The 72,089-nt window shown below is 38.3% G+C and overlaps 4 protein-coding genes and 1 long non-coding RNA gene across 6 annotated transcripts in view; 2 read left to right on the top strand and 3 right to left on the bottom strand.

Annotated features, from left to right (window-relative positions):
* Positions 1 to 9,975: 9,975 nt before the first annotated feature.
* Positions 9,976 to 25,584, bottom strand: LOC108183688 (uncharacterized). The gene is made up of 3 exons (XM_087249653.2): positions 25,539 to 25,584; positions 24,680 to 24,831; positions 9,976 to 11,743 (listed from the first exon to the last, which is right to left on the bottom strand). Exons 2-3 carry the CDS (start codon positions 24,762 to 24,764, stop codon positions 10,947 to 10,949), a joined length of 882 nt encoding a protein of 293 aa, XP_087105779.2. The 5' UTR covers positions 24,765 to 24,831; positions 25,539 to 25,584; the 3' UTR covers positions 9,976 to 10,946.
* A 7,920-nt stretch (positions 25,585 to 33,504) lies between these two features.
* LOC137487279 (uncharacterized) lies at positions 33,505 to 42,581 on the bottom strand. The gene is made up of 3 exons (XM_087248929.1): positions 42,521 to 42,581; positions 41,442 to 41,591; positions 33,505 to 35,430 (listed from the first exon to the last, which is right to left on the bottom strand). The coding sequence occupies exons 2-3, from the start codon at positions 41,524 to 41,526 to the stop codon at positions 34,268 to 34,270; spliced, it is 1,248 nt and encodes a 415-aa protein (XP_087105055.1). The 5' UTR covers positions 41,527 to 41,591; positions 42,521 to 42,581; the 3' UTR covers positions 33,505 to 34,267.
* Positions 42,582 to 43,096: 515 nt separating this feature from the next.
* On the top strand, positions 43,097 to 54,459 carry LOC147844897 (uncharacterized). Of its 2 annotated transcripts, none has more exons than XM_088650238.1 (3): positions 43,097 to 43,137; positions 43,565 to 43,714; positions 47,433 to 54,459. In XM_088650238.1, the coding sequence occupies exon 3, from the start codon at positions 51,886 to 51,888 to the stop codon at positions 54,226 to 54,228; it is 2,343 nt and encodes a 780-aa protein (XP_088506364.1). In that variant the 5' UTR covers positions 43,097 to 43,137; positions 43,565 to 43,714; positions 47,433 to 51,885; the 3' UTR covers positions 54,229 to 54,459. Both variants share the same exon structure in this region, with proteins under 2 accessions (XP_088506364.1, XP_088506365.1).
* Positions 54,460 to 65,552: 11,093 nt separating this feature from the next.
* Positions 65,553 to 70,683, top strand: LOC101884789 (uncharacterized). The gene is made up of 3 exons (XM_087248616.2): positions 65,553 to 66,242; positions 66,612 to 66,687; positions 67,850 to 70,683. Exons 2-3 carry the CDS (start codon positions 66,613 to 66,615, stop codon positions 69,737 to 69,739), a joined length of 1,965 nt encoding a protein of 654 aa, XP_087104742.1. The 5' UTR covers positions 65,553 to 66,242; position 66,612; the 3' UTR covers positions 69,740 to 70,683.
* The window catches only part of LOC101884753 (uncharacterized), a 4,344-nt gene continuing 2,195 nt past the window's right edge, over positions 69,941 to 72,089 (bottom strand). Inside the window, exons 4-5 of the long non-coding RNA XR_015483741.2 lie at positions 70,472 to 71,604; positions 69,941 to 70,380 (exon numbers count right to left, since the gene is read on the bottom strand). This is a non-coding gene — a long non-coding RNA (uncharacterized LOC101884753). The remainder of the gene's footprint in view (positions 70,381 to 70,471; positions 71,605 to 72,089) is intronic.

Here is a 72,089-nt window from a genome sequence, read left to right as displayed (position 1 = left end):
TCACCGCATATACGATGATTTGCTCACACTGTTAATGTGGCTGCGCAGAGAGGGATGGGCGTTCACCAAATGTCAGGTAACAGTGCAAACTTTTCTGTATCCGTGCTGTGCGATTTCTGTTTGAACCTTTGAGAGCGCTGACTGACAGGTGCGCGATGTGTGAGGTCAGAAAACACGACGAAGCTTTCAGTTAAGATGAACACAATTTCTATAGTTATACTTTATTTAGAGATAAAGGTATATGGCTCTGCATATAATCACTCTATCTTGCTGGAGTTTATAGCCGTTTCGATTTACTTCAGGACGCATTAACGCCGCTCTGAAGGTCTAATCGCTGTTTTAGGTTATCCAGAGCTGTATGAATGTACAAATCTTGAATATCACAATAGTATTAAATATTACTATTGTAACAACACAGACAGAAACACTTTTGCACAATCGATACCCAGCTGATTCAGTCGTTTCATAAGAGGACCGCGCCTCTTCTTTTTTCCTTGTCAACATAAAGGCAGTGAGGTGCGCCTTGTTTTCGCCCCTTGTTTAACTGCAAGGCATACTTAATTTGCGGGACCATAACGTGTAACCCGTGCCTACTGACACATTTGCCAAAGAAGCAAAATGGAAGAAGAATATTGCTGTTTGATACAGACCTGTTGATGCTTAACCAGCGCTTATGTTGACCTGGATCTGCGTAATAAACGCAACAAATAGGCTTTACTTTTTATTTTACAGCTTATAAAGCATGTACGCAGATTAATGCAATATCATATTTAAACAACAAAACTGTTTACAAAAAGTCTACATATGAGCGCATTGTTGCTGTCTTTTCATCACGCAGCGCGCGCACTTGAACCGCGAGGGAGAGAGAGGAAAGCATAGACTATATCAGGACATAATCTTTAAAATAATAATTTCTATTAAAATGTAAAAGGTTTTGTGATTATAATAATAACAGCAGAGCTTTAAATAAATGCATATTTTCCGTAAAGCGGGCAATTTGAGGAAGTCTGCGATTTTTATTTGACGGAAGAAAAAAACATATGATTGGAAAAAAAAGCCTATGCCGGTTATTAAAAAGAATCAGTCAGTATTGTCGTTTTGTAATATAAATTAATTATTTAAGTGAAAATAATTTAGGGCAGTCCTATTTATTTTATTTAGATTATTCTGCTCTTCTGTGCTAAACACTGCAGGTGCGTGGAAATGCTCTGTTGTTCTGTTCCGCTATTAATATTCTAACATATAAAAATAAATCAGTATTTTAAAATGCAATATTTAATGTGTCAGACAAAAAATAGACACGTCAATTTGTTTAATATAAAATTAACAGTAATCTGACCAGTTAACTGGTAATAACCGATTAATGTTGTCGGTTAGCAAAATTAACAAAATGAGCATCCCTAGTAGCTATTTAATTTACTTTTTCTATGTAAGAGAACTTGATTGAAAAAGAATTTTCAACATGCTTGAACCATCTACACAATGGAGTTTAGTTCTGTTTGGTTTTTTAACAGTATTTTGTTACAAAGAAAACAGAAGTGATATAGCTTTGGCTATTTATTTATTTTATATATGGCTATTTATATTGTTAATAATTTGCATAGTTAATATTATTCTTTGATGTTTAGTTTATAAAGATTTTTCAAATGTTATTTAATAAAAAATAGTTTTAAAAATCTTTTTTTTGCCCACCCCACACAAAAAAAAAAAAAAAAAAATCGTGATACGAACCGAATCGTGGGTCAAAAATCGTGATACGAACCGAATCGTGGGTTTGGTGTATCGTTACAGCCCTAGTCCAGAGAGGTCATGTTTTGATCTTCGATAGGTCTCACACAGTCAAGTTATGCAATTTTGCAGGTCAGAATTCACCAAGCTTGAACTCTGCAAGGCAATGAACTGCGAAACTTGAGGCACGAACTTGCATTTCCGGTCTGACGCATTCACGTGCGTCTGAATGGAAGTCTATGGCGAGAAAAGTCCAGTGTGACCACAGGATCCTCATGTGTCGACTAAGGGAGAATGAGCAGTAAAAACGCTTCCTACACTGAGTGCATTTGAATGGTTTTTCTTCATGTGTTGATTAAGGTGTGATGAGCGGGTAAAACTCTTCCCACACCGAGTGCATGTGAATGGTCTATCATCAGTGTGGATCCTCATGTGGTAATTAAGGGATGATGATAGGCTGAAACTCTTCCCACACTGAGTGCATGCGAATGGTTTCTCTCCAGTGTGGATCCTCATGTGTTGATTAAGGTGTGATGATTGGATGAAACTTCTGCCACACTGACTGCATGTGAATGGTTTCTCTCCAGTGTGTATCCTCATGTGTAGATTAAGGTATGATGACCGGATAAAACTCTTCCCACACTGAGTGCATGTGAATGGTCTCTCTTCAGTGTGGATCCTCATGTGGTAATTAAGGGATGTTGATAGGCTGAAACTCTTCCCACACTGAGTGCATGCGAATGGTTTCTCTCCAGTGTGGATCCTCACGTGTTGATTAAGAGATGATGATTGGCTGAAACTCTTCCCACACTGAGTGCAAGTAAATGGTTTCTCTCCAGTGTGGATCATCATGTGTTGATTAAGGTGTGATGAGCAGGTAAAACTCTTCCTACACTGAGTGCATGCAAATGGTTTCTCTCCAGTGTGGATCCTCATGTGTCGATTAAGGGAGAATGAGCAGTAAAAACTCTTCCTACACTGAGTGCATGTGAATGGTTTCTCTCCAGTGTGGATCATCATGTGTTGATTAAGGTGTGATGAGCAGTTAAAACTCTTCCCACACTGAGTGCATGTGAATGGTTTCTCTCCAGTGTGGATCATCATGTGAATCTTAAGTTTGCTTTTGTTTGCCAAACTCTTTCCACACTGAGTACAGGTGAAACGATTCTTGTTTCTCCTTTTCAAAAAAATATTTTTTTCCTCAGTTTTGACATGATGTTTCTCCTCTTTACTCCCCTCATTCTCTTCAATGCGGTCTGAAAGAAATAAATAAAACATTAGTTTTTTATTAAGTCTTAAAAACTCTCATCAAAAGCTGAAAAGTGAAAAGACATCACACACCTTTTCACGTACGTTTTTACAGATGTCCACATTGCAGGACAGAAAGCAATTAGATGTATTCTTTGGCAAGTTTTGTAAATACCCAAGTGTCCACTTTATGGATGTGCGTGGTAGTGTTGGAGGAGATTTGGGATAAGGGTGGCATGTATATATATATATATATATATATATATATATATATATATATATATATATATATATTCTGTAGTGTTTGAGTTTATCTTTCAACAGTAAACAATGATATAACTTGTCATAAAATACCTCAAATTGCTCATGCATAGTAGAATCTTTATCTGCTAGGTTCTGCAATATCTTGATTATATCTGGTTCTTTGTGTTGCTCTTCCCAGATTTCTGCAATGGAGATGAGAAATACTAGTTCTTTTATAGCTGAATACACAACAACCAGGTAAGGGATGAATGCAAGATAAAAGCACCTGGTGCTTCATTCAGTGTTCCCTTTGTACTCAACCACAAAGTCAAATTTTTGAAGAAGGGGCCAGCGGATTAAACGTGAGGTGGTCTTCGTGGAGTTCATGACCCACTGAAGAGTGGAATGATCAGTGACAATAATGAAGAGTTTTGGCTCCAGGAAATGTCTCCACTTTTCGATAGCCTCTAGCAGGGGTTTTCAAACTTTCAGGACACACGCCCCCCCAAGTTTGTCCAATTTCACTCGCGCCCCCTCTCTTTTTCGTCCAGCGAGCCAAAATTATAAGGCATGTGCAAACATCACTCCCATATTATTTGCTGCGTTTAAAGTGCATATAATAATTACACTGAATCATAAACATGTAGCTTACCTGATTCAGTGTGATACATGAGTCTGTTTTTGATGTACGTACACAGAAAATGCTGCTTCGCAGAGCCAAGTTGAAGCAAAAGGCAAGAGTACATCAATTTCAAGTTCCGAAAGTTCAGCATATTCTGTATCCACTGCCAGCCAGACTTCTGAGTGTGGTTGAGTCGAACAGTGTCTTCAAAGTACAGGTCACTAGAAAAATGCAGAAGGGAATCTAGCGCTTCGTAAACTTTACGAACCCAGACGTACTGGTTCCAATTATGCTGCTCAGAAAAATACCTATTGAAATGTGCAGACAGAGATGGCAGATGGAGATTGATTTCTGTTTTAATAGTATCCCAGTTAAACATATTTTCTGTGATAAATTCATCCAAGGTCAGGAACATGTCTAGATTTCTTGCATCCACCTGTCCTCTCCATCGCTCCAGTTTCTTCACAAAGCCCACAATTTTATCAGACATTGTTAGTAGGTTTGAATACGGGCCTTGAAGGGACAAATTAAGCGAATTAAGCCTATCAAATATGTCAGACAGGTATGTAAGATCTGTGAGCCACTTAGCGTCAGTAAAATAACTCCTAAAGGAAGATCCAAAATCAATCCTCAGTTCGTCATGCAATGAAAAAATATTCTGCAGGACTTTGCCTGTGGAGAGCCATCTAACCTCCTTGTGCAAAAGCAACGGCTCATATTCGGACCCCATTTCTGTGCACAACAATGCAAACAGTCTTGATTTAGTGGGACAAGTCTTTATGAAATTCACAATCTGTATTGCTGTTTAAAGCACTGCGTTCAAGTCCGCAGGAAGTGTTTTTGCTGTGAGGACCTCTCTGCGAATCATACAGTGGGTGAAACAAACATGCGGAGCTACTTCATGAACCAAAGCAGCGAGTCCTTTATTTTTTCCTAACATGGATCCCACTCCATCAGTGCCCACACCGACACAATTGTCCCAACAAAGACCAAGTTCATTCAGTTGACCGCTGAGTTTTTCTAAAATATCTTTTCCTGTAAACGTCTTTTCATTGATGAGCAAAATAGTAGATCCTCAAGCAATTTTCTCTCATGACTGTAGCAGACGAATACAAGTAGTTGAGATGAGTTTGATATGTCTGTCGACTCAACTAATTGTAATAAAAAATAAATCCCATTCTTTATTCTTCTAATCAGCTGACGTTTGAAGTCGCATGCCATATCAGTTATACGCCGGCTTATGGTGTTGTCTGGTAGTGGAATTTGTTCAATGTTACTTACATACTTCTCTCCAAACAGTTCTACAGATGTTCTTTGCAGCTGGAGATATGAGGCTCTCTGGAAATGTATGTGGCTATTTGGCATATGAAGCAGTAAGCGCTTTTACTGGCAGCATGGTTTGACTGGTCATCGTTTGTTTTTGTCTTCTTAATGCTTATTCTTTACATCGAAAAAAGTCGACTGGCTTATCTTTTAACATCGGATGTTTCTTCTGTAAGTGACGCACCAGTTTCACAGGTTTTAAACTGTCATTTGCAAGGACCTCTGAACACACAACACATTGTGGACATGGTTCGTTATTAATCGTATTGTATGTACTGTTCATCATACTTCCGTTGCTTTGATGCACACAGGCCTTTGGTTTTTGTAATGAGCGTTAATCCTCTCTGTGTGGAGATCCCCGTTGACGCGGAGGGTTGGTCATCCTGTTGCTTTAATGCTTCAGAAGGGCACTCGTCATCTTTTTTGTCAGACGATTTACCAGTGTTATCTTCACCGTCATTCATTTTGAAAAGCCACAGGTCCATTTTTTGTATATGTTTTACGCGATCGCATTAACTACAAAAGGTGCCTCGTGCTTGTTAGTTAGCTGCGGGACTAATCAGATTGACTCTTGTGAACATAAAAAAAAGTCATAATTTACTCGAGTGCACACCTCAGTTTCTCGATCCCCCCTTAACAGGCGCTGGCGCCCCACAGTTTAAAAACCCCTGGCCTATAGTATGGCTACACAAATTATAAATATTAATAAATTCCTCCTGTCCTTGCGCCTTGTGTTGTGTCAACACTGCACCTAATCCGGAATCACTGGTAAACCACAAAGGGGAGTCGGAGAACAGGATGTCCAAGGATGGAAGGCGAGGTGAGACAAGTCTTTAATTTCTTCAATGCTTGTTGACATTGAGGTGTCCATTGAAAAATTCACCCTTTTTTCTTCAATGAGTTCATAGGCTCTGCAATTTGAGAAAGGTTTGGCACAAACATATGGTACCACCCTGCCAATCCAAGGAGTTAATGTCTTTGATGTTTTTTTGGAACCGGGTAGGATGTTATCGCTTCTACTTTAATGGAATCAGCAGGAATGGCCTGGGTGTTCACCACATGTCAAAGAAATGATAATTTATGTTGGCAGAATTTACTTTTCTTCAGGTTAATTATCAGACCAGCTTTGTGTAACCAGGTGAAGATCTTTGAAGCTTTGGGTGAGTATACGATGTCGTCATCAATATACACAAAACACATTTTTCCCAGCAACTCTGCTAGGACAGACTCCATTAATTGCTGGAATGTTGCTGGGGCATTTTAAAGTTTTTAAATCCAAAAGTCTTGGATTCACTTCCAGGCTCCATAGTTACCTGCCAGTACCAACTGTTGAGATCAATGGTGGAGAAGATGACAGCACCAGAAAGGGATTCCAGTATCTCTGTGATGTTAGGTAGGGGTAGGCATCTCTTTCTGTGATAGCGTTCACTTTACGATAGTCCACACAGAACCTCATACTGCTATCTTTTTTGGGGACAAGGACAATTCGTGAGGCCCACGCTAAGTGTGTAGGTTCTGTGAGGCTATTCATTAGCATTTCTTTGACTTGCTCTTTCACAATCTCTTGCTTCTCTGGTTTTAAACGGTATGGACGTTGTCTGATCAGCACAGGGTAGTCAGTATACAAGCAGTGCTGTAGAACAGTTGTTCTTCCAAGCTGGGAGGTACATACTTGTGGATTCTGCAGAAGTAGATGACGTAACTGGCAATTTTCTTCTGGATGCAGGTGAGATTGATCAACTGATGCTTTTATTATTGTCTTGTCATCCCTATTATCTGGTAACTGGAATAGACTTTGTGGTGGGGGAATTGAGGTGAACAACAAAAGAGCTTGGCTTGAGTTTTTTCTGTGCACTTTTTTTCTTCTGGTGGAGGTATGTTTTTGCTGGAATGCTGGCCTGCCCAGGCTGAAAAGGATACTCTTGGTTTCGGGTTGATGTGCAGGTTTAATTTTCACCAGCCACATTGATCTGTAGCCCACTGGTAAATATATAATCCAATCCTAGGATCACTGAATAAGTGAGAGCTGTGGAAGTGAGGATAGCAAATGGAATAGGAAAAAAGCATATTGTAAAGAATGACATTTGTTTTTGCCCATCCTAAAGGTATAGCGGTCTCACCATTAGCAAAGTAGAGGAGACCATGGGGCCATTGATGAAGAACATCAAGGGAAGCAAGTGCTGACCTCAAATGTTGGTGAAGTAGGGTATAGCTGGCTCTAGTGTTGATCATGGCTTTTCCAGACCAAGCTCCAAGGGTGCTTGATACAATTAGCTGTTGTGGTATGAACTCATGGGTAGAAGGATGACTTGGTTTTGCTGTAATTGTGGAGTTGGAGTTGTAACAGAGATGCTGTTGTGAGAAGGTACAGGCCTTCGATGCTGTGTGGGTATATTTTATCTCCTTCAGCAGTGGTTCTCAATATACCAATATAAAATATACCAGGATTTCGAAGCAATGATTTGACTGACATGAAAAGTGACCAATCACAGTCAACCTTGTCTAGTTTTGCGTTGAACGTAAGGGCGGGACAAAGGCCTTTCTATGTTAGAGTGACAGAAAACAACAATTTAAAAACAAATGCATTATTGAAATAATGCTTTTTGGTTTTTTTACTATAGAGATGTCTATGTTATTCACAAGAGTAATTAAGCCGCGGACATCCTGCCATTTTGAATTCTCTCCGACGGAGTTTACTCGCCTCTAACCTATCACTCTTCTGAAGCCTAGTTTAATACAATCTGAGAGCATACTCACACTATGTACAGTTGCTTTGAACTAGGCCAAAGCACGCTTGTCCTCCATTCAGGCCAGGGCACGCTTACAACATCGATGATGCACTGTTCAGTAGAGAAGTGCTCTCGCTCAGTACAGTGGAGACTTCTCTAGTTATGTTGTTTTAGTTGATTGGGATGCAGTGACACACAATCAAATATTTCGCCGAACAGATCTGCCAATTCTGACGCTCATAAACAGTCATAAAGTCCACGTGCTGCAGGAATTAGGAGGTTTGCTGAAGGCACAGCTGTGGTGCAGTGAGGAGTTTGCCTCTTTAATAAACTACAACAGTTTTGTGTTCATTGAAGTCCCTTAAAAGAAACGTCTTGCTTTCAGTTTCTGGCTTAGGTGTGTTTTGCACTCACACACAAGCGTACCGCGCCAAAGCCCAAGTGAACTGTGCCTGAGCCCGATTCAGCGCACTCACACTTCTCAAACGATCAGGCAAACAGGCCTGGGCACGGTTCGGATAGCATAGTGTAAGTAGCCTCTAAGAGTGTCGGCGCGAGCTGCAGGTAATGCGCAATTATTCATTTCTGCAAATGTCGCAAGTGCTTTATTTTAACACGAGAGTGCAGTCATGTAGTTAATCGCCAAAACTGGATATCCGAGCCCTAAAATAGGCTTTTTCAAATGAACTGCAAGTCCTCTCATGATCTCATCATCGCGTGTGTGTGCTCAGACTATATACAATTGTGATCTCTCAGAAGTAGAAATTATTTATCTTTGCTCCTCGACTAAACTTAGGTAAAAACTATCAAGTATTTAGAATTAGATTGATGCATGACCGGTGACAATGCTAACGCACTTACTTGTCTGTATTGTGACGTGAAACTTAGCCTACCATAACTTTTCACAAAGGTGGAACTTTTTATTTCTTTACGGCAAAAGAATTATGCTAGAAATGTTTCTGGATGAGGTATTTATGTGATTTATACATAATAGGGGTATTCTGATCTGTCTTAAAGCATCAACAATTTGTACAGGCATTACAGGTCAAAGCAATCTGTTACATTTATCAAAATAAACATTATTAAAGCACTGCCTTGAGAAATGTAGTGTTGTCAGAAACCAAGTAATTAGTTTTGTTATTTTATTACTGACAGTGTTCTTGTCTTTTTTGTAAAATTATTTCAGTTTAGGATCAAGAGTAAAATAAAATATTGTATTGACAACAAGCAAATAAGAAAAACAGTGTAAAATATGTAAATAAAACCCCAAGTTTAAATATTTTCATCATATACTTTAAACATTTAAAAGCTTGAAAGTATTGTTTTAAAATGGACAAAAAGTGTCTCTATGGCCTTAAAAGTATGTGGTAGTTTTGCCAGTGCTATTGAAAATGATTCATTGTCGTGTACGGAAAAAAATAGACCATACTTTGTTAATGCAAATACCTATATGTAGCCTATGATTTAAACAATTAAACAATTAAAATAATTGTATAATTAATAAAGGGCCATAATGAAAAACATGTTTTTTTTTCAAAAGTAATTAACTAGTACTCAGAGTAGTTTTTTAAAGAGTAATTTGTAAAATATTAGTATAATTTACTAAAACTTGTATTATTTTAGCAGTGTATTATAACTTGAGTACAAATATTCTGTTCTCTTTTCATCTGAGAGATAACATTAACAAATAAACAAAAAAATGCACAAGCACATTTACTAAAGGTGTATTATATTATTAATAAATGATTAATTAATTGTTATATTATTATTAATAAATGCATGTCAGTTTTGGCTTATTATATTAGCGCTGTTTTTAGGATCTAAAAATGTATTCTTTAAAAAGCAAAAAGATTCCAATAGCGGCACCTGCTGGTATGTGAAGAATATGGTCAATACTGATGAATTTTACACTCAAATGTTTGCACATCATCAGCATGTTGTAATCCATTTCCTAAGCAGCAAAAGTCTTTTTTAGACTAGTTTGTTGGCCAGTTGTAGTCAGTGCAATGATAAACGTTATTGTTTCACTTTAATTAGTTTTGTCTCACATCGTCCCACAACATCATATAGTTTAGAAAACTGTACAATGTTTTATAATAATTTATTATTTTGGTGTCCATTTCATTCAGCATATTTAAAATTAAGGGCATCCACGTTTTTTTGACATACTTTAAATCAGGGTTTCTACAGGTGTCACCAAGTTAAATGTAAGACTTTTTAAGACCATTATGAATGAAATTTTAGACTAAGGAATTTTTCAATTGGCCCAGATGAAAAAGATTTTTATTTGTTCAAACAAAAAATATTTTAATATAAAATATTTAATAATACAATAATAAATCAATAGTAATAATAACATTAAAATATTTTTTATATTTCTTAGCAAAAGATCATAAATATTGTGTAAAAACAAGAGAGCTCTACTTGGATCCACACACATTTTTCCCAAAATAAACTTTCTTTAAAATAAAAAAACAAATTAACAAATGTTTTAAAAGTTTTAAAAACTATATTAAACTAAATCTATGCACAACAATCTGTCCAGGTCGATATCCTCAGCAGTCCTTATCATTATGATAAACAGAGTTAAAATGTCTTGTTGGTGATTGTATAAGTTTTGACCAGATTTAGTAACAAAACATGAACAAAGGAAAATGACGACTTGTTTAAAAAGATTTAAGACATACAGCACAATATTTCAGTAAATTTAAGTTTTTTTTGAGGCCTAAAGTTTTGATTTTGGAATTTAAGACATTTTAATACCCAGCGGAAGCCCTGTTTAAACACAATAGCCCTGGTAATTAGTTTATTAGGCATTAAGAAAGTGAGCTATTGGTCCATATTTTACATTTCTGTCCAGAGAGGTCATGTTTTGATCTTCGATTGGTCTCACAGTCAAGTGATGCGATTTTGAAGGTCAGAGTTCACCAAGCTTGAACTTTGCAACGCAGTGAACTGCGAAACTTGATGCACAAACTTGCATTTCCGGTCTGACGCATTCTCGTGCGTATAAATAGAAGTCTATGGGGAGAAAACTCCAGCGTGACCACGGCTTAAGTGCAAGTGAAGGGTTTCTCTCCAGTGTGGATCCTCATGTGGTAATTAAGGGTTGATGATTGGCTGAAACTCTTCCCGCATTGAGTGCATGTGAATGGTTTCTCTCCAGTGTGGATTCTCATGTGTCTATTAAGGTCTGATGAGCAGTTAAAACTCTTCCCACACTGAGTGCATGTGAATGGTTTCTCTCCAGTGTGGATTCTCATGTGTCTATTAAGGTCTGATGAGCAGTTAAAACTCTTCCCACACTGAGTGCAAGTGAATGGTTTCTCTCCAGTGTGGATCCTCATGTGATGATTAAGGGATGATGATTGGCTGAAACTCTTCCCACACTGAGTGCATGTGAATGGTTTCTCTCCAGTGTGGATCCTCATGTGTTGATTAAAGTTTGATGATAGGCTGAAACTCTTTCCACACTGAGTGCATATAAATGGTTTCTCTCCAGTGTGGATCCTCATGTGTTTATTAAGGTGTGCTAAGCAGTTAAAACTCTTCCCACACTGAGTGCATGTGAATGGTTTCTCTCCAGTGTGAATCATCATGTGTGGATTAAGGTGTGATGATTGGCTGAAACTCTTCCTACACTGAGTGCATGTGAATGGTTTCTCTCCAGTGTGGATCCTAATGTGAATCTTAAGTTTGCTTTGGCTTGCCGAACTCTTTCCACACTGAGTGCAGGTAAAACAATTCTTGTCTCTCCTTTTTAAAATACCATCAGCCTGTAAATTAGTTTTTTCCTCAATTTTGACACGATGTTCCTCCTCTTTACTCCCCTTATTCTCTTCAGTTAGGTCTGAAATAAATAAATAAAACATTATTTTTCATTAAGTCTCAAAATCTCTCATCAAAAGCTGAAACGTGTAAAGACACATTGGCTACACACACTGTAATTTTGATGCATGTTAAATGTAAAATGAATCAGATCATACTTAGTTTGGTCCATTAACGTGTACACATTTAAGCAGATTCCATTCACCTTTATTTATCTAGTGCTTTTACGATGTAACTTGTTTCAAAGCTGCTCAACAGAAATAATAGTAAATTGAAACTTTCTCTGTGTTTCAGCAAACAAATTGGTATTTGGGGACATCTTATTTTGACATATTCTGGAAAAAATGCTTTGAAATAAAAAATAAATAAAACCTCAATACACTCTGGGCAAATTTACTCCATTTTAGTTATATTCATGGCTGTTTTTTTCTCAATTGGCCTCTATTATAACAACATTTTTTTATTGCAAAGCTATGACAGCATATAATCATGCATTAGTTATTGTTGGCGTTTTCTGTGACGACAGTCAACATTGTTTAATTGGTCTTTACCCATGGGACGGCAAAAAGCAAATGGGTGAGAGTATAAAGCAGGGGTCAACAATCCTGTTCCTGGAGGGCCGGTTTCCCTGCAGGGTTTAGCTCTATCTTGCCTCAACACACCTGCTTGGATGTTTCAAGTATACCTAGTAAAACCTTGATTAGCTTGTTCAGGTGTGTTTGATCAGTGTTGGAGCTAAAATCTGCAGGACACCGGCTCTTCAGGAACAAATTTGGTGACCACTGGTATAAAGAAAGAGGAGGAGAGTTAAAGAGGACAGCATTATGTGGTGTGCAGAAGAAAGAAAAGTTGACTGAACTGTTGCAGTGCGGGGAAACGAGTAATGACACCGGGTCGAGATGAGCAGTGTAAACGTAATGACTGGCTGTGAGAAACAAAAAGTGAAAGTATGTATTGAAGCAATGAAGCAAAGATCGCTGTCTTGTTACTGAAGTGCTCGTGACGTCTGTGAACGAGTGCATCACCAAAGACTTCAGCGCATTGTGTCCTGAACACAATCAACTTACTGATTTATCTCGCTTGGCATGGAGTCAGCTGCCGACTCATTGGCTGGGTTCGTCAACGCACTCAATCTTCACATCCACACCTCCACATTCGCCATTCTCCACTCATATCCCTTGACCCCTCCGCTCCGTGGGTAAGAAGTGAAAGTTTTTGGGGTTTTTTTGGCCAAATTCTCCTTTTATTAATTTTGTTTTGTTTTCTCCTTGTACTATTATTATCAGTATTATTTTTTCCCCGTTTTCAAATCTGGCGAATCTGCTGCCCTGAAATTATTTGCATTTTTCCTTTCACTTTCATTTGAGTTATAAGTGCTGAGGGTTTTGCGTTTTATTGTGAATATTGTTATATTGTTTTTTTGTTGTTGATACTGCTGTTTGTGCGCGAAAGGTACAAAGTCAAAAGACAAAGTCACTTTTTGGGTGAAAAATGGTCTATGCGAGAAGGCGTGAACTATCATTACTAATGCAATGATTCCCATCTGAGAAGACAAAGACGTAAATAATGAGTAGGGCCAGACGGAATCTGCGGACGTTTTTTGCTATTTCTGCAGAGAATTTTGGTAAAAATCTGCGGATTTCTTTTTTTATTTTAAAATGCATTGTATATAAATCAAATGAACATTTTTATATTAGTCAATAATATTACTGTTTTAATTTAAAAGCTGAATAAATATAGATTTTCACACATTTACTCAAGCAAATAAACAATTAATGATGGGCTAAAAATCTGCAGATTTCTGCGGAAAAATCGGCGTAATTCTGCGTGCGCAGATTCTGTGTGGGCCTAATAATGAGCCATCAGACAGGTATGTGACTAACTGTACGTTCACACCGAAAGCGGCAAGAGTGTCAATGTAACCGGAAGTCATTTATATTCAATGAGAGCCGGCGGCGATAAGCAGCGAGGAGTGGCACGTCTTTGCCGTGTGGGCGTCGAGGAGAGTTGAAATCAAGTCAGCTTTATGGTAATGAGCTATGACGTGGTTCGGCGGCAAGCAATCAGAATGTAGAAGTCCACCGCTTGACAGGAGTTCAGAGAACACAGTTCTCCTTCGGGTGGGGAACTCCAATGCTATTAGTGGATTTGATTTAAGGAAAATCCACAAATTGGGAGGATTCGGTTCAGAAGCCGCTTGTCTTAAAGAGTATTGAACGGGCCAATGAATGCCAATGAATTGGCAGCGTAAGCTTGCGCAGGTGTGCATCATTGCCAATTAACCCAGCATATAAGCACACATGGAGCAAGCAGACGCCATCCTTTTCGCTTCAGAGACTTTTCTGATCGAGTCGATGAGGGTTCCTCTTGCTGTCTACAGCGACTTCCGAGCGAACAAGTGTCTCCCGGTCCAAAGTGTGTATACGCGGCGGCAGACGGTCGAGCTGGGATTCTCCCTTGCCAGGCGTTCTTTGGGTCCGGTCCTCCAAGAGCGGTGCGTATAGTTGCATTTTTCCTAAAAGAGCAACACAGTCGTGCAGCACGTCCTTTTCAGGATGGCGCTCCAACTGTTCGTTTCTGGTTGCGGGGGTTTCCTGGCTCCAGATGATGGACACGATCACTGCATTACATGTTTGGGGGTCCAGCATGTTAATGTGGTGCTCGCAGGCGGTTCATGTCGTCACTGCGATGCCATGACCGTTGCGCAGCTAAAATCGCAGCTAGCTTTCGTCCGAGAGCGAACCACCCCAGTTGCCTCCTGCTCTGCAGCGGGCACTTGGGCAGATCTGAGGGTCTCAGCGGGAGATAATTCGCCGCCCAAGGGCTTGCGGCCTACCGCTCCTCCAAGCGCTCCATCCAAGCTTCGTGCACTGGGAGTGATCCGTCTAATCAGATGGTAGCACTCAAGCTCGCTGACAGCAGAGATCAGATGTCCTCTGCGGCAATCGGAGGGTGGGCTTACACTGTCCGACGAAGATCCAGACCCGCTCACCCCCTTTGGGCAGGCGGGCGCCGTCAAGACGGATCCTGAAGCGGACATGTTAGCCGTGCTTTCCCTGGCTGCTTCGGCCGTGGGGTTAGAGATGGTTCATCCCCCAGCTCCGTGGCCGGACCGACTAGATGGTGTTATGTAGAGGAACAGAAGGTAAAGCCTTCTAAGCCTCTCGTCCCCTTCTTCCCGGAGGTGCACAGTAGGCTCACGCAGTCTTGGAGGGCACCTTTCTCTGCCCGCGCTGCGTGCCCCTCCGCACTCACCGGCCTTGACGGTGGAGCTGCCAGGGGGTATGAGGCGATCCCGTCAATGGAGCGCGCTATCGCGGTCAATCTTTGCCCGCGTGGCACCCCTACTTGGTGGGGTCCACCCCATCTCCCGTCCAAAGCCTGTAGGTTATCTGCCTCCCTCGGAGCCAGAGCTTACAAGGCTGCGGGCCAGGCTGCTTCCGCCTTGCATACGATGGCCACCTACCAGCGCTACCAAGCGCAGGCGCTATCCGAGCTGCACGAGGGCGGATTTAACCCAGGCTTGTTACACGAGCTGCGCACCGCGACCGACTATGCTCTTAGGACTACTAAGTCCGCCACGTGTGCGCTGGGGAGGACGATGTCCACACTAATGATCCAGGAACACCACCTCTGGCTAAACCTGGCCGATATGCGCGATGTCGACAAAGTTCACTTTCTTGACTCGCCCATATCCCAGGCTGGCCTGTTCGGCGACACAGTCGGTGAGTTCACCCAGGAATTCAAGGCGGTGAGAGAGCAGTCGGATGCGATGGGCAATGTCATCTATCCGCGGGACCGTAAGCCCGCTCCACCCACAGAGCCATCCACCTCCGCTGCTCCTCGCCAAGGAGCGAAGTGGCTCCGACGAAGCGGTCGTGTCAAGCACCTCGAAAGCCAGCAGCCCCCCCCCCTGCCCAGGGTGCTGTTAAGTCCGGTAAACGGACCGCGAAGCGTCCCTGAGACAGGCCATCCGGAGAAGAGGAAACTTGCTCTTTCCCCGCAGTTGGGGGGCGGGGCCCCTATTCCAACGGTACGTTTCAGTGCCATGAAAACATCAATGGAAGAGCACTTTTCCCCTTCCCCGGATGTGACAGCATGAACCTTGTCAGTCTGGGACACGCTGCCTTCCAGCTCACAGGTTCTACGTGCTTCGCCAGTGGCTCACTAGCGCTGGGGCGACGGTCTCCTTTTCTCCAACCCTCGAGCCCCCCTCCGGAGTTGTGTGGAGCCAGAGCGAATCGCTTTCCTCCAGCTTTTCCGTGGGACCCTCGCGCTGCCCGGATCAGGACACCCACTCCGTGCTGCCCCACCGCTGGTACGTCAGCGATTGTAACGATGACTCCATTAGCGGGGGCTCTGCCTGCCTGGTTAGTGCGGGCCAGCCCCTCGTGGTGGCTCATACGCACAATCAGACTCGGTTATGTGATCCAGTTCGCGAAACGGCCCCCCAAGTTCACGGGTGTGTTTTTCACCAGGGTCAGCCACCTGTCCACCCTGTCTTGCAAGAGGAGATTGCTGCCCTCCTGGCAAAGGGTGCAATCGAGCCAGTCCCTCCAGCCGAGATGGAGAGTGGGTTTTACAGCCCGTACTTCATCGTGCCCAAAAAGAGCGGTGGGTCACGGTCTACGCTCATTGCCAGTTGTTCTTTTCCCTGACCGAGGGCTCTCTCTGCACGTATGCACTGGCCCACAGCTGGCCTCTGGTCATGCGCAAGTATGGGTTTCCCCCAGCCTGCTCGCGCAGTTACTGTGCAAGGTCAGGGAGGACGAGGAACAGGTTCTGCTAGTTGCGCCCCTCTGGCCCAACCGGACCAAGATATCAGAGCTCTCCCTCCTCGCAACGGCCCTCCCCTGGCGGATCCCTTTGAGAGAGGACCTACTCTCTCAGGAACAGGGCAACATCTGGCACCCTCGCCTGATCTCTGGAACCTCCACGTGTGGTCCTTAGACGCGAGGAAGACTTACCTACCAAGTGCGGTGGTTGATACCATCACTCAGGCTAGAGCCCCCTCCACGAGGCGTGCCTACGCCCTGAAGTGGAGTCTATTCACTGAATGGTGTCTCTCGCAGAGAAGACCCCCGAACCTGCCAGATCAGTGTTGTGCTCTCTTTCCTTTAAGAGAAGCTGGAGAGCAGGCTGTCGCCCTCCACTCTCAAGGTTTACGTGGCTGCCATCTCTGCTCATCATGATGCGGTAGCTGGCGGCACCGTGGGAAAGCATAACCTCATCATCCGGTTCCTCAGAGGTGCTAGGCGAATTAATTCAACTCGGTCAGTGACTCGTGCCTGGAATTCGGGCCGGATTACTCTCACGTTATCCTGAGACCCCGCCCGGGTTATGTGCCCAAGATTCCTACCACTCCCTTTAGAGATCAGGTAGTAAACCTGCAAGCGCTGCCCCCGAAGGAGGCAGACCCAGCCCTTTCGCGCTCTGCGCATCTATGTGGACTGTACTCAGTACTTTAGATCATCTGAGCAGCTCTTTGTCTGTTATGGCGGTCGGCAGCAGGGAAGTGCCGTATTGAAACAAGGATTATCCCACTGGATTGTGGAGGCCATTTCACTTGCTTATTCGAGCAGAGGTGAGCCGTGTCCCTCGGAGCGTTGCATCCTCTTGGGCGCGCGAACGCGGCGCCTCTCTAACAGACACCTGTAGAGCTGTGGGCTGGGAGACACCCAACACATTTGCTAGGTTTTACAATCTGCGAGTGGAGCCGGTTTCCTCAAGGGTATTAGGTAACCCTTTGGTGATTGAGGAAACAACTCGGTAGGGTGTTGTAACACGCTTGCGGCGCCATTTTCCCTAACACGGAGATATGTGCGCCTTCTTATCTGTCAGTAAGTTCCTCGTCAAGTGAGCCCTGCAGATTCCTCCATGGCCCCCAGCACTGACTCAGCGGAGGAGTCACTTGCTGGCCCACTACGTTGTAGGCCTGCCCGTTGGTCAGCCCGCGTTTTGGGTATAGGTGCCTGCTATGCGTGATCCCCACTAGGTGATCCCAGATGCTTATTTCGCCACAGTTCAGTCCCCCCTCTCGGGTGGACCCGTGTCTTCCCTCTCTGCTAACCACCTTCTTTATGCGCACTCCCCCTTCTTAGGGCTAGTCCATATGTAATCTTGCCATCTTTTCTCCCCCATTGGGTAGCGGATGGCCTCCCCAACGTACTGTCTTTGGGGACCAGTGCTTGCCCGGGAAGAGTGGGGGTGTCCCTGGGCAGAAAGCGCGTTAAGTGAGGCCTTGGAGGCCAGTGGTCCACCAGCGACACCGTTCACGCATCTGCGGGAACCTAAGTGCGCTCACCGGGGGGGTTGATTAGACCCAGGGGAGAGCCCACCAAGCCATGCCCGTGGAGAGACCACCTTTCTCGGCGTCTGGAGGTGCGTGCGTGACTTCCGGGTTTGGTGAAGGCGAAGAAAATGACACTTAGTGCAATTTTGGGTTTAGCAGTTGAAGGAAACCGGGGTCTAAGAGCAGGCCTGTTGCCCCAGAAGGCGCGACCGAACCCGGGCAAGGCCGGTGCGCTGAACCCCATGGGAGTCATGGGTCCCATGGCTGAGCTGTCAAGCCGCGAGAGAGCGTCCGTATTTCCGCAGGTCGCCGCGCGCGCGCCTCGGAGAGGCAGGGGGACGCAGCTGAGCTGTCAACCCACGCCAAGGCGTCCGTTTCCCCGCAGGCCACCGCACGCGTCCCGGAGGGGCAGGGGGCCCCAATGGCTGAGCTGTCAAGCCGCGAGAGAGCGTCCGTTTCCCCGCAGGTCGCCCCGCGCGCGCCTCGGAGAGGCAGGGGGATACAGCTGAGCTGTCAACCCGCGCCAAGGCGTCCGTTTCCCCGCAGGCCATCGTGTGCGCGTCCCGGAGGGGCAGGGGGCCCCATGGCTGAGCTGTCAAGCCACGAGAGACCATCCGTCTCCCCGTGGTAAACACAGGATTTCTTTATTCCCTGAGGCTAGAACTACGTGCCCCTGGTGCCCCATCAACAACCCAAAGGCCGGTGGTGCCCCATTCACAAACTCAAAGACCATTTGGGCCACCAGCGGTACGTCTTGGCCAGTTGGGTCACCAGTGGCACGTCTGTCTTGCCCGTGCGTTTTGGAGAAGTTATTGTCCCCGGGCCTAATAGTGGGGTGCCCGGGCACTGCTGGTGATCAGGCGCCAAATCCAGAGGGTCCTTTGGGACCGGCGCTTGTCCCGGAGAGTGGGGGCTCCCTGGGCAAACAGCACGTGACACAAGGCCCCCGGAGGTAAGTGGCTCCAGGCCCAGAGTGGAACTTGGCTGGCCGGAGAGCGTGTGGGCTCCCTGAGCATACAGCGCGTGACACAAGGCCCCCGGAGGTCAGTGGCTCCATCAGTGGTTCACCAGCGGCACCGTTTACGCATCTGGAGCGATAGAGGTCCAACAGGGATACGTGTGGCCTGACGCTCACTGGGGGCGTTGATTAGACCCAGGCCCGAGTCCACCAAGTCATGCCCGACGGCAGACCACCCTTCCCGGCCTGCTTGTCGGGACGTCCCGCGCCTGAAGGTATTTGCCCGATACCAACATTTTCTGACCTGCCATCGGGTTTTCGGTGAAGGCAATGAATCACGGACTTTTTCTTTGACAGTTTTGCCGTCGGACCCCTCCGTTACTGATCGATAGGAGCTTGTGTGATGCCCCAGGGGTTAGGCCCCCACCCAGGCCCCCCAAAGCACCAATGGGTCGGCCTCTATGGGTGTGGTAGTTTTCTCCTCGTCCTGGGCGTTCTTTCAGGAAGCCGTGGGGGTGTCCCTCCGCACACAGCGCCCCCCCTTCCTGCCTCGATCCGTGGGTGAGGACCCAGATGGCCCGTCTGACTTTGATCCAGAGCTTGTCTGCCGCTCAGCCCGCCCCCCTGGACTCCGTTTCCTCTCCGCCGATACTTGGCCCGTGCCCCCGCCCCATGCCCTGCGAGGGCTGGGGGATGCTTGGTGAGTTCGGTCGAGTCACCCGGCGTGGTGAATCGAGCCCCCGGCGGCAGCGTAGTGAACGAGCTGGTGTAGGCTTTGATTCTCCTCCTGCCCGAGTGTGTGCGTTAGCATCCCGTCCGTCCACCCGCAATGCCGCCCACCCCCTGGGTTTATCCTCGCTGGCTCCCGGCTGACCCCCACCCCACCTACCCTGCTCACCTGTGTTCTTCCCCTTTAAGAAATAGATGTCCACCAAAGTCATGACGCAAAAGTGTACACTGCCTTCGCCCGCTTATGAACCGCTGCACCAGGCGTGTGGGTCTCTATCCCCCTCTGCATTGGCTCTAGGACTGTCATCGCTGAATGTGCGCTCTGCTTGAAAGTCTACAGTCGGCTGTCTCCTCACCTGACTCTTTGTTGAGTATTTGCAGAGTTTCTGTTCATTTTAATGCCGTGTTTTTTCTGACCACAGTCTACATGTTGCGTGCGTCTCTTACAATGATTGTAATAACACAGCCTGTAAAAACAGTACACGGAGAGAGAAAAGAGAGTATGCCTACACTGTTAATTATCCTTATTTTGCAAAAGCACACAAGTTTGTTGTCATTGTGAATGTACACAATAAAAACTAGACACTTAACAGATTCGATTGATGTATTGATCTGATCTGTACGATCAAAACCAAAAGTGTAATTCAAGTTCTTTTTGGCATTATGAGGAGAAGATGCATAAAAATGTGTACACGCGGTGTTCAACCCCCTTATGTAAGGGTCTAATTGTTGTTATTCTGAGATTGTATGTTGGGCGGTCTACAAACTTTTTGCGAGTGTTGAAGCTGGTCTCTGCTTATAAAACTCCAAACTATCTACAGTAAACTTTCTTTTAATTGAAACTCTGACTCCTGCTCTTCTTGATCTGAATTTTGAGACAAAACTGTTGGTCCCCCTACAAAGTATATTTATGCATGCACACTATAATCTGCTGTTTTACTCCCCTGAACTCCATATGAAAGACAGAAACTTTTTGAACAGGCCTATTTAAAGGGTGAATGCTGCCAACTGATGATCAACAGTAAAAATGTCACATTTGACCTCTTCCCAACAGGGAAAACACCAACAATCTAGAATCCATGATTATTTGGTGTCATGGTTTTGTGGTTAAAAATGTGGTTATAATAGAAGTTAATGGGTTAAAAACAGCCAGGAACATAATGAAAGAGTGTAGGGCTGCACGATTAATCATATTACTATCACAATAACGATATTTGTGGCCCACAACCAATGATTATATATCTTCACGATTTTACAGTATAAACACCAAACCGTTATTTTAATAAGTGGAGTCTACGAATTGTACTGCAACATAAGCATGAGGTGACTGTGTCTAGATTGCAAGTGTTTTTTTTTTTTTTTTTCCGAGGAACGTAATGTTGATCAGGTAGCCTTTGCTCCTGTTCAGTCCAAACTTCCCAAGATAACACAACAAATCTCATTAACCACCTTAAAAACCATCTCAAAGTGGCTGTCATCAGTAGGTTATGCCGAGTTCAGACTGCATGATTTTTAAAGTAGTCTTGTCACAGATGTTTTCACACTGCATGACTATCAGGGGTAGAAAATGTACATATTTGCTCACCTGGGTTTAAAGGGAATTAGCCATTTCTCCTCAACGTTGCCAATAAACTAATTTTTTTCTGTATGAAACGTCAAACAGACACGGTTGCTCCTGAGTCCTGTCAAACCTCCATTAGTTTTTCCTCCATTTTGTGGGTTGAAATAAACCGAAAAAGAGCGCTTTTAACTTCTCCCCCAGCCTCCCGCTGGCCTGCAGCAGGTATACACACACGCACATACAAGTGAAAGCTGCTCTCTCATTGGCTGTAGGCGATCGCTGATGTTATTTTCAGTCAAAACTCAAATCACACAGCATGATTTGAATCGCTGACAGCCCCAGATATTTAGCATGCCAAATATCTTGCGGGCATCAGCGACTCATCGGCGATTCTCTCAGAACGCGTCTTTGATAGTTTATACTGTGTGATTGTCACTCACGTGCACGAGCAGCGATTTGCCTGTGATTTCAGGCATTTGTCGGCGATTTCTCAAAACCTGTCGGCGAGCCAAAATCGGGGCTAAAATCACGCAGTCTGAACTAGGCATTAATGATCTCAGGACAAATCTGTTTAGCATTTTTCTATGCATTAATAACATTACTAAACATTTGTTAACAAAATATTTGCAGAAATTTCCTGCCGCGTTTGCCAGTCATGTAGACAGAAGACACTATCCAATTGTTTCAATGAAAACTAAAAAGTCACTGTGGCCCTGTTTACGCAGGTATTCAGGTTAGTTTTCATCAATCTGATGCAACTTTTATTGTTTATAAGAAAAGAAAATGCAATTAAAAGTTTCAGAATTACCTCAATTTATAAAAAGACTAGCCTATTTTATGCATTAAATAACGAAATAGATTAATTTACTAATTTCCTTCATTTCCTATTACCATGCACTTTATTCAGTTTTACAGTTTTTTGTTTTTTTAATATATAATTATTTATAGGGGTTTTCACCTTTATTTGGATAGGACAGTGGAGATTTTACAGACAGGAAAGTGTGGTGATCAGATATAGGGAAAGGATCGGCGAAGGACCACAAGCCAGGAATCGAACTCGGTCGCCGTGAGCACCTTGGTGCTATTTGTCGATGCACTAACCACTAGGCTTTTGGCGCTGACAGTTTTACAGTTTAAATAAGTGTATAAGCTTTTTTTAAATAATTATTTAACAAATATTTAGCACATTGAAAGTAATTAAATTATCTTGTCTTTTGTTTTAAAAATGTAAGCAAAGGAATTGATTGCACGTGCATTGCTTTCATGCCACATTTTCAAGGATAAATTTGCGTCTGTGTGCTGCTTTGAAAAGAATAAAATTATTTAAAAGCACATTAAAGACTATACACATAAAATAAAACAGTCAAAGGTGTGTCTTATGGAGAAAAACACCAATTGACAAATGCTGCTTTTGGTTTTAACCGAATCAAGCAGATTTAAAAAAAATCTAATTTGCAGAAAAGAAATGACAAACATTTTGCAAAAGGACAAACTTAAACATATAGTTTCTGTTAAAAGAACATTCTACTTTATATATTCTTTTGACTCCAATACAACAGCTAAAGCCCCGGTCAGATCACATGATTTTTACTGTCGTTTATGAAAGTCACTACGTCAGATCATGCAATTTAAATTTTTTTTTATTAAATCTTGATTTGTCGTGGGTAGCAAATGTGCCAGACTACACGTTCCTTCACAATCAGTCATCCTGTGATGTCTACAATGATGGTTATTTCCCAAAGCGGTCACATAGGTTGCTATAACAATATATATGAGCAATATCACACGAGTAGCAGTGCGATATGGCTGTATATCGGCACTGGTGGGAGGCGTGCGTTGGCACGAGGGTGCAGGCCGAGTGCCTTAGTGCCCCCACCAGTGCCGATATACAGCCATATCACACTGCTATGATTGTGATATTGCGTTTATACAACAGTTTGACGGCATAATTGTGTATATAAAAACAAAATCAAACATGGAGAGTCTCAAAAACCCTTTTGTATGAGGAACTACTTTCTTCCGGATTCAAATCATAAGCTGACAGTTAAACAGTTGAGCAAGCATCTTTTAAACTTTAGATCTGTATTGTCTGCTTTTTGCTGGCTGTATGTGGGCAGAATAATACACAAAGGGTAAAGAGGCTGTAGGAGTTCTGATATTGCAGAATATTGCACGGCTATCAGCCAATCAGATTTGAAAACCAGACAGAACTGTTGTGTGTGTGTGTGTGTGTGTGTGTATATATATATATATATATATATATATATATATATATATATATATATATATATATATATATATATATATATATTATATATATATATATATTTTTTTTTTTATCTCATTTTCAATTTGTTTTTTTTTTAAATATTATTTTAATCTCATCAAACACTGATGCTTGCAGACAATAATAATGCATTTTATTTGAAGGGGCCTTTCATGACACTCAAGGTCACCGTACAGGACAGCTAGAACAATCAGTTCAAGTAAAAACATAATAAAAATAATAGCAAAAACAAAACAATACAAACTTAGCAAATTTAGCATTTAGCATAATTAAAATTGGGGGCTTCCACGTTTTTTGACGTATTTTAAACCAGGGTTTCTGCAGGTTTCACCAAGTTTAATTATTGAACCATTTTGATAAATAGAGTTAAAATGACCTTATTGAATGAAAAGTTTAAGATTTTATTGAGATGGATTGTTAGTGATTGTATGGGTTTTGGCCAGATTGGGTAGCAAAACATGAACAAATGAAAATGAAGACTTGTTTAAAAAAGGTTTAAGACCTACAACACAATATTTCAGTAAATTTAAGACTTTTTAAGGCCTAAAATTTGGATTTTGGAATTTACAACATTTTAAGACCCCGTGGAGACCCTGTTTAAACACTATAGCCCTGGTAATAAGTTATTATAATAATAATGTAATTCTAACTCAAATACAATCTGTGAGAACTAGTAACAACGACTAGAAACAAGTTTAAACCCATAAAGTTGATAAAAAAGGGAACTGTGATCACAGTGACATATAAGTACAAAGTACTAAGCCAACACTATCACTGTAATAGCAGATATCTTCTATTAGAATACTGTAGGTCAAATATCGTCAGCTCAGTTAAACTTTTTTAATTTATTGTTTTTATTTATTTTATATAGAGTCAGCGCTCAAGGACTCTTTAAAAACAGTAGGAGAACTAGAAAAGCAATAACCTTAAGAAGGTTGAGAAAATGAGAGACTAATAATACATAAAAAAATATTGACAAAAAACATGAGAACAAGTAACAAGAAACAAACTCATTCCTCTTTCAATGAGTGCTTATGTGCATTTAGGAGAACTAGGCAGCACACTCAGGGCTGCAAGATGGATTTAATATTGTATTCTTATTATTAAAAAAATATCAGTAAGAAAACCAACCTGTTTGTTCCACCAGATCTTCCTGTTTGACTCTGAATGTTTCTTCAATCTTCAGGTCTTCACTCTCCTCTTTAATAAACGCCATCTTTATATAACAGTGTGGAGATCAGTCGCTTTAGCAGGAGTTTTTCTCTGTGTTTGGACACCTTATTCTGTTTAAAATGAACAAAACAATAAAAAAAGTCCTGTTTAAAATAAATAAAACAATGAAAAGAAACAAAATAACTTCATAGAAGTAAAGTTGGTTTTATATTCACACATTCAGACTTTCCTCTTAATAATATAATTTCATAAAAGTATTATTTGCAAACTCTAAACAGTAAAATCATATTAGCAGCAAATGACTATCAAAGTAAAGCATTGTTCACAGTCAAATAAACAGTGTTAATGCTGTTTTCAAGTCATATTTGCATGCTAATTCCAATCGAATATTCAAAGTAACATGGTAAACAATATAGAGACTTCTAAATGAACGAATGTGCGAATATAAAAACAACTTTACCTCTATAATAACTTCTCTTTAACACTTGCTTCAACAGTTTCTTTATATGAGAGTAATTAACAAATATAAATCAGGTAAAAGAGTAAGTCTGAGTAAGAAACAATGACCTGATTAAAACTAGTACTCCATTTCTTGTATACTTTGAATGGAATGACATTATGCTATTTAATAAATTAAAACACTTATTACACACATTTCTGTTAACTTATTCAAACAATAGCCCAGTACTCTGAATAAAATAGCACTACGTTGTATAAAGAGTTAAATAATATTGTCAACAACAGGTTCATAATTTATCATCGGGTAAAAAAGCCTGAAACTTTAATCAATCGCTTTATTTTCATGTAAAACACAAACCTTTCTCCAGCTGAATCCTAGCGCTGGGGTGGCGCAGCCTTATGACGTCACACGTCACGCCAAAATAAAAGTCTTTTTTTGTTTCGTTTTCTTTTCCACAATGTAGCAGTTATATTAATACATTTCACCCTCGTTTTACACTTTCAACTATAACTGCTCTCTCTCTCTCTCTCACACACACACACACGCACACACACACACACACACACACATACAGGCACAGATAAACAGTATTTGAAGTTGATCAAAACCTTTAATCTAAACATTTTAGAAACATTTTAAAAAACTTTTTTAATCCACTTGACTCTTAAGCACATTACTAATAATATCCAAATCTCATCCTCGTAATTATGACATCTACTTTCCTATTTCTACAACTTTATAGACTTTATCTAGGGTTTTAGTGCAGTCTAGGGTGTACATTAGGCACTCAGGCATTGTCCACAACCTGTTGTTTCAATCCCCTGAGAACTTGCTAATCTTCAGAACATGAATGAAGACACTTTAGATGAAATCTGAGAGTCCCGAGATGCCAAAAAGGGGGCCCAGTCCAGAATAGGAACCAAAAACATTGTCAAAACAGTCAATGTGACTTTAGTGTTTTAATAATTCGGTACATTTACATTTATATAGCACTTTTCTGGGCACTCAAAGCTCTTTACACATAGGGGGGAATTCCCTAATCCACCAAATAATTGTAATCAAGTCTCAAGAACACTTTGTGCCGTTGAACCATATAGTGGCTGTTTTTTGCCGCTGTATTCTTCAGTATATCTTTATTTGCATTCAACAAAACAGGTTTGGATCAAGTAGAGGATGAGTAAATGACAGAATTGTATTTTTTGTGTGAACTACCCTTTTAATAGTTCTGTAAGTGAAGGTAAATTAAATATTATTACTGAAGATATTGCTAAAGAATGGCAAGAAACATAGAATACAGATAAGAGACGACAATTCATATGAAACAGGTGCCATTTCCACATTGCCATTTTCTAAATTCTCAATAAGTACAAACTTTAAAAAAAAAAAAAAAACTTGAAATATATCTTAACCCTCCAAAACAGCTATTTTCCCACCTCAAAATCCTTATTAATTTTATTGCTTTTCTTTAGGCAAGAGAGCCTCTCTTGTACCACACCGTTACAGACAATATGTATGATTTTACAAAAGTAAAATAACTAATTGCTTTTTAATTTTATATGTTTTCCAAATTATCTTTTATGCAGCTATCAATGGAAAGTCTGTAGTTTAATCAATTTTTTTTATTATTACATTTTTACATTTGAAAAATAAATTTGGCATCTCAAATGCCTCATTGTTTTCGCTGAAAAAACAAATTAACTTAAAAAGTACAAATCAACTTACATCTTTATTTATTAAGTCCACACACCAAGAACACCATTCAACATTAATTTATGTAACATTTTCTTTTCTTTCCATAAACCTGTAAGAAAATGGCAGTGTGACGGGGTGGTATCTGCTGTGACAGGGTTGTTCACTGTGACAAGGTGGTAAGGACAATGTATTTTAAAAGTAATTCAACCAGTGTAAATCTTTAAACATGGTCATTTGTGAAATTATATATATATAATATATATATATATATATATATATATATATATATATATATATATATATATATATATATATATTGTTTTTATTTTGAGGTATGTAAAATTAGACCATTGAGGTAAGATGGACCACCTCATTTGGACTATGGCATTTTCTGTGTGGAGTTTGCATGTTCTTCCCGTGTTGGTGTGGGTTTTCTCCGGTTTCCCCTACAAGTCCAAACACATGTGGTATAGGTGAATTGGGTAAGCCTAATTGTCCTTAATTTATGTGTGTGAATGAGTATGGGTGTTTCCCATGATAGAAGGGCATCCGCTGCGTAAAACATATGCTGGATTAGTTGGTGGTTCATTCTGCTGTGGTAACCCAAGAATAATAATGGGACTAAGCCAAAAAAAGAATGAGTGCTGAGCACTGTATGTCCAATAATGTTTAATCTGAACTGTGTGCTACCCCAGGTGAAAAAAAATATCTAATTAAATGCAACTAAAATACACTTAAATACCCACAAATAAATTTTTAGTACATTGTTATTTTTTTGTGTTAAATAAAAGTTTGTTGGTTTTACACTATAAATATACTAATTAAAAGTATGTTTATACTTCAGTAGGACTTTAGTACACTTGACAAAAGTATACTAAATACCAGTAATACTTAAATAATTTTTTAGTGGACTACAATAAAGTACACTACAGAAAAAAACATCCTAAAGACTTTTATTAGTGTGTTTTTCAAAAGTGTGCTTTAAATGCTTTAAACATTAGTTGATTTTTAGTACACTGTTTACATACTAATCCTAAGTTTAAAATAAGTTAATATATAAAAAATATATTAGTAATGTATTGTAGTAGAAGAACATTTTCCCAAAAATTGTACTTAAGTACACTTAATGTGAATGCAATATTATCACTAACACTTAAATTGATTTTGAGTGTGGTAATTTTAAGTAATTTTAAGTAGAAGTACATTTTCCCAAAATGTCTTTACATTTCATATATGTGCTGTAATGTTGCATCTTATTTATATTTTTGTGTTCTCAGTTTTTGCTAAGTTTTTGTTCCCTTCCATAAGGTATTTTTGGACTTGTGGTTTATTGCACAAAAGAATTAAAGTGTAGAGCATTTAATTATATATTTTTTTCACCTGGGCTACCACATATGGCTGCACGCCTCATGGAGCACAGTTGAACTCATCAGTGAACAAAAGACACTTTGGCCGGTTTGTTTTTATTTACAGTTGTCTTGAACCAGTTTACAGACGCTTTTTATGAACAAAACAAAAATTACACATTTTATAAATAAGAAAACTGCGATAATAGGTGTAAACCAGGTTTTAAAAAATGCATTGACATCTATACGAGGCTTTAAACGTCGCCAAGGGGCATGGCGTCCTCAATACTGATGCGTAAGGTGCTTGACCATGCTTCAGATTTTGATGCCTTCGGGGTGATAATAACAAAAACTTCTGCTTCAAACATGGTTTTGCTTCTCACCCTAAAGAGTTTTACACAATAATTGATGATATTCCTAAAAACATCATAGTATTGATCAGAGATATTCTTTCACACTATTCTGTAGTTTTCTCTTCTGTTTTTGGCCACTTAATGTTTTAGACACAAAATGTAATAATAGGTTTTTAAAGAATATTCTTATTCAAAGGCTTTATCCTAATCAGCTCAGAAATTATTTTATTTTTAAAGATTTTAATTTATAGGAATTAGAAAAAATAAGAACAAGTATGGAACAAAATCAATGCCTAAAGTCTTGAATTAAAAAGCTTGTTGAATATCACAAACTGAAAAAAATAATACACCGTATTAACAAGTTCTTGCGTTTTAATGACTTGAATTCCAGGGTTTGTATTTTTAGGTCCTGAAATTTAACATATCTGTTTATTTAAGCTGTGAATATTTCAACGAAAAATGTTTCAAACACGTTTTCATACTTAAAAATTCAATAATTCATATTCAATTTTCAGATTTCACTTTCAACATATTCAATACCCTTTAAAAATACGATGCATAATATTCAAAAGGTCATTTTCAGTTCATTTTATTTCAGTTCTAATATTCGCTTCCATAAATTCAGTGGATCAAATTCGACTGTTAAAATTCAACATTACATCCGGGAACTGCAGGAGAAGCAATAGATTGCCGATTGAAGATCGCCAGCTGCTCTAGTATTCACCAGCAGGTGGAGATGGAATAATGTAAGATTTTTAACCCAGTAAACAGGCGAGAAAAAGGCTAATAAAGGCACAAAAGTAGCATTCAATTTTAATATCAATGCCTTGGACATTATAAATAATAAAAAGTATGAGTAAAATGAGTAAATGAGGGTTTAGTCATCTATATTTGCCCTTATGTAACGGAAGCCAGCTGGTGATCGCGTAAAGCTCACTCCTGATCCAGTGACAGACGTTGTTCTGCAATCTTATCGGAGCTTGTCTCCCATGCTGGCTCGTTACCTGCTCGGACCGGTGCAGTTACTTGCACATAAACCGTCTTTTGATGAATATGATGTTACACATTGTCTATCTTTATTGACTCTTTCTTCCATAGACGCAAAGTATTATATTGACAGCTAAAGAATATAAACGTAAGAGAAACAGGAGAGGAAATATTATAATAATAATACAAAATAGATAAACATTGACAGGGCTAAGAACAATTACGAACAAAGATTTTCAAAACCAGAGAGATTTTATGAGAATGTCACAAAACAGTTTACTTGGAAATGTTAAACAGAGTTCAGGTATGATTTAAGGTTGGTTATGGATGGGGCGTCTGATTTAAAATAATTTAACATGCGAATGCATTAAAGGGGCGTCTTCAGTTATTCACACAGAACCATCTAATATGGCATAAGGAGTAATGTTTGCGCTGTTTAAACGCAGCTATGTCAGGATTGGGATAGGTTATACATTTTCATCATTTAAATTATTATTATGATTGTTAATATTATTATTGTATGACATTTTTTTCTAATTTTTGGGGTTCTGCCATGGTTAAACGTTTGCAAAATGTCTTAGTTTGTCCAGATTATTGTTTTATTGTTATGTAGCCTATAGGCGAGAAAAAAGGTAATAACGCAAAAGTGGCAATGTCGCAGCCAATGATAAGTAATAAAACGAGTCGCCTGTGGTTTGATAATAGGCAGTTATAACTGACTTTGTTTTTATTAAACGAGAAAACCGTTATTTATAACTTTGCAGCGACCGTTTGTATTTTATGATAAGCAATGTTGATCTTTTTTGCAGTTATTAAACATATAAACTTATTTAAACTGGTTTAAACTTAATATAGTTGTCACTTGAGCTAGTTTCATAAGATTAATGTTTATAATGCGTGGTTTGACATGCGTGGTTGAGGGGTTCCTGCAAAGCAGCTCAATTCATCCGCATTGGGGTATTATGAGCTTTAATCGCCATCTACTGGAGAGAATGTATTTGCTCATTTATAACTCTTTTCTGCAAGTGTGTTTTATGATTTCACAAAGTCAAACCATTATGTTTTTATTTTATATTTTGAGATGATCATATTTAAATAAACAATTGCTAGGGTAGCTAATAGTTTCTTTTTTCTTGTTTTTTAAAAAAAATCAGTAGCTTATAAAATCCAAATTTTTGCTTGACAAAGTTATTGGTTTAGGATTCTTGATGCATTTTTGCTGTGTTGGAAACTCATAAGCTCACACTAAATCAATTATATCATCAGAAATGACAGATATAAGAAATCCATTAATATTCATCACTCTTTTTACAATTATACAAGCAATTTCGCGCCGACGTCAGCTCCACTTTCGGAAATGGTAAACAGCGAGGTGTTATTCATATAAGCCCAAGCATGACATATGTCATGATTAATATAATAATCGAAACACTCTTGTAGGCTATTCTTATGCTTGGCCAAATGTCATGACTTTCACTTTCATTTTACATTATTATGCACACGCCCAGATGTCATTTGAAACTTTGGAAGAATTCCTATCATATATTGGCAGCCATTCAGCATCTCAATCAGTTTGCTGTGGGGCGCTGGCTCTGACTGGCCACCGGAGCTCGCGGCCGCTCGTTCGACTTTGTCGTGAGCAAGCCGCACAGCACATGCATAAAAACGTCAATCATTTGATTCATTCATCAATTCATTCATTTTCCTTCTGCTTCGTCTCTATTTTAGAGGAAAAGCAATATTCTGGACAAACCAAAGACATTTTGCAAACGTTTAACCGTGGCAGAACCCCAAAAACTAGAAAAAAAGAAGAGAAAGACGATAGCAAAGTGATAGCTAAAAAGGATAAATAGAAATATTAATTTAGAATCACGGATGACTTATTTAAGCGCAATAGCCCAAATACATGTCATAAAATAATAATAACAATAATTTAAATAATTAAATTATAACCTATCCCAATCCTGACATAGCTGCGTTTAAACAGCGCAAACATTACTCCTTATGCCATATTAGATGGTTCTGTGTGAATAACTGAAGACGCCCCTTTAATGCATTCGCATGTTAAATTATTTTAAATCAGACGCCCCATCCATAACCAACCTTAAATCATACCTGAACTCTGTTTAACATTTCCAAGTAAACTGTTTTGTGACATTCTCATAAAATCTCTCTGGTTTTGAAAATCTTTGTTCGTAATTGTTCTTAGCCCTGTCAATGTTTATCTATTTTGTATTATTATTATAATATTTCCTCTCCTGTTTCTCTTACGTTTATATTCTTTAGCTGTCAATATAATACTTTGCGTCTATGGAAGAAAGAGTCAATAAAGACAGACAATGTGTAACATCATATTCATCAAAAGACGGTTTATGTGCAAGTAACTGCACCGGTCCGAGCAGGTAACGAGCCAGCATGGGAGACAAGCTCCGATAAGATTGCAGAACAACGTCTGTCACTGGATCAGGAGTGAGCTTTACGCGATCACCAGCTGGCTTCCGTTACATAAGGGCAAATATAGATGACTAAACCCTCATTTACTCATTTTACTCATACTTTTTATTATTTATAATGTCCAAGGCATTGATATTAAAATTGAATGCTACTTTTGTGCCTTTATTAGCCTTTTTCTCGCCTGTTTACTGGGTTAAAAATCTTACATTATTCCATCTCCACCTGCTGGTGAATACTAGAGCAGCTGGCGATCTTCAATCGGCAATCTATTGCTTCTCCTGCAGTTCCCGGATGTAATGTTGAATTTTAACAGTCGAATTTGATCCACTGAATTTATGGAAGCGAATATTAGAACTGAAATAAAATGAACTGAAAATGACCTTTTGAATATTATACATCGTATTTTTAAAGGGTATTGAATATGTTGAAAGTGAAATCTGAAAATTGAATATGAATTATTGAATTTTTAAGTATGAAAACGTGTTTGAAACATTTTTCGTTGAAATATTCACAGCTTAAATAAACAGATATGTTAAATTTCAGGACCTAAAAATACAAACCCTGGAATTCAAGTCATTAAAACGCAAGAACTTGTTAATACGGTGTATTATTTTTTTCAGTTTGTGATATTCAACAAGCTTTTTAATTCAAGACTTTAGGCATTGATTTTGTTCCATAAACAAGTTACATTTCTTATCTAATTCTCCCCAAAATGAAAGAGCTTCAGTTTAAAGTGATTAATGATGTGTATCCATCAAAATAATTCCTGAGATTAAAATGTGATACTGAGGATAACTCTTGTCAATTGTCAATGTTGTGAGAGTCATATTGAAACCACTAAGCATATATTCTACAATTGCATATCCTCTTGTAAATGACAGAATGTCTCATGTCAATATCCATGTTAAGCCTTTTTGCTATAAACAAGTTAAATTGGGTGTAACTAAATAAAATTGTACACAGCATTACCTGGTTAACAACGTTTTATGCTTTGCAAAATTCTTCATTCATAAATTTAGGTTTTTGTATTACTAGTATTAGCATGTGAGCTTACAAATCACTCATGTTCGCATTCACAATAGCGACACTGAATTTCCTATACATGTATTAATTTGTAGGAATGTATGAGTTTTCACATGAACGTATCTATAAAGGCAACCTTTAAAGCTTGTCTACAGAAAAGTTTAATTGTCTTCATTAAGAAAACTTGTTTCTTTTTTCAAATTAGTCAATCAAAATAAATGTGTAGTGTGTAAACATTTTCTTCTCTCTAATCTTTCTAATTCTCTTTTCAGAGCCGACCATTTGATTTGGTAATCAATTTGGTAAGTTAATAAACAATTTGCAAGTGTGCAATGTGCAGAAATATGGTTATCGGTTCATAGTAAGTTGAAACACATTGTTAGATTTTGCTATACTTGGCTAAACTGTTCTTGGGTGGTTCCCCAATATATAGATGACTAATACATAAAGTAAGCAAGCTGACTAAAGTTATTACGGGTAGAAGACTTTATTAAAGACAATAGTGCAGTTCCTCATCAGTAATGTCAACTCATCGATCTTCAAGTAAGAGATTACCCAACTGCTTTGATTGGGTCACAATTCTTGAGCTCCTGTAGGTCATTTGGTTCACACCTTTTCAGATGCAGATACTTGTTTGCATATGAAACAAGTCATACAATCTATCAACATATAGAGGTCTTTTGCATTATTGCAGCCCGATAGCAACTCTCACAACCTGGTACTGGGATGTGACCCCTGATCTACACTACAAAACAGTTATTAAAAATTTTCACCCCTCTTCAGTTATTGAGTTTACATATTCAGGTGTTCAAAGGGTTTCATTTCCAGTAACTTGACATGTATTCAAGAGTTCACACTTGTCCCAGAAGAGAGCCCTAAGCTCATAAGATACTCAAGCTCTGGACTCCCTTCCGTAAGCAGGGTGAGAGGGGAGTTTGAGCTCAGGTAGATCACCATGAACACCTTGTTTCTGTTCTAATGACAGATATAGAGATGGCTAAAAGGAGATATATGGCTTCTAAGAGCTCGACTATGGGCAACTATTTTGGCACATATCTAGAAAGGAGGGGCAGTAGGGGTGGGAGGAGGATTCTTCAAGATGAAGATAACCGAGTTAAGAAACTTTGGTTATCTATAGTGAGTTAGGAATCATCTGATTGGTGAATCATGTGTTAGCTAATGCAGGACCAGCCATGGACAATCATAAGCATGTGATCCTCTCGAAAGTAGTTTATAAGTAAACTTCACTTGAATGAACAGCCAAACTACGTGAAAAAACTGCTGTTTTGAATATACCTGCATTTGTGTGGACAAGGCCTAAATGTTGAGGACTCTGCTCTGAATTGTGAAGCTTCATGTGTGCGCTGAGGCTTCTTTTATGTTTAAAGTCTTTTCCACACTCACTGCATCTAAAACGCTCTCCTGAGTGAGTCTGCATGTGTCGCTTAATAGAGTCTTTGCGTGTGAGACTCTTTCCACACTGATCACATGTGAACACTATGGTTCCAGTGTGACCATTCATGTGATTCATGAGGCTAAGTTTGGTTGTGAAGCTCTTTCCACACTGAACACATGCAAACAGCTTCTCTCTAGTGTGAGTTCTCAAGTGGTGTTTGAGTGTGCTTTTACGTATGAAACTTTTACCACACTCTGTGCATGTGTAAGGTTTCTCTCCAGTGTGAATCCTCATGTGGTTATTGAATGTGCTTTTATTTGGGAAACTTTTACCACATTCTGTGCATGTGTAGGGTTTCTCTCCGGTGTGAGTTCTCTTGTGGATATTTAATGTGCTTTTATTTCTGAAACTTTTACCACACTCTGTGCATGTGTAAGGTTTCTCTCCAGTGTGAATCCTCATGTGGATTTTAAGGTTTTGTTTTTTAGCAAAACATTTCCCACACTGTGTGCAAGTAAAACTTCTCTCTCCGGTGTGTGTTCTCATGTGGACTTCAAGGTTGTAATTTTGTTTAAAACTCTTTTCACACTGAGGGCAAGAATAAGGCTTTTCTCCAGTGTGAACTCTCATGTGCACTGCCAGGTTTCTTGCATGATGGAAGCTTTTTCCACACTGTTGGCATGTGTACGACCTCTCTCCAATGTGAATTCTCATGTGGGCTTTAAGGAAATGGATTTTAGGAAAACTCTTTCCACATTGTTTGCAGGTGTAATGTTTCTCCCTATTGTGAACTCTCATGTAAACATCAAGGTTTGGCTTTTGACTGAAACTCTTTCTACTCTGTTTACAGCTGAAATTACACTCAGACTTGTAATTTAGATGTCTTCTGTGTGATGAAGTCTTTTTAGTCAGTGTGGGTTTTTCATCAGTCGGTATGTCTTGGTGTTTCTCTTCCACTTCATTCTGTTGATGAGTCTCTTCTTTCAGCATCATCAGGTCTGAAAAAAACAACAAAAAAGTGAACTTTAGAATGAAGGCTCAAAGCGACAAGCATTAAATGGATGTTTCACCAAAAAATTAAAATGACCTCACCATTTACTCTCCATCATGTGGTTTTAAACGTTTCCTTTCTTCTGGAACACAAAGTAACCCAGTGTTTTTTTCGTAATATCTTCTTTTGTGTTCACCAGAATCAAGAAATTTAAAACCACAAGAGGAAGAGTAAATGGTAAGTCTATTTTCATTTCTACATGAACTATCACTTTAAAGGGTTCCTATTATGAACCTTTTTACAAGATGTAAAGTAAGTCTTTGGTGTTCCCAGAATGTGTCTGAGGTTTCGGCTCAAAATCAGATCATATACCTTGCAGAATATTTAATTTTGGGGTCAGAGGAAAACCAAGCTCTTTTTGTGCCTGTGGCTTTAAATGAAAATGATCAAATGCACTCGCTCTAGATTACTCCTGTTGTGTTCCCTCATGTGCATCTTCTACTGGATTTAAACATTTTTAACTTTTTTGGAAGACCTGATAGAGACAAATCCTGCATGTTCATAGCAAGTACGGATAATTCACGCTTATATTTGTGAGTTTGCATTATTGTATATAACTTATGCAAATGTTTCTCAGTACTGGGTTGCAGCTTGAAGGGCATCTGCTGTTCAAAACAAATGCAGGATAAGGTGGTGGTTCATTCTGCTGTGGCGACCCTTGATGAATAAAGGAACTAAGCCAGGGCTTTTCAATTAGCAGCCCGCGGGTCGAACTGGCCCCCGAGGCAATTTGTTCTGGCCCTCCAAATAGTGACCAAGACATCAAAAATAAATTTAGCTCAGTCGAAAAACGGACGCTATAGCTATGAAGTGACGTGCGTCTGTTCAGTTTAGTATGAGCTGCAAAGGCTGCGCAGAGCGTTTCGGACAGCTGAAAACATTTGGATATGTTTTGTAGAAAATGCCTTATGTACAATGCACTGTAATCAATAATAGGGATGCAACGATTAGCTGATTTCACTATTAACTGCGCTTTAATTTGTCACAGTTAATTAATCGTAAAGGCTTCTCTAAGCCGCATTTCTGTTGCACAGAAAAGTTATGGCAAGTTGCCAACTGTGCGCTAGTTAAGTTCTAAGTATGTACACCGAGGCTAATACGCACGCACACCGGATTAACTATAGCAGCGGCCGTTACCATATCAAGTCTTTTCCACTTGCAAGTTTGTTATTTCTAATGTAAGAATGACAATATGCACGCACAAGCAGAGCAACGCGCTTGCCTCTGTCCGGGCGCACACAGTAGAAAACATCTCACGGTGAGATTTGACCGTGCCTTTTAGTGAAATGTAAACAAAATATATGTTAGATGAATTATTATTAAAATGATTATATACGCATGAACCCAGATGATAACAACAGCTAATCTAAATAGCTACTTCCCTAATATAAAGCTAGTTGTTCTAAATTACATTAGACGTGATAACTGTGAAAGCATGATTATTCTTCAGATTATATCGTACAACCAAAATCTTTATTGTTGCATCACTAATTGCTCTGCTGTTCAAAACATAACATATGAATGTGTCTGAATGTAGAAGAAGCCTTCTTCAGCAATGCACTGCTTTTGTTGTGCGAAAAAAACACATTTTGAATGTTTGTAAAAAAATTTTTTTTTAAAGTCAACTGGACAGTGCAGTTGTTTTAAAATACAATATATTAACATTTTATTGTAGAAAAAGCCATCGTGGGTGTCTTTATCAGCACAAAATACACCATATGGGCTCTTATATGGAGTTGTGTCATCACTTATATAACGAGTCATATCTTTTCGGCCCTTCGTTTGGGATGCTTTTCATGAACCGGCCCCCATGCCAAAATAATTGAATAGCCCTGAACTAAGCCAAAGGAAAATGAATGAATGAACTTATGCAAATGCTTAATGCCACATTTGCTGTAAACTGGAGTGATGAGATGGCAAGATGACATTGCTACTTTTTTTCATTCATTTGTACTTTTGTCTCAGTTTTCTTGCCTTTGTGCAAGTCCTGAGGCTTAGCTGAAGACCTACATGATGACATTTTATATACCTGACAAGATGCAGAAATGCCATCTAAAAAGGTCATCTACTGTTTGTCCAATCAGGGACAGTGACAACGTAAATCTACAAATAATAATAATGTTAACCCGGGGTTTGCCAATGCCAACTGTTTGAAGTGTGAAACGCTCTGAAAATACTCAGCATCAGCTCTCAGGATAAACGGAGCAAAATGACAAACAGCGACAATTGTCAATCATGTCATAGTAGTGACCCGGTGTTCTTTGGACTTCGCATAAATGATCTAAGATGATTTGGCAGATCCTGGATCTTTTAATCTTGATAACTGATCTCTGGCAAATTTGGTTCTTCAAACAAGCTTGTGAATCAGATTTAAAAGTCTGGATGAACTGATATAAGATCACTGCCCGTGTTGTGAAGGACTGATCTATCAATCGAAATTATGATCATCAATGCAACGATTGGCTGACGGCACAGCAGCATAATGACATCCTCTGATTAATATTCAATTATCCATGTGAATAAAATTACATAAAATTCAAAGTCAATGGTTTGTTAAATATGACACGCAATAACTTTTCACCTTTGTTGTGGGCTGCAGGCTTTACACTTCATGTGTCAATAGTATTTAGCAATTTATTTAGTTTTACAGTTAAAGCGGATTTTCTTTATTATTGTAGCCGGTTTCTTATTCTGTGTAAAGAATAACTGTTTACAAAAGCATTTGGATATTGGTAAAGGCGTCTGCACCTTTTGTGACGCATCAAATCAGTCATATTACTGTCAAAACATGTTCATGACTGCATATGTATTTTATATATATATATATATATATATTTTTTTTTTTTATTTTTTTTTTTTAACTATTTTCTCAAGTGTATGTAACTACTACTGTAAGAAAAAAAAAAACTGAATTCAGTACATACTTTCAGTATTTTCTTTGCTTGAACTGACCCGATCTAATCCTGTTTATATGAAATGAGCCTGCTCCCAAGTTGGTTTAAGCTACCAGAACTGTTGCTATGACAACAACTCTCGGATCAGTTTTGAAGAACGAAATGATCTTGGATCGTGTCAAATCCTCAGTAACCATATCCAGCTAATTGAGTAATCCACGTACAAAGAACAGACCCCTAATCTCATATACTACTGATTTAGAAGTTCCAATTCAGTTGCCTATTGGAGATACCAGGAATAATAAACGGCAGAAAACGGTCACCGTACTTGCTCTACAAAAAAGTGTGTTTGTGACTATACATACAAAGAAAAACAATACAATTAGAAAATATGACTTTGCAACATCAAGAGCTTTAGGCAAGGGCCAGTGTAAGATTCTGACGATATGATAACCTTGAATAAAAATATCACGGTTTCACAATACTCTAAAATTATTTCTTTTAAATGTCTGGGTAAAAAACCAAACACTTTTTTTTTCCTTTTGAACACACAATATTTTCTTTTAAGAAACTTTTTAAATATTGGAGCAGTAAACATGTCAGGCTAAATCATTTAAATGAATCAATTACTACTGTTGTCCTCATTTGTTTCAAAAACACAGATTTCTTTACAATTTAAAACAGCATCTTAGGATATCTTTTCTGCTTGAGATACTGTTGTCCTAAAAAACTTAAAAAAAAAAAAAAAAAATTACCTATACAGTAGGAATGGTATAGAAAGTTTTGACAGTTTTATACCTTGAAAACGTCTCATACCCAAGCACCATAACACCTTTAAGTTTTTAGGATCTAAAAATTCAGCCTTTAAATAAAGTCGTAAGCAAAAAGTTTTACAATGTTGTTTTCATGATAATTAATTATTTTAGTGTCCATTTCATTCAGCATATTTAAAATTAGGGGCATTCAAATTTTTTGACATACTTTAAACCAGGGTTTCTGCAGGTTTCACCTAGTTAAATGTAAGACTTAAGACATTTTAAGAACATAATGAATTAAATTTTAAACTCATAAAAGGCTAAAGGCAATTTTTTTTCAAATTATCAAAAAATATTATAATTTAATACATTTAATAATACAATAATAAATAAATAATAAAAAATAAATATTTTAGCCAAAGATAAATATTTAAATATTGTGTAAAAAAGAAAGCATTACTTATATCCATACTTTTTTACAAACATAAACTTTATTTAAAATAATAAAAATGTTTTAAAAGTTTTATAAACTATAATAAACTAAATCTATGCAAAACACTCTGTCAAGGTCAATGACCTCAGCAGTAAATGAATGGAGAATGTTAAAACAACTGTTCTTGTAAGGAAAATAATTAAACCATTAAGATAAATAGAGTTAAAATAACCTTTTTGAATGAAAATTTTAAAGATTTATTGAGATGGATTGTTGGTGATTGTATGGGTTTTGGCCAGATTGGGTAGCAAAACTCAGATACTATCTGTGAGAACTAGTAACAACTACTAGAAACATGTTTAAATTCATAAAGATGTTGAGAAATTGTGATCAACGGGACATATGCAAATGGAAAGTACTAAGTCAACACCATCACCGTAATAGCAGATATCTTCTATAAGAATACTGTAGGTCAAATATCGGCAGCTCATTTTAAACCTTTTTAAAAATTATTGTTTACATTTATTGTACATAGCCCCAGTGCTCAAGCACACTTTACAAACAGTAGAAGAACAAGAAAAGCAAGGTAGAAGAAGGTAGAAAAATGGGAGACTAATAATACATAAAATAATGACAAAAGACACGAGAACAAGTAACAAGAAAGAAACTCATTACTGTCTTTCAATGAGTGCTTATGTGTATTTAGTAGATAGAGGTAAAGTTGGTTTTATATTCGCACAGTCATTCATTTGTTCATTTAGAAGTCTCTATATTGTTTACCAAGTTACTTTGAATATTCGATCGGAATTAGCATGCAAGTGTGACTTAAAAACAATATTAACACTGTTTATTTTACTGTGAACAATGTTGTACTTTGATAGTCATTTGCTGCTAATATGATTTTACTATTTAGAGTTTGAAAATAATACTTTTATAAAGTTATATTATAAAGAAGAGTTTTTACCATTGATTGACTATGGTGATGTTTTATATATGAAGGCTTCAACCAAATGTCTTCAGCCTTTAAACTCCATCTATCACAGTGCTCTAAGGTTTGTTACAGGCTGTCAAAGAATTATTCAACATTGTGAATTGTATGCCAAAGCTGAGTGCCCTTCTCTGAATGTAATAATGTACACCCACTGGACACCCAATGTTCTCTTCTTCATAAGTCTAAATGCCAGTATGTCCTACGTTCAAGTGAATCTTATCATTTGACTGTTCCCTGGGTTCGAACTGGAATAGGGAAGCGAGCCATCAGTCATGCCGCCCCCTCTTCCTGGAATACTCTTCAGTCTGAAATAAAAATGTTGCTATGACATTGTTTTGCTCTATCCTTTTTAACAAACCACAACAGTCAATTTCTCAATGTATGTGTTTTTAATATATTGAAATGTGGTAAAGCTGAACAACTGAACTGTATTTTTATATTATATAAAATGTATATTTATTAATATTAATATTATTAAAAATATATATTTTTTCATAAATCGTGTGTTGGGGACCTCTAGGCCAGGTCACCCTTGTAAATGAGATCTTGATCTTAATGGGTTTTTATCTGGTTAAATAAAGAAACATATATGTCTGAATATCCAAATATAAAACCAACTTTACCTCTATGACTGACAGCTTATAAGACTTTATCAGTGTTGTTGTATTTGTGTGTTTTAAACAAAACAATTAATGATGTTAAAATAAAGGGGAAAGTCCAGATGTGCGAATATAAAACCAACTTTACTTATATATTTAAGAGAACTAGGCAGCACACTCAGGACTACAAGATGGTTTAGCAGTAATTTAGCATTGTCATTATTTAAAAACAAAATCTGAATGAGGATCAAATGACTGAGTTGGTCTTTTGAAAATGAAACTCAACCTGTTTGTTCCTGCAGATCTTCCTGTTTGACTGTGAATGTTTCTTCAATCTTCACATCTTCACTCTCCTCTTTAATAAACGCCATCTTTATAACAGTGTGAAGATCAGTCGCTTCAGCAGGATTTTCTTTCTGCCTTTGGACACTTTATCCTGTTTAAAATGAACAAAACAATTAAAATTTCCTGTTTAAAATAAATAAAACAATGAACAGAAACAAAATAACTTCTCTTCAACAGTTTCTTTATTAGAGTAATTAACAAAAAGAAATCGGGTAAAAGAGCAAGTCTGAGCAAGAAACAATAGCCACACATGACATTTATTTCTAAAAGAGGTAAAGTTGGTTTTATATTCACACATTCAGACTTTCCCCATAAAAATATAATTTCATAAAAGTATTATTTGCAAACTCTGTACAGTGAAATTATATTAGCAGCTAATGACTATCAAAGTACAACATTGTTCACAGTCAAATAAACAGTGTTAATGTTCAATATTCAAAGTAACATGATAAACAATATAATAGAGGTAAAGTTGGTTTTATATTCCCACATTCATTCATTTAGAAGTCTCTATATTGTTTACCATATTACTTTGAATATTTGAGCGGAATTAGCATGCAAGTCTGACTTGAAAACAACAATAACACTATCTAATTCACTGTGAACAATGTTGTACTTTGATAGTCATTGGTTGCTAATATGATTTTACTATTTAGAGTTTGCAAATAATACTTTTATGAAATTATATTATTAAGGGGAAAGTCTGAATGTGTGAATATAAAACCAACTTTACCTCTATCAAATGAGCTGATTAAAACTAATACTCCATTTTTTATATATAGTTATGTATACTTATAATAGAATGACATTATGCTATGCTATTTAATAAATTGCATTAAATCTTGCGTAAAACACTTAATACACACATTTCACACTTTACACTTTATACAAACAATAGCCCTGACGTTAATTACTTTGAGTAAAATGATATCAAGTTGTGTAATGGGTTAAAATAATTGTCAACATGAACCTGAAACGTTAATCAATCCGTTTATATCTGTGTAAAAGTTTAGAACAAACCTTTCTTCTGTTGAATCGCAGTGCGGGAGCAGCGCAGCCCTATGACGTCACACACCACGCCAAAATAAAAGTCTTTTGTTTCGCTTTTTTGCCACTTACTGTTGCAGTCATGACTTATTAATACATTTTTCTCTCGTTTTCCACTTCAACTTCCCCTTGCTCTCTCTCTCTCTCTCTCTAATAAAAAAGAAAGATATTTATATATAATAAGTAAATAACATTTTAACAATACATCATATTATTCAATATATCACATTAATATTCAATACATTATATTACTGTTCAACATATATTATTCATACAAATCAATACAAAATAGATCAGAATATACTTTACATTTAACAATCAACATTTTAAGATAAAACAGTAATACAAATAATAATCAGTGTATTTACAATGATATTTATAATCAAGGTGTGTGTGTTGTGTGTGATAGAGAGAGAGTGAGAGAGAGAGAGACAGAGAGCAGATATAGCGGAAAGTGGAAAATGAGGGAGAAATGTATCAATAAGTCATGACTGCAACAGTAAGTGGCAAAAAAAAAGACTTTTATTTTGGCGTGACGTGTGACGTCATAAGGCTGCACCGTTCCTGCGCTGGAATTCAACTGGAGAGGGGTTTGTGTTTAAAACTTTAACAAAAATATGAACTGATTGATTAAAGTTTCAGGTTTTTCATCTGATGCTAAATTTAGAACCTGCTGTTGACAATATTATTTAACCTTTTATACAACGTAATACTATTTTACTGACAGTAATGAGAGCTATTGTTTGAATAAGTTAACAGAAATTTAATACATATTTTAATAACCTTTTAATTTATTACATAGCATAATGTCATTCCATTTTAAGTATAAAAGAAATGAAGTAACTTACTAGTTTTAATCAGGTCATTGTTTCTTCCACAGACTTACCTGATTTGTTTTTGTTAATGACTCTCTTATAAAGAAACTGTTGAAGCAAGTGTTGAAGAGAAGTTATTTTGTTTCTCTTCATTGTTTTATTTATTTAAAAAAAATTTTATTGTTTTGTTCATTTTAAACAGGATAAAGTGTCCAAACGCAGAGAAAAACTACTGCTGAAGCGACTGATCTCCACACAGTTATAAAGATGGCGTTTATTAAAGAGGAGAGTGAAGATGTGAAGATTGAAGAAACATTCACAGTCAAACAGGAAGATCTGCAGGAACAAACAGGTTGATTTTCATTCTCAAACAGCAAATAACCAAAATGGTCTTGTTTGAAGTTTGTCAAAAATCGTGGATGCCCCCAATATTAAATATTCTGAATGAAATGGACACTTAGATAATTAATTATTTTAAAACATTGTACAGTATTCTAAACTATATGATGTTGTTGTGGGATGACATGAGGCAAAACAAACAAATTATGGTGGAACAATAATGTTTAGCATTGCACTGACTACAACTGGCCAACAAACTAGTCTAAAAAAGACTTTTGCTGATTTAGATATGGATTACAGCATGCAAAAATTGTTAACCCTGGGTCATTCTAACTCTGGATAAACAGAATCCTGGGTTATCTGTAATCACGTTCCACACTGCTCATGTTATACCTGGGGTTAAAATACAATCCTAGATGTTCATTAACAGATGTTTCACATTCACAAACCCAGGGTTAACATTATTATTTGTATATTTACATTGCCACTGTCCCTGATTGGACAAACAGCAGGAAACCTTTTTAGATGGCATTTCTGCATCTTGTTGGGTATATACAATGTCGCCACGTAGGTCTTCAGCTAAGCTTTAGGACATGCACAAAGGCAAGAAAACAAAGACGAAAGTACAAATGATTGAAAACATGTAACAAAGTATGTCATCTTGCCATCTCCTCATCATTCCAGTTTACAGCAAAGGAGGCATTAGGCATTTGCATACGTTTTATACAATAATGCAAACTCACTAATATAAGCGTAAATTATGCGCACTTGCTACGAACATGCAGGATTTGTCTCAATCTGGTTTTCCAAGCAGGTTAAAAATGTTCAAATCGAGTGGTAGAAAAATAAATCACCTGATGAACGTAGTTCATATAGACCTATTTGCTTGATTGGGTTAGATGCCAAGATACTCTCTAAGCTCCTGCCCAGGAGACTCGAGATAGTTCTCCCCCACCTTATAAACCCAGACCAGACAGGCTTTGTACAGAACATTTCTCTATTACAAATATAAGAAGACTTATGAAAGTTATACAGTACACCAATCAACAAAACTATAAAGCAATCTCTGCATCTTCAGCTTTTGATGGGGTTGAGTGGAGTTATCTGTTTGAAACTCTGCATATATTCTGTATAAAGGGTGAATTTCTAAAAGAGATTCAAATGATCTATCACTCCACAATGTCTTGCGTTGTTACTAATGGTCTACGGTCAGATCCTATTCCACTTGCTAGGGGCACCAGGCAGGGCTGCCCACTGAGCCCTCTTCTGTTTGCATTGGCTCTGGAACCTCTAACAAAAGCTATCAGACAGAATAAAAAATATAAAGGGTATATCAATGAAGAGTTGTGAACACAAAATTGCACTTTATGCAGATGATATTCTGCTGTTTTTATCATCACCTGAACACTATAATTTTTTAAAGATTTTAGCTTAAAAATTTTAGCTTTTTTTTAGCTGCAATTTTTTTTTAGCTGCAAAAAAAATTAGCTTTAGCTTTAGATTTTGGCTACAAAATTAACTCCAATAAATCAGAAGCATTGCCAGTAGGTAATTTCGATGCTGAATCTACAGTAAATTTTTCTTTTAAATGGTCAAAATCTGGATTTGTTTATTTCGGAATTAAAGTGTCAACTGACTTAAATAAATTAGGGAAACTCAATTATGCCCCAATTGTTCAAATGGTCTAAAAAAAAGGAGAGGGTGCTCGCTGCAGAGCCATTTGAGCAGAGCTGAGCTCTAGCGAGGGGGAGCATGAGCTCTCGCTCTGCCTCCTGTAAGCTGTTTTAATGCGTACACCAACCCCACCCCTAACCCTAACCCCAGTGACATCACTCGGAGAAGAAGTGCAAAAAAGGTGGAGCTCAAGCTCAAGCTCCCCCTCGCTGGAGCTCAGCTCGCCCAAATGGCTCTGCAGCGAGCACCACTTGAAAAAAAGACTTAAACCGCTGGCAAACCCTTCCCCTTTCACTCTTTGGTAGAATAAGCTTAATTAAGATGAATATTCTCCCCCGATTATTATACCCTTTTCAAATGACACCCTTATGGTTAAGCAGGAAAGACTCTGCACAGCTTGAAAGTGCTTTTTCTAGATTTATATGGAATGGCAAAAAAACTTAAATCTCTGCAGATGCCAACAGAGCTAGGTGGATTACTACGGTAATATCGAATTAAGTTAATTTACAATACCGTTACATCCCTAATATATATATATATATATATATATATATATATATATATATATATATATATCACTCATTCATCTTTCAATCAAGCTTCTCGTGTCAGCCCAATGATGAAAAAGTTTGTTGTCGACCATTGTAAAACAGAAAGAAGAAATTAACATTCTCGACAAAATATGGATTTACTTTTATCGCCTAGACACCGGCCTCCAAGCTACGTGAGTGTCAGTGCCATCACTTATTGATCCGCAATCAGTATATGTAGATTGTGTGGACACTACTTGACTAAAATAATAGCTTCGCTACACAAAAGCTATTTGATTTAGAAAGTAGTGACGCTACTGAGAAATATAGTTACGCTAGTACCGTCACTACTTGTAGCGACGCTACTGCCCAACACTCCATGGTTTCAATGCTTCTAATGTAGAAATTTCCTAATTACTGATAGCCAAAGGTGTTTTAGTAACCGAAGTGGTCTCCAGTGCAAAGAACTCCACAATAGGTGTTTGCGCTGATGAGCAGTACTACACACGGTGTGTTTGGCACCCCTTATATGGGAGTCCAGGGCTGTAACATCCATCGTTGCTAGCTTAAAGGTTTGACCCAAACGTAATTCGGATTCCTTGGCCAAAGCGGATTAAACAAACCCACAAACTAGACTAGTAACGATCTTGTTCTGTAGCTCACCTCAAGTAACCATAGTAACGGGTGTGCATGCTTTTGTGCTTTCTGCTATTACGTGGAGCGTGAGATGTACTCAACGTTGCGCTGCATGATTTTTTAGTTAGCTTACATTAGTTACAGTTAATTTTGTTATTATATGAACTTAATTCTAAGAAAGGTAATATAAATGATTAAAATAAGACCTTTGTAACAAAACCCAAGACTTTGTATAATAATTCAAGGCTATTAAGGCCTTAATTTGAGATTATCAAATTTAAGACTTTTATAAATGCTTTTAAGACCCAATGGGTACTTTGATTAGGTTTTGCATATAAATACTCGCAGTCTCCTTTTGGTCATTCCACCTCTTCACGGAAATTGTCAGACTGATTTGGTGTATTAATCAACTATTGTGGGTTTTGGAACTGAACAAAAATGATGTTCCAGATGCTGGACATCCACTGGCACTTGATCATCATCAATTTAAGAGTAAATTTCCCTTTTTTGCCATCCTCTGATGCATTTAGGTTTCGCCGCTATTAGATTTAGGCGTAGAGCGCCTATGTAGACGTAAAGAGCCTGACTGATATTCTACCAGAACCACGTCAGCAGAGTTCGTGCATAGAGTCCATATAATATAACTTCTATGTTAAGCGGCTTTGACACATTTTACATGGTAAAAGCACTAGATAAAAAAGATGAATTGAATCTGCTTAAATGTGTACATGTTAATGGACCAAACAAAATATGATCTGATTTATATTACATTTAATGTGCATCAAAATTACAGTGTGTGTAGCCAATGTTTCCAGTGTCTTCACTTTTCAGCTTGTAATGAGAATGTTTAAGACTTAATGAAAACTTATTTTATTTATTTATTTATTTCAGAACGAATTGAAGAGAATGAGGGGAGTAAAGAGGAGGAACATCATGTCAAAATTGAGGAAAAAACTCATTTACACACTGATGGTATTTTGAAAAGGAGAGACAAGAATCGTTTCACCTGCACTCGGTGTGGAAAGAGTTTTGGAAGAAAAGGCGATCTTAAGATTCACATGAGGATTCATACTGGAGAGAAACCATTCACATGCACTCAGTGTGGAAAGAGTTTTGGAAGAAAAGGCCATCTTAAGATTCACATGATGATCCACACTGGAGAGAAACCATTCACATGCACTCAGTGTGGGAAGAGTTTCAGCTGCTCATCATACCTTAATCTTCACATGAGGATCCACACTGGAGAGCAACCATTCACATGCAATCAGTGTGGGAAGAGTTTCAACCGATCATCAACCCTTAATAAACACATGAAAATCCACACTGGAGAGAAACCATTCATATGCACTCAGTGTGGGAGGAGTTTCAACAGATCATCACACCTTAACGATCACATGAAAATCCACACTGGAGAGAAACCATTCACATGCACTCAGTGTGGGAAGAGTTTCAGCCAATCATCATACCTTAATAAACACATGAGGATCCACACTAGAGAGAAACCATTCACATGCACCCAGTGTGGGAAAAGTTTCAACCAATCGTCACACCTTAATAAACACATGAAAATCCACACAGGAGAGAAACCATTCACATGCACTCAGTGTGGGAAGAGTTTCAACCAATTGTCACACCTTAACAGTCACATGAAAATCCACACTGGAGAGAAACCATTCACATGCACTCAGTGTGGAAAGAGTTTCCGCCAATCATCATCCCTTAATCGACACATCATGAGCCACACTGGAGAGAAACCATTCATGTCGAATCATCTTGTTTAATCCCGCCCCTCATGCTAAAACTCTAGTGTGACTGCAGCTTCGATGTGGGATGAGTTTCAGTAACTCATCAGACCTTAATAAACACATGAAGACCCACACTGGAGAGAAACCATTTACATAGACTCCGCTAGCTACCCCAGAAAGGTGTTGCTACTCTGGAGTCCTCATGTCAAGACCTGCCATCTCATTGACTCTTAAACCTTATGGTTTTGTATTGCATTACTTTTATCATGTAGTTAAAGTGTTGTTGTGATTATGTCCTAAGTTCTTTATCTTCATTATTATCCGTAGACATTTGTTGGTTGCTTTGATTGATTGTTCTGTGAGTTACATTTTATTATAAATAATTTGCATTTAGGCTATTTTGTTGGCTCATCTCTCGTTTATGTTGCAACTCAAACAAGCGGGCCATAACACTTTGTAAAATGTGTCCGGTTGTATCCGAGATCTTGACCTTTCAGTCATGACCATAGGTGAGAGTAGGAACCTAGATTGAGTGGTAAATTGAGAACTTTGCCTTTCATCTCAGCTCCTTCACCACAACAGACAATCACATCAACTGCATTACTGCTGCCACTGCACTGATCCATCTTTTAATCTCACATTCCATTCCACATGAAGAAAAAATAAATTAATGCAAATACTTAAACTCCATTTGGGGTAAGGACTCTCCTACAAACTGGAGATGGGCACCTTTTTCCAGTCAAGCACCATGGTTTTGACTTAGAGGTGCTGTTTCTTTTTCCTGCCATGTCACACTTAGCAGCAAACCATAATGCAGCAAACCATGCATGCTGAAGTTCCATGTCCTATGAAGCCAAAAGCACAATGTTATCTGCAAATATCAGAGACCGTCCTAGCCTGCACCTACAATTCTGTCAGTAAAAATTATTATGTTTTTGAGGTCAGCCTAAAAAATAACACCTTTAAAAAATAAAATGAATACATATATAGATAGATATATAGATAGAAATTTTAGTGGTGGAAGGGAAGTAGGATGGCTTGTTCAACTATAAACCAAGATGAAGCCTCAGAGCAGTGGTTCTTAATTCTGGTGCTTGTGCAAAATGTGTTGACAATGGTCCCAAATTAATTTTAGGTCTTATTACTAGATCTTAGTAATAAGCAAAGCAGCTTCTTCCTGCTTTGCTACTGTTCGGACGTCTTTGCCCACTGCTCCGCTCTTCGCACTCTTGCTTTTATATCTTATACCCTAATTTTAACTTGAGCCTATCAGCACAGTGCTCAAACAACACGGCTTGAAGATCAGCATCGATTCTACAAACTTTCTGGAATATAGCTTTACTAACAAGAAAGGAATTACCGTCTAAACAATCCTCCCGCTACCAGCTATCAGCTGCTTACATTCCGGAGACGGGAAGACACGGCTGTGAAAATGCCTCTGGATCGGATTAATTCAGATTCTCACTGCTGTACAAACTGCCACAAACTTCTACAAAAGATTGCAGTTCTTGAAACGAAGTTGCTTGCGATCCGACCAGAACTTCAGCTTCATTATGGATTCTCTCAGCACACAGCCGGTGAGTCCCATAAATCTGTTCCTGCTACTGTTTTGAGCACAGAAAAACAGAAAAGAACTGTTGAAAATGAGCATTGGCATAAACAAGGTGCGAGACCAAAGGGTACTCGAGGGGTCAGATCATACGCTGCCGCATTAGCGTCTTCTACCCCAAATACAGCTCGGACTCAAATACAGCTTCAGAACAGATATGAAGTTTTGAGTAATATGTGTGAAGAATCCCCAAATGTAGTCAGACAGAGATCGCATGATTCAGCAACTAATTCTGCATGGACAGAGGCTCAAGGCCGACTAGACAGCGGCATTCTGCTCCGATCGCACCTGAGGTAAGAACACTAGTCGTAGGAGATTCAATAATCAAGAATTTCAGGAGCAGATCTACAATGACATACTGCTTTCCTCATGCAACAGTTTCTGATGTAAACAAAGAACTTGAGGAAATTCTGAAAAAGCACAAGACGGCAAAACGGATTATCATCCATGTGGGGAAGAATGATATTCGGAAAGAACAGTCAGAACTGCTCAAGAAAGATTTCTGTGAGCTCTTGGAAACAGCTGAAAGATTGAAGGTTCAGGCGTTCATAAGTGGACCACTCCCTGCAAGAGGGACAAATATGTTTTCACGGCTTCTTGGTCTAAATGTATGGCTACAGAAAACATGTAACAAGAAAGGACTGAATTTCATCGACAACTTCAATCTCTTCTGGAACCAAAGACAGCTGTTTACATCAGACGGCCTTCATCCAAACAAGCTTGGTGCAAAGTGCTAAAGGACAATATTTTTTTCTCCCTCAATCATCCATCAGCTGTGTGTGCCACTGAACTGAATTGCAAACACACACCTAGCAAATGTCCGGATGACCACAGGACTTCAAATCAGCTCCTGAGTGGACTTGTGGCTGACGAATCACCCAAGGACAGTGATAATGCCACGCAGCCAAAACACCCAATGTTGATAGAGACACTATCAGTTGCCCTCTGCTCAACACAGGCAGACTGTGACGCATCAGAACAGCATCAAGTCTCGTCACTCAAAAATGATCCTCAGGAAAACATATTTCTGCAGACAGAATCTCCAGATGCACAGCCTCTGTCACCGGACACATTCTCATTGTCACAATGTTCACCACTCTTGGGTTTTTCAAAAAAGATGGAGGAACTGGTGTATGCTGGAACTAAACTTTCACACTCCATTGCCGCAAGCCCCCAGTTACCAACCAAAAAGCGGCCTGCTCCACAACCACCTATGAGCCCACCTGGAAGAGCCCTCCGATCACACCGCCAAGGCCCAAACAACAACGCCCCATCTTCAGCTGGTGAACACAAGAGCTCTCTGTGATGTGTGTCGGGGACCTGCTTAGATAACAGTGTCTTTATCAAATGTTTTCAGAACAAGCAGGAACCCAGTGTGTCTGTAGCTTTCTCTAAGCAGATATGTGTTGTGTTAAGTGACAGAAAACCAAAGACTTCATTAGGCCGTATAGCAAATCATTTAAATCTGGTGTCTATTAAATGTAGATCTGAGACTACTATAGGAAAAACAGCTAAAACTGTTAAGTTAGCGCTTTTAAACATCAGATCACTCAACAATAAGTCTCTTTTAGTCAATGATTTTATCAACACAAATTGCCTTGATTTTATGCTTTTAACTGAAACTTGGCTAGATGACAGTTGTAGCGCAGCAGTTCTGCATGAAGCAGCTCCTTAAAACTTTGACTTTTTGAGTGTTTGCAGAGCTAATAGGAGAGGTGGAGGCATCGCTGCCCTGTTTAAAGATGTGTATGAATGTAAACAAGTGTCATTTGGTGACTATCTGTCTTTTGAATATCTGAGTATAGCACTAAAAGGGTCTCCACGCATCTTACTGATCATTATCTACAGACCTCCAAAATATTCTCCAGCTTTTATTGAGGATTTTACAGAGCTGTTATCAATAGTAACCTCTGAATTTGATTATTTTAGTATTGCTGGGGATTTTAATATTCACATTGATAATCCAGAAATCAATGCTGTAAAAGAACTGATGACTGTTTTTAACACTTTTGATCTGACTCAGCATGTTCAAGGACCCACACATAATCGTGGACACACTCTTGATCTACTTATAACTAAGGGTTTACACATTTCATCAACTGTTGTTAAGGATGTGGCACTATCTGATCATTTCTGTATCTTTTTTGATATATTGATCACTCCAGCTATTAAAGACAGATCTGTCTCTGTCAGAAAGAGATGCATAAATGAGAACACTAGTGAGCAGTTTATGAAGGCCATTTCGCTAGCACCAAGTATATCTGCAGACTCTGTTGATTCTCTCCTTGATTTGTTCAATTCTAAAATTGAGAATGTCATAAATGACATCGCTCCTGTTAAAGTCAAGAAGATGACTGGCAGGCAAAAGGGATCTTGGACAAGGTCACCAAGAGTACAAATGATGAAAAGGCAGTGCAGAAAAGCTGAGCGTATGTGGAGAAAGACGAAACTAGTAGTCCATTATAACATCTATAAAGACAGTCTTCATGCCTTTAATATGGAACTAAACACTGCTAGACAGACTTTCTTTTCAAGCCTTATAAACAGCAACTTAAATAATGCTCGTACACTCTTTGCAACGATAGAGAGACTCACAAACCCCCCCAGTCAGATTCTAAGTGAGCTCCTCTCTGAAAGCAAATGTAATGAGTTTGCTCATTTCTTCACTGATAAGATTAATAATATCAGAAAGGCAATCAGCTTATCCAATCAGTCAAGTTGTGTCGATATCAAACAATCTCAACCACAACTTAAGAAATCAGACATTATGTCTGATTTCATAGCAATTAACAGCAAAATCTTAGAAGAGACTGTGCAAATTATGAAAACATCAACCTGCAGTCTTGACACGCTTCCCACATCATTCTTCAAAACTGTGTTTACCTGTTTAGAAATGGATCTTCTAAAAGTGGTAAATGCTTCACTTCTATCAGGGATTTTTCCAAACTCACTTAAAACTGCAGTTGTTAAACCCCTCTTGAAGAAGAGCAACCTGAATAACACCCTATTAAGCAATTACAGGCCAATCTCAAATCTCCCTTTCATTGGCAAAATCATTGAAAAAGTTGTTTTTAACCAGGTTAACAAGTTCTTAAACTTCAGGGGGTGTTTAGACAATTTTCAATCGGGGTTCAGAGCACATCACAGTACAGAGAGCGCTCTTATAAAGATAATCAATGATATACGCCTAAATACAGATTCAGGTAAAATAACAGTGCTGGTATTGTTGGATCTCAGTGCTGCATTTGACACTGTCGATCACAGCATACTTCTGGATAGGCTGGAAAACTGGGTTGGGCTATCTGGCACGGTCCTCAAATGGTTTAGATCTTACCTAGAAGGTAGAGGTTACCATGTCAGTATAGGTGACCATAGGTCGAGGTGGACACCCATGACATGTGGAGTCCCACAAGGCTCGATTCTGGCACCTCTCCTGTTCAACCTTTACATGCTCCCTCTAAGCCAAATAATGAGAAAGAACCAAATCTCCTACCACAGCTATGCTGATGACACTCAGATCTACCTAGCCTTACAGCCTAATGACTACAGCCCCATTGACACCCTCTGCCAATGCATTGATGAAATGAGCAATTGGATGTGCCAAAACTTTCTTCAGTTAAACAAAGAGAAAACTGAAATGATTGTGTTTGGAAACAAAGATGAGGTTCTCAAGGTAAATGCGTACCTTGGCACTAAAGGTCAAACGACAAAAAATAAGGTCAAGAATCTTGGTGTGACTCTGGAGTCAGGTCTGAGTTTCAACAGTCATGTCAAAGCAGTCAGTAAATCAGCATACTATCATCTCAAAAACATTGCAAGAATCAGATGCTTTGTTTCTAGTGAAGACTTAGAGAAACTTGTTCATGCTTTTATCAGCAGCAGGGTGGATTACTGTAATGGACTCCTCACTGGTCTTCCTAAAAAGACAGTCAGACAGTTGCAGCTCATCCAGAACGCTGCAGCCAGAATTCTAACCAGAACCAGAAAATCAGAGCACATCACACCTGTCCTCAGGTCTTTACACTGGCTGCCAGTTACATTCAGAATAGATTTTAAAGTATTATTACTGGTCTATAAATCACTAAATGGCCTAGGACCTAAATACATCACAGATATGCTCACTGAATACAAACCTAACAGATCACTCAGATCTTTAGGATCACATAAACTAGAAGTTCCAAGAGTTCAGTCAAAGCAGGGTGAATCGGCTTTTAGCCACTACGCCCCTCGCTGCTGGAATCAGCTTCCAGAAATGATCAGATGTGCTCCAACATTAGGCACATTCAAATCAAGACTGAAAACACATCTGTTTAGCTGTGCCTTTACTGAATGAGCACTGTGCTGCGTCCGACAGATTGCACTATCATGTTTTTCTCTTCTTCCTCATTCTTTCATATCACATTTTACCTGTTTTTATGTTTTGTTTTGTTTTTATGCATTTTTTATTATTTGTTTTTATTTTTATTTTACTTGTTTCTTTTATTCTTGTTTATGTAAAGCACTTTGAATTGCCATTGTGTATGAAATGTGCTATATAAATAAACTTGCCTTGCCTTGCCTTGCCTTGCCTTGCCTTAGAATCACACCTGGGAAACCCTAAAAGCAGAGATTTGGCTTATCTTTAACTGCTTAAGATCAATTTGCACCAGATCAGCAAGAGACAACATCTGTTTGAGTTTCCTTCGCCGACTGGGCTCAACGAAACATACCATTGCTGATTGGTTGGTGACTTAGCTTCAGTAACGTCCTTAGGATTCAGTCGCTTGTAAGTGGAAGTTGTCCTGGATTACCGGGGTGACAGACTCTGCTAAAAGTCGGTTTGCTGAAGTTTTTTGCGGTTTCGGCAGTTTCTAAACTTTAAGAGGTTGCATGGTGCTGCAGTGTCCAAGAGCAAGGCAAGAGGGGGGAGAGAGCAGCAGAATGCAAAATGCAAAGTTTTACTGTTACGAGAGGTTTTTAAGTGATCTGGTTTGGTCCATCCCAATGGCCTTCAAATGAGCAGTTGCCATGCAGGGCTGGCCCATGCCTCGTACCATTATGCTCAGGGTATTTATTATTGACAAATTATGACAAAGTATGAAAAATTTTGTGATCTCCTTAGGTCTCTGGATTTTTTTTTGAAATAACACACAATTTTTTAATTCACAAATCCAATTTTTGCTAATTTATAAATTGTAAATAAATAGTGCTGTGCATGGATTAATGTTATTTAGTTTTTTATCTTATTTTAGTTTTGAGACTAAGAATCTTACATATAGTTGGGAATGGGAAGACATTTCTCCAGCATGAAACAGTCAATGAAAAGGTTTTATAAAAGTGATTTATAGCCTGCACTCACTTCTAGATTGGAGGCTCCTGAAGGGAATGTAGACCTCCAGCAGTAGGTGGAGCTAAAAGAGTGCAGTGCCAGTGATTTTAACTTGATACGAGCCTTGAACGGTAACCAATGCAGAGAGATAAAGAGAGGAGTTACATGGGCTCTCATTGAAGACCAGATGAGCTTCAGTGTTCTGGAGCATAGAGGATTAAGGGTGCAGGATGGGAGTCCAGCTAGAAGAGCACTGTAAGAGTCCAGCCTTGAAATAACAAGAGTTTGCACTAAAAGTTGTGCAGCATGATCTGTTAAGAAGAGTCTGATTTTTCTGACGTTGAAAAATGCACATCTGCATAATGGAGCGGTGTTAGCAATGTCCTCTCTTTACTGAACTACATGGGGGTAATGGTGGATGATCCCAGCTGGATTGAGAAATTGTGTTGAATGTGTGGAGTGGCAAGGAAGGTGATGTAAGCAGATGAGTAAGCAGTTGGTGATGTTTTTTCCAAGCTTTCATGCAGTTTTATGTGAGTTAAAAAATGGAAATATAGTTGAAAACAGCCATTTGTAGTGTTTTGGCAATACATTCCAGTGAAAACTCCAGCTCTACTCTTCAAGACATCCCTTCCACTCTCAACCCTCATCAATACTATCGCCCTTCCAACCTCCCTCAGTCTTTCTCTACAAGTCCTAACACTCTTCCTCTCCCTACTCATTTACCCTCTTCCAGTATCCCCTTCTCCTATGAGGAAACACATTTTTACACGTACCAAAAGTTATTTTCTGCAAAATGCACTATTCGTGTTACTCTGTGGAATCAGTGTTCCTACTGGGGGGCTATGGATACTGATCTTTACAACAGAGTTATGATGTCGTAATCTTTCCTGCGCGGTCTACCGTTCAAATCTGCACACGGCCCCTTCCTGTCCCTTCATAATCCCCTCCTCTGACCAAGAACTACAAACCCAAAGCTACCAACAGCTATGTACCCCACAAATCCACCTCTGCTATCCCCGCTCTACTTCTTCCTTCCTCAGCCCAAAACCCTCCCTCCTTTCTATCTTGCAATAATTTTAATATAGAAAGATGCTTTCGCCACCCCTGCAAATTTCTTCATATCTGCAATCACTGTTTAACCCTTAAAGACCTAGAGGTATTTTGTGGGCACCTAATGGGCCTATATTATTATTTTTTTCAAAAGCAGCTTTATTGTTATTTTAGCAGTCAGCCTCAAGTGTCATATATTATTTTAAACAGGAGAACCTAAAGCTTCAATCTGTATCATTTAAAGGGCCATGAAACCCCCTCGTTTCAGCAGGGTGTTTTCACACCTCTACTTTGGAAAAAGTCAGAAAAGTGGGCGTGTCCAGCTCTGTTTAGGGGGGAGTGTCGGAGGAACTAAATTGGGAGGGTGTGGAAGTGTCTATTTGGGCACGCGTGAGTTTCAGTCAAAATACATACAGGAGAAAGTGATGGTGTTTAACCTACATGGACATCTGTAGTCGAATTATTTGCCAAATTATTAAATGTTGGACTTTAACTGCAGTTTGGCTCTTTCATTCAGGGAATTCATTCATGCCCCTTGCGACAAATGAGATGTTTGATTCGAGGATCTGCTCTAAGCGTGTATTTTTCATGCAATGTTTCATACTGCACGGCGAATGAGAGAAAAAAAAACTCTGTATTTTCCGGAAACTTAGATGCACACTCTACCAAATCTGTAGAGACAGGACAATCACCAGCAACTAGAGCCGCGTCTTTATGAAGAGAATACTACAAGCGAATCCAGATCTCAGCGTTTGCAGATGAGAACAGCACTCAGGTAAACAATAATCCTCCTTAGACACATAAGTTATTGTTGTCGAGCGTACAACAAGCGTACACTGTCGAGCGTACACTGTTAATCCACACGTGATCCATATGAGCTCTCACAGAGAGAAAATGAAAACGAAACTTAATGGCAGCAAACTATAAAAGCAACACTTCACGCTTGTTTTGCCAACACAACGTGGCATCTCTGTGGTGTAAACACGGTGACACTAATGAATATTAATGAAGTTGCACAATAGAGCGCGCTGATTGGTTTGAACCAAGCCTTACTCAAGCATTAATGCAACACACTGTAAGACGTAATAAGACACACTCTGGCACAGACGCCCAGTCTGCACGCTGGAATACACGCTATTATGTCATGACCGTGACGCAGCTTCAAAAATTCGTTTCAAACAGGAAGTACGAATTTGCTTGAAATAACGCAAAAGCAACCAATTTACACTTTTTAGTGAAATATAGGTGTCCTAATAGTGTTTTTAGCAGTGTGGGACACATATACGACTGTCAACAGCTCAAAAAATGTGTTTTGGTGTTTCGTGACCCTTTAAAGGTCCAGTCTAAAACTTTTTTGGTCCAAAAACATATGAACAGACAGAAAATATTCCAGAATTTTAAGAAAAATGTTTTTTAAAAAATTGGCATTTTCTAGTCATTACAAACAAAACCTCATGAAGTTTTTTTTTTTTTTCTTTAGAAATACACACTACCATATTTTATACTTCCAAAATAAATTGTGTCTACATCCACTTTTCCCTGAGCAAGTTATAGCAATTTATTTCAATTTTATTCTAAGGCGTTTTTCATTGGGAAAAAAAAATAGTGCATTTATTTACTGACAACATATTTGCCCAAAAGTTCTGGGAATGAACTAAACAGAAAGATTGTTACAAAATAACAGAACACTGAAGCAAGTTTGACTTTTTCCAAATAATATATATTCCGTTACCATAAACAACACTACTTACAATAAACAAATAAAAAATAAGAAAATTATAAATAATGTGTCAAAGTTCAAATAAACATGGTGCAAATCCTCAGTAAAAACTTAGATATAAATATTTACTATACTATAAATAGTTATATAACTAAACTAGATTCAATATGGACCATCCTTTGGTTTTATGTGCCAGCATATGGTGTTAACCCTGCGGCTTATCAACTTTTGCGTTGCAGACAAAAAGCCACACCGCCATTTGCGTCCTTTGAAAACAGCAAGACCAGCACTTCATCTTTTCATCTTTGCTGTGTCACTGTTTTGTCATGTTTTTGTGCTGTTGTGCATGCAAAAGTACTTAGTATGAGAATTATTTCAAGCAAAACTTTTTTTTTGAATTTCATTTAACTGTGCGTAAATGTACAGCCTATTTCTCATTTCGGGTTGTTCAAATTGCTGATTACTGGTCCACAAAGCGAAACCCATGCTTATTGGTTGAGAGAGAGCAAGTTTGAACCAATCTGGGCATGGAGGATGGACAATGCATCAAAGCATCATGTCTAGTTTGTCTTGAGACAAGCCACAAGTGTTTCTTTGTCAAATCAGCGCTGTCAAAATTTGATGATGTAACCACACTGATTCCGGAGACTCTGAAGGTCTGTGAATGTAATGTATTACAAAATTGCAATACTCTCTTCTTTATGCCAATCTTTAAATTGTGCGGATCGGATCAGAAGATCAAAAGTTATTAAACATTTAAGAACAATACTTATTTTTAGCCGTGGGTGGCTGTCTCTGTCTTTAAGGGTTAAATAAGGATTTATGACCATCTGTTGATTTTGATGCCTTGTGAAATGCTTGAACTTTTGTGGCTTGTTGGTTTAGGGGTATGATTCTTGCTTAGGGTGCAAGAGGTCCTGGGTTCAAATCCCGGATGAGCCCTTGTAGTTCTCTGCTGTTTTGAGGGACATCATAGTGTTCACAGAAACTGGCCTGTTTCAATGCCAGTTTGCAAGCATTAGATATACTCTAATTAAGATCTTGATTCTATGGTGTAATGGTTAGCACTCTGGACTTCTGGAATCCAGTGGTCCGAGTTCAAATTTCAGTGCAACCTTTTCCTTCTTTCCTTGCAGCTTCAAATCAGTGAAATGAATAAGACCTATTTAGGGAGTGGTACTGATACTATGCGCTGAGGATAGCTATTTGATGCTATCACGATCCTCCTAGACCAATGACTTACATAATGTTATGTGTGTTTTTGCCATGCAGCTTAAATCTGTGAAATGGATAAGATCAATTTACCTCACTGAAGCTGCTGGATTAAAAAAAAAAACAATTTATAAGCAAGGAAGTGACTCAACTTGTCGGTCTAGGGCTGTGATTTCTTGACTTTTAACTCCATATACACTGTAGTTCTATGACATTTCTGTAGATCATTTGTACGTCAAAATACAGAACAATAATATCCAGAAGCATAACAATGCTACAACAAATACTACATAATAACACATTAAGTAGTATGCTTTATTTTTCATGAAAAAATATAAAAAACACAACAACAAAGTGTTACGTCATACCTTTACCTTGGAGCATTATACATTCAAACAGTTTATTGAATAATAAGAAACAAATAACAATAAAGCGTCTTTAGCTGGATTCGAACCCCGGTCTTGTTGAGCACCTGCAATAGAAATCAATGCAATTCAAAATACATTGTTTTTACTTAGAACAGTATCACAAACACGTGACATAAAGCAGATGCAGGGAAGGAATGTCTGGGAAACTTAGAATACGCCCTATCTTTTCTTTAATTTTTTCCCCATCTTCTTCCCTTCTTCCCCATCTTTGTCGGACGATTGTTCCCCAGCTTGAATGCAGCGCCTTAGACTGCTCGGCCATCCTGACATGCAAGCTTGGCAGGAGCTGTCTCCTGGGAGCCACAGCGCAGTACCGTGACATGGAATGTGGTGTTTCACAGCTTGCCCAGCTCATTTGCGTAGCAGGCAGCTAAGCTGTGCTCGCCTCCTGGGGCTGCGCCTGGTTTCAATAGCCAACACTTGACAGCTGTCATTGCTTACGGCCACACCACCCTGAGGGCGCTATAGAGCAAACAGGAAGTGAGTTGGCAGCAGTAAGGAGAGAAAGGCTCTCCCCATTTTGTTTGTCTACCTTTTTGTTTATTGAACTTGAGCGTCTTTGTTGGTTTGTTTTGTTTTTGTCTTTAAAAACCACCTAACAGCAGCATTTTGCTGACTTGAGGGTGGTTATGTTGTGTGTTTTATTTTTAATCATGGACAGATTACCCGGCAACGACATGGAAATGGAGAGACTTGCACGAAAGGATAAAGAAAATGGGCTGGATAATAGACGAAGAGATAAAGAAAATGGACTTGACAACAGACAAAGAGATAAATAAAATGAAGAGCCCGGCCAACGAAGAGGTGAAAAGGTAAGGATAAGCAAGAGATACAAAGAAGAGTATGCACAAAGAAAGCAACAGTAACTGTAGACGTAGAAATGTAAAAGGTGCAAGAAGATTTGATATAATCAAAGCAGTCACGGAGCTGATTGGAGAAGGAAGAATTCTGGCGGTGAGACTCAAACAAACAAGGGAGTATGAAGTAACAATGGAGACTGAAGATGACACCAAAATTTTTATAGACAATGGATTGACAATTAAAGGAGTGAAATCTGAAGTACGGACATTACAAAACACAGACTATGTTGTTTCGTTCAAGCATCTGCCTGTTTACCTAGCTGATGAAGAAATTTTAAGCAAGCTAGAGGGATAGGGAGTTTTCCCCATATCTAAAATTAAAAGAAGATTGTATCCAGGCACAAACATAGAAGATGGAACAAGGTTTGTAAAAAACAGATTTCCAGAAGAGACGGTCTCCTTACCATACAGTACCAAAATCGAGACGGCTGAAGGGCCACAGCACTTTAGAGTCATGCACACCAATCAGGTAAAAACCTGTCAACTATGCATGAGCTCAGAAAATGTGATGAAGGAACGCCCAGAATTCAGGTGCTTCAAATGTGACGAAAGGGGACATTTCGCAAGGACCTGTACAGCTGTGTTGGGCCCGGATTGTAAATTGGCCCTAATACCTGCAGGGAGCTTGTCACACCGAGTTGGCTTTGTCCGCTTGATTGACAAACGCGTACACCTTGTTTTATCCTTGCAGGCCTAACATCGCTGGTGAAAATGCTTGTGGGGTTTCTGTAGTGTAGTGGTCATCACGTTCGCCTAACACGCGAAAGGTCCTCGGTTTGAAACCGAGCAGAAACAGTGTTCTTCTTTTGGCGAGAAAATAATAGCATCCACTGCCGCACCAGCAATGATCATCGACAGGCACCCAATCAAAAAGGCTTATCTACTTATTGTGCCTGTAGGTTTCCGTAGTGTAGTGGTTTTCACGTTCGCCTCACACGCGAAAGGTCTCCAGTTCGAAACTGGGCGGAAACAACCTCTGGCTGTCATGACAATAGTCAAATCAGGCTTCTGTTGAGTACTGACGTTCACTGAAAACATTCTTTCTGCAGAGCAGTGTGAGGCTAGAAGTTTGAATTTAACTTAGTGTTTACCTCCCCTCGCGGTGTCGCAAACTTGCGTAGAATCTGATTTCTTTTAGCTTTATGTTGTGCATGAGCAGGTGGCCAGTGCGTTTGCTGGCCCTCCACGGTGCAGACCGTACAAGACAGCTCTATAAAAAAAGTCTATAAATACTTGAAGCAGCACTGACCTATTGGTTTCCGTAGTGTAGTGTTTATCATGTTTGCATTACACGCTAAAGGTCTCCTGTTCGAAACTGGGCGGAAGCATACAATTAGCGAACACTTTTGTCCAAAGCGACATACAATAGTGGAGGTCTTCAACAAGACGAGGCAATGCATACGAAAAAGGGCTATTTATTCCAAGTAATTTGTTTGTGCTCAGAGAATTTAGTGCTGGAGTAGGAGTTTCGTTTTCTTTAGAGAGAGGGATATTCACCGGGGTTCGGGTGTACTCTGAAGAGATGGGTGTTAGCTGTCGTTTGAAGGATACCAGTGTATCCGTAATCCGAGTGGGAATGGGAAGGTGATTCTACCAGCGTAGAACATTGAATGAAAACATTGCGGAAAGTGACTTTCAGTCTCTCTGCGATGGCACCACAAGACAGTGCTCTCACCCTAACCGGAGGCTCCTGTGGCTATCACGATGGCTTTACAAGCGGAGGGTCTCCTGTTAGAAACTGGGCGGAAACGTTCAGATTTGCTTTTACGCACATTCTCCATTGGCTCTCTGCTCACTGGATGATCAACGATACAAGGTCGTGGATCTGTCAAATGTCATGACTTGACGTTGTACGAGGATTTGACGAAAAAATGCCCTGCAAACCTTAAAAATCAATGCCATCCCAGGACAATTCTTTTGATCCCCTTTCGGTGCACTTGCATTAAAGCCCGCGTGATGCGGCGCTTTGTCAGTGTTACTGTATCATTCGGACATGGTGGCAGAGAGTTAAAGACTTCAGCCTGAGCGCACTGCCGCAGGCTCGGTTTGTCAGAAGTGGGATTCGAACCCACGCCTCCAGGGGAGACTGCGACCTGAACGCCAGCTGCTGAAGGGTTGTCTATCAATATTTTACAAATGTTGAAGATGAGAGCCAATCAGAGGGATTCGCTCCAACATTGTAGCCAATCACGGTGCAGCATCTCAACATTTGCAGCCAATCGCGGACTGTAATTCTCAACATTTTCAACATTTGACCAATCAGAGTCGAGGCAATGTTAAAGCCGGGGAAGGAACTGTTCGAAGATTCACCGCTAGGTGTGTAGTCAGACAGGCTAGTCAGATGTCAATCAATTTTTCGAACTGAGCCGAAGGTACACGAAAGAAAAAACGGGGTCCTCTGGAGGCGGGTCAGAGGTCAAAAAAGTTCCTTGACCTTCAGTGATTTTCGACAAAAAGCATCATTCGACAGAGCACAGCATCGTTTTTTTTAAAGTATAGGACTTTTTTTCCGATAATGATTTCTTAAAAAAGGTAAGAAAATCTTCATAATTGCACAAATGAATGTTTTAGTGTGTTGTATTTTAAATTTGGATACTTTAATCTAAAACCGTTTAATTTCTAGGAGTAAAAATGTCTGGAAAATCTCATAAAGCCATGTCAGACTGGATTTCACGTCTGAAAAAGTTTGCCAGCACAGGAGTTTGGCCATTAAATGAGGGCAACAGGCCAGCTCCTCGACAAAAAAGTGGCATGAGATTTATCAAAGGGTGTGTATTTCGTTTACATGATATAACGTTTGTTGAAATTTGCTTAACAGAGTAACGTTAACTTGTTAGGCTTCAGTACATTCAGTACAGTATCTGTGTAAAACATGTCATACTTGTTTTTAAATAATAATAATGTGTTTTAAATTGCATATATTTTGAGATTTACATCGAATAATTTACTATAGTTTGACCGTTTATGAGAGAGATTTGAAAAGGTGGGGGAATGGATTATGTGTAGAATACAGCATGTGGTTTATAGGCCTGGAATTTTCCTTTCCAGTTCCCCTTATTCTTTTTCTTATAGAGGTAAAGTTGGTTTTATATTCGGATATTCAGACATTCTCCTTAATAATATCATTTCAGAAAAATATTCTTTGCAAATTCTAAATAGGAAAATCATATTAGCAGACAATGATTAGTGATTATAAAAGTACAGCATTGTTCACAGTGAATTAGATAGTGTTAATGTTGTTTTCAAATCATACTTGCATGCTAATTCCGATCGAATATTCAAAGTAATATGGTAAACAATATAGAGACTTCTAAATGAACGAATGTGCAAATATAAATCCAACTTTACCTCTATCTTTTTCTTTTCGTTTTTGAAGATACAAACTGTACAATTACATATTAGATAAATATTACACACATTCTAGAAACAGTGGTAAATTAATTTTCAGAGCTATTGTGTGCTTTATTAAAGGAGTCATTGAGTTGAATTTCTTGTTTAGTTCTAAAAGTTTTTTGTATTGTGTAAAATTATTAGTTACATTTATGAATCAATATGTGTTTATTATTTACTAAAATGGCTTTCCTTCTTCATGATTATATGTATTTTTGTGATTATTTTTAGCAGAGTACTGCATCTGCTGCTCCAGCACAAACGGTGCAACAACCTGCCCCTACTGTACCTGCTCAGGAGGTGATGGAGAAGAGACAACTTAGGGCCCAGCCCCTGTACTCCACCAGTGGCATCAAAGATTTCACCGGACCAACCAGGAGAGCAGCACCAGTACGTGTTGGCAGAGAGTACAGCAGGTCAGGCAGAGGCAGACATCTGTTATGCGACCCCCACTCAGACCCAAGGCACCAGCACTGACCCAGGTCATCAGGTCATATTTACACCACCAGCACCTGGAGCATCGCTGCAGATGGTACCCAACATTTAAATCCTGGCTACACCAGGGTACCAGGGTGTGCCGATGTTTCAGGGTGTACCAATGTTCCAGGCTGTGCCAATAGTCCAGGGAATCCCTATGGCCCAGGGTATCCCGATGATGCAAGGAGTGCAGATAGCCCAGGGTGTCCCAATGGTGCAGGGGATGCCACTCAGACAGCCACCACTTCAGCCAACAATGTCCAGTACCAGCTTACAGCCTGCTGCATCACCGTCCACATCTGGAGCCATTCCCAAAAGACCGTACCGGAGAACTGTTCAAGCGAACACTTGTAAAAAGTGTGGGCAGTTCAAAACAAATGCCACAGGCCATAGCCAACTCAGGGGCAGGGTGTACTGCCCACAGACTGAAACTTTAACTAAAGAAGAGTGGCTAGAGGAAATGAAAAGGACCAACCCAAAATAATGTGTTTGTTTGTTTGTTTGTGTATGTATATAGTGTAATAGTTCTTCAGTTTTTTAAATTTCACTTGCTGTTAGTTTATATTTTTATTTCACATTTTCTTTAAATAGTGTATTTATTTTGTTGACATTTTATTTAACTTATATAACATTTATGTGTGTGTGTGTGTATAGTTTTTACAGTTTATAACCATAATTCAATTTATTTTATTTCACTTGTTGTTTTTTGCACATTTTACTTTTTAATTATTTATTTTGTTTACATTTTATTTAACTTATTTATTATTTATATATGTGTGTGTATTTATAAAATGTATAACCATAGTAGTTTATTCTATTTCACTTGTTGTTGGTTTCTATTTTATTGCGCATTTTATTTAAATAGTGTATTTATTTGGTTAACATTTTATTTAACTTATTATTTATATATATGTGTGTGTGTACAGAGTGTATAAAGTTTACAACCATAATAGTTCTTCAATTTATACTATTTCACTTGTTGGTTTCTATTTTATTTCACATTTTATAAAAATAATTTATTTTGTTAACATTTTATTTAACTGTTTATTATTTATGTGTATGTCTAAAGTTTATACAGTTTATAACCATAATAGTTCTTCAATTACCTTGTTTGATTCTGTTTTATTGCACTTTTTATTTAAATAGTGTATTTATTTTGTTGACATTTTATTTAACTTTTTTATTATTTATATGTGTGTGTATGTATAATATGGAAGCCCGTTCCCGCCACTGAATGATAAAAAAATTAAGAATTTATATAAAAAAAATATATATAATACTATTTTTAAAAAAATTATAAAGTCAGAATTCTGAGTTATTAAGTCACAATTCCGAGTTATTAAGTCAGAATTCCGAGTTATTAAGTCAGAATTCTGAGTTACAAAGTCGCAATTCCGAGTTATTTAGTCAGAATTCTGAGTTACAAAGTCGCAATTCCGAGTTATTTAGTCAGAATTCCGAGTTATTAAGTCAGAATTCTGAGTTATAAAGTCGCAATTCCGCGTTATAAAGTCAGAATTCTGAGTTATAAAGTCGCAATTCCGCGTTATAAAGTCAGAATTCTGAGTTATAAAGTCGCAATTCCGAGTTATAAAGTCAGAATTCTGAGTTATAAAGTCGCAATTCCGAGTTATAAAGTCAGAATTCTGAGTTATAAAGTCGCAATTCCGAGTTATAAAGTCAGAATTCTGAGTTATAAAGTAGCAATTCCGAGTTATAAAGTCAGAATTCTGAGTTATAAAGTCAGAATTCTGAGTTATGAAGTCCCAATTATGAGTTATTAAGTCGCAATTCTGAGTTATAAAAAAATCTTTTGAATTTCGACAATTTCTCACGACATTTCATATTACGTTACGAGAGTTCCTGTCGCCAGCAGCTGAACGTTTCTGCGACGCCAAGGTATGGTCATATTTACTATTTGGCATGATAATTATTTACGATATGAAGTGTTACAGTAAATGCCGTGTTATAATAGAAGCCTTTGGCGAGTGTAAAATCCGAAAGTTTTGCGTGTGTGGTATCATAGCCTACAGGCTCATGCGGTTTCCTCGAATAGTAGTCGTGTTGCTTTTATGGACAATTCAGTAGGCTAGTTTACATTGCACCAAAAGGGAGTAAAATTAGGTTTGGATTCAAAGCTTGCTTTGTTATGTACAGTATACTAACCACAAAAGTACATGGATTTTGTTTTCTGGCTTATATACTCGGTCTAGGCTTTATATTGGCCTCTAGCCTCACTATGTTTTCCTTTTAAAACTATCATTGTAGGATGGACGAATTAATAATTTTACTAAGGGAGAGAAACATCCCTGAAACAACTATCAAACGACTGGAGGAAGACAAGGTAATACCTAAACAATTTACCACACACTTTTAAAGTCATAATTTGGAAGAAGTGGACATTTTAATGCATGTTTAATTTTAGTCACTTGCAGTTTTATTTCTTAAAGTAGTTATATACTGTTTATTTTACAATAAATAACTTAACTTAAGCTGAACACTTTGGCAAAGCTCCAGTGTTTACCTAAACACTTTCAATTATACTTCAGTTTAGTGACTGAATCTTAATATTAACCAGTTGCTTGTTGACATGCATAATACTAGCAGACTGCTTGTACTTAAAAAACATATATTAATGCCATATTTTGAATGACCATATTTTACATTCTTTTTTAAACCATTCATAGTTACTAAGAGGCATACTCAAAGAAAACAGTACTACACCATTGGGGAATATTACAGAAATTTAATACATTTATTGAAAAACAAAGTACCAAAATGTATGTAATGGCAGAAATATGAAATGAAATATGAAAATAAAAATAAATAAAATAACATGAACTTGTCATTTATAACCAGTAGATGGTAGCAGAGGTTAACTCATTTAGCTCAGTTACTGTATCGACTCCTTAGATGTTTCAATGTCTTTCTTTTGGATTTCTTATGAAAACATTAAATATAGCAAGTTTACTGTATTATAAGGAAGTACAAAGTACAAGAAGTCAGAGTGCCATTTAAATATAAATAGTGAACCCATACACCAACAATCTTTAAGGGTAATTTACTTAAATACTTTAGTATTAAATTTACTTTATTCAGCCAACTCAGATTTGTTATTATTTAGTTTTGGTACTCTAAATTTAGTTTGATTTACTTTATGCACAACTCTGAAACTGCATAGGTGGATTACACATAAACACACGCACGCACGCACACACACACACACACACACACACACACACATATATATATATATATATATATATATATATATATATATATATATATCTAAAAACATACATACATACATACAGTACATACATATATGTATAGATATATATATATATATATATATATATATATATATATATATATATATATATATATATATATATATATATATATATATATATATATATATATATATATATATATATATATATATATACGCGTGAGTGTGTGTGTGTGTCTGTATTTATTTATGTAAGTATTTATTTATTTTGCAGATTGATGTCAGTGTCCTACTGTTAATGACTGATGATCAGATGAGAAGCTATTTTCCTTCATATGGAGACAGACTGGCCGTGATGGGATTTTGTAGGAGGCAAGAAAGAGAACCAACTTGCAGGAAGTCAAAGCTGTTTGAGCGCCTCAAATCAAAACTGACCAAAAGACAAAAACCTGACAATTCACAAACAGAAACCCAAAATACTACAAAAAAACATTCTCAGCGTACTGTAAGAAAAATTGAAATGGGGTGGATGCACCATGATGGTCAGGGCTTTGTTCAAATGAGAGCAAAAAAAGGAGGGGGAACAAGGAAGTTGAGTGTTCCAAAAGAATGGAAAAGGGAAGAGCTGATTGAGGAGGCAATTCGTCTGTTTTTTCCAAATGGAAAAAATTCTCATGGGAGTATTTCTGAGTTTAAATTGGATCTAACAAATTATCAGGAAGTGTCACTAGATGCAGAATCTACAGTGGGGGAAATGTATAATGCATCCAAACTCACAATGATGAGGTTCTACTTGACAACAAAAAAGGTGGAGAGGGAAGTGGAAACAGAAAGTGAAGAGGAAATGTCAGATCAAATGGAGAACTTTCACAGTAATAACCAGGATCAAAGCCTTCCCTCTACTTCCAGTGGGATGAATGACTTCTTTCCTTCAGAGATGGATGTAATTTATGTAGATAGTCCGGTTAATGACACTGCATCTCCCTTTCATTCCACAGAGGATCATATTGCAGATGATGACCTGAATGTATCTTTTCAAAGTTCTTTAGTGACCTTGCCAGATTACTTAGATTCAAGCAATGTAGTAACAGTACTCACTGGTGACATCATTGGAATAGATGAACAAAACTTAGATGACACTTTGCCGCTGAGCCCAGAACCCATTGCTCCACAGAAAAAAATCCTTGTTGTTCATCGTGGACAAATATTTTCAGAGCTCATTGCCCATTTCTGTGATGAAACCCTTATTCATACACAGAGTGAAGTAGAAGTGAAGCTGCTGCTCCCAAATGGACAGTTTGAGATGGGTCATGATGTTGGTGGAGTGTTTAGGGATTGCCTATCAGAGTTCTGGCAGGAATTTTATGATCAGTGCACATTGGGGAACAATTTTAAAGTTCCCTTTCTTCGACATGACTTTGGCAAAGAAAAGTGGGAAAGTGTGGCCCGAATAATTTTGTTCGGCTGGAAGAAAGAGAAATATCTCCCAATAAAACTTGCACCTGTCATCCTCCAGCAAGCAATACAGGGATCTGTGAAAAGTGATCTGATTGAGAACTTTTTGAAGTATGTCTCAGAAAACGAGTGTGCTTTGTTAGAAAGCTGCAGAAAAGACTTCTGTAGTGCAGACCAGGAGGAATTGCTTGAGACCTTAGACAACTACAGTTGTCGAAGAATTCCAACAAATGAAAACTTCAAGCAAATTTTGGAAGAACTGGCTCACAAAACTCTCATTCAAGAGCCTGCTTATGTTCTTGAACAGTGGGCATGCATACTTGGACCTCTGAGGAAGGACCTTGAGGAAATTGAAGATGTGTACTGTGCATTACAACCAACAGTGAGGAAAATTGTGCAATCTCTCAAATTTCCTGAAACAATGAATGTACAGCAAAAGGACATTTCAAAGCACTTGACAACTTACTTGAGGGAGTGTGATGCAAAACGGCAGTCTCTGTTTCTTCGATTCTGTACTGGATCAGATTTGTTTATAGGCAAAGCTATAACAGTTGATTTCACAGACCTTAAAGGGTTTGAGAGAAGACCAGTGGCGCACACATGTGGCTGTTTTCTGAGGCTTTCAGTGCACTATGACAACTACCCTGATTTCAGATCTGAAATGAACAAAGTCCTTGAAAGCAACATCTGGGTCATGGACATAGTTTAGTGGATTTAGTCGGAACTGAGTTGTGGCCAGCTCCTATGCAAGCTATTGTTTTCTGTCATTCTTATTACACTTCATACAGTTAATTCACACTGTATACAGAAAGTAAATCATTCCCTTTAATTTTGCACTTACATATTGCTGGTTACATTGAATGCAGACCAACCTTTATTATTTTTGATGATTGAGTTTTTTTTTTTTTTTGATGATTGAGATTTGATTAAAAAAAAATAGGTGCAACCAAATGTTTGAGTTAAATCATTAAATTGTTAATTTCAACTGTTCAGTCAAATAGGCTTGGAACTGTCCAAATGTTTTAATGGTTCCTTTTTCATACATGTACACGCTCTACCATTATTTGACAAGTTCATAAAGTAAAACAATCACTTTAATTGTTCATTGAATGTTGCCCCTAAATAGTGAAAGTTTTCTTCATAGTTACAAACAACTGTTTACATTTAATTGTACAAGTTGCATCTACCCTGACATAAATGTCTGAATGATTATGTGTTCCTAAAGAGATAGTTCACTAAAAAAATGAAAATGTTCTCACTTTTTACTCACCCCTCAAGTGTTTACAAGCCTCTATGGATTTATTTCTTTGGTTGAACACAAAAGAAGATAGTTTGAAGAAAGCTGCAAACCTGTATCCATTGACTTCCATAAAAGAAAATACAAATACTATGAAAGTCAGTGGTTACAGGTTTTCAGCTTTCTTCAACAGAAGAAAGAAACAAGCAAGGAGTGAGGAAATTGACAAGTTCATTTTTGGGTGAACTATCCTTTTAAGTTTGTGTTTCTATACAGTTGGGTGTTGCATTATTGCAACAATACATAACAATTTTATAACATTGTTTTATTGAAATAGTTTTAATGTGGTTTGTTTTATTTTTTCTTGTACCACATTGTAATGTTAAGTACTCATACATTAAACAACACAACCTCCATATATTGTGCCATGTTTTTTTGAGAATTCAAGATGGAGTGAGTAGGCTACTACACTGAAAAAAAAAATGATTTATTGGATTTACAAAAAGTGGTTGCAAACAAATTGTTTAGGCTGAATTTAAACAAACAAATTAAGTAGAACATAACTAAATTTACTTTTTTGTTTATATTCAGCCCATATAAATTTTTGCATTTCAGCATTGCATTTTTTATTGGCCAATAAATAAATTGCTCATCAAAGTCTGCTTTAATTAAAAAAAAACTTTGAACTTTTAAAATCAATTTCACTTAAAGCTCTGTAGTGGTGCACAAAACCTGACAGCCAGTGTACCATGTTAAAATGATTACAGGTTCGTTAAGCATGTATAGGAAAAACATTGGGAATACTGTTCGAGCATTTGTTTGAAACAAAAATGTACTACTACAAAGTTGAATATTTAATAATAAAAATACTATTACAAATTCAGTTCTTTATTTCAGGTATAACACAAAATACAGACAGTTTACCATTTAAACCCTTTAGTTTATGTTTTAAATATACATCCCCTTTATATTCCTAAGGTGAAACAAATGAAAATTCTATACATTTTGAAAAATTTCAGTACTATTGCTTTACAGTTTAAACAAAATTATTTTACTTTTGAGTAACAAAATACTTCTAAAACTCACTTCCTCTGTTTCTATTGCATTCAGGTTAGGTCTAAAAGTATTAATAGAGCACCACAAAAGTGTTTGAAATCATGCAAAAATGTGCATTACTGTAGTTGGGAAAGATGTCATTTAAAAAAGTAGTCATAAAAAAGTTTTTTTTTGTGTGTGAAGTGCATCTTGATGCACTTTTATTATCTCATCTACCTAAGTTTGCTGGCCTTCTTTTGCACATGAGGATGGGATGGTCTGGAACAAATTATTCATTCCTTCTGAAAACACAAAGCAACATCACTGTGATTGTGTGTCATCATAAAGAATTATATTAGAGGTTATTTACTGTACTTTGAGCACTGTGTCTGACAGACAAGGGATCCTGAAGCGTGTATGAAAATGATGGGATGTAAACAGTTGTTCCATTATAGTATGTAGAGTAAAGGTACATTAATCCCATAACCCTAGAAGATAGGGCTGTTACTAATCAAATACAATCAGCATCAATAAAATACATCCTTCGATTGCCACAGTGGCACAGAAGATACATCAGATGTGTCATTCATTCATTAGTAACGAAGAATTCATGTTTTAAAATTATTCTTTGTTTGCTGTGAGCATTTTGCATGCTGTTTATGTGCCCCAGTACATAAAAAAGCAATGTTATTTGACATGTCTGTTAAATGCAGCTAAGTTGTAACACAACTGTGATGCAGAAAAAAATACAATTCCAGTTGTATCAATAATGGCATTGTGTTAATGT

Source organism: Danio rerio, chromosome 4 (genome assembly GCF_052040795.2).
Source record: "Danio rerio strain M-AB ecotype USA chromosome 4, GRCz13ab, whole genome shotgun sequence".
Lineage (NCBI taxonomy): Eukaryota > Metazoa > Chordata > Actinopteri > Cypriniformes > Danionidae > Danio > Danio rerio.
This window is presented reverse-complemented; position numbering and strand designations above follow the sequence as displayed.

Bases quoted from the DNA above. Each gene is read 5' to 3' on its own strand.
- LOC137487279 (XM_087248929.1), bottom strand. From the start codon at position 41,526: ATGGCGTTTATTAAAGAGGAGAGTGAAGATGTGAAGATTGAAGAAACA. The intron at 35,431-41,441 runs GTTGAGTTTCAT...TGTTTTTTTCAG, and splicing joins AGATCTGCAGGAACAAACAG to ACCTGATGATGCTGAAAGAA.
- LOC101884789 (XM_087248616.2), top strand. From the start codon at position 66,613: ATGGACGAATTAATAATTTTACTAAGGGAGAGAAACATCCCTGAAACA. The intron at 66,688-67,849 runs GTAATACCTAAA...TTTATTTTGCAG, and splicing joins AACGACTGGAGGAAGACAAG to ATTGATGTCAGTGTCCTACT.
- LOC108183688 (XM_087249653.2), bottom strand. From the start codon at position 24,764: ATGGCGTTTATTAAAGAGGAGAGTGAAGACCTGAAGATTGAAGAAACA. The intron at 11,744-24,679 runs GTTGGTTTTCTT...TATTTATTTCAG, and splicing joins AGATCTGGTGGAACAAACAG to ACCTAACTGAAGAGAATAAG.
- LOC147844897 (XM_088650238.1), top strand. From the start codon at position 51,886: ATGACTGTTTTTAACACTTTTGATCTGACTCAGCATGTTCAAGGACCC.